Here is a 72,089-nt window from a genome sequence, read left to right on the forward strand (position 1 = left end):
AGCTTCTCTGCACAGGCGGACGGTCTGGTCCCAGGTCTATGTCCTTGAATCCAGGTGCGTGGTCGCTTGACTCAAAGGCTCTCATGACAGCCGGGCTGTTTGAAGCAATTTTGTGCAGTCTAAGCTTAGCTCGGTACAGCATATGTTGGGTCCTTTTGAGTAGGTCGATTGCAGCTTCTTCTGTAGGTAGAGATTTTAGTCCATCATCTACGTAGAAGTCTTTCTCTACAAAGTCTCTGGCGTCTGTTCCATACTCGGACTCTCCTTCTTGTGCGGTTCTCCGCAGGCCATATGTTGCCACAGCGGGTGAAGGGCTGTTCCCGAATACGTGCACCCGCATGCGATACTCCACCATCTCTTTGCTGGGGTCATTGTCCTTGTACCACAGGAACCTGAGGAAATTCCTGTGGTCCTCTCGGACTATGAAACAGTGGAACATCTGTTCAATGTCGGCAGTGATGGCAATGGGCTCTTTCCTGAACCTCATCAACACTCCTACTAAAGTTGTTTGTCAGATTAGGACCTGTGAGGAGGACATCATTGAGAGATACGCCTTGATGTTTGGCGCTTGAATCAAAGACAACTCTAATTTGTTTAGGTTTCTTCGGGTGATATACTCCAAATGAGGGTAGGTACCAGCACTCCTCATTTTCCTTTAAGGGAGACGCTGGCTCCGCATGGTTGTTATGGAATATTTTGCCCATAAAGGTGACAATGTGTTCTTTCATCTCCGGTTTATTGCTTAGCGTGCGCTGGAGAGAGTTAAATCTGGACAAGGCTTGTTCACGATTGTTCGGGAGCTTTACCCTGGTAGCTCGGAAGGGTAAGGGGAAAACCCAGTGATTGGTTTCGTCCTTAAGGAACTCATTGTCCATTATCCTGACAAATTCCTTGTCTTCCATAGATGGGGCTACTTTGTTGTCATCCTTAGTGGTATGAAACACCAATTTTCCCAAGTCGTCTGCATAGGGAGAAGGGATAACATCAGGCAGCTCTACGGAATCTGGAAGCTTTTCCTTCACCTCATAGTGATGAGGACATGGTTTGCAGAAGGTAGTGCGCCCGTCTCGGCGTACGTACGTCTTAAAGGAGTGGACTCCTGTTTGGTCCAAGCATACATTTCCTATGACTACCCACCCCAAGTCAAGTCTCTGGGCGTAGGGGGCGTAGTCAGGACCATTACACGGTTGGCGGACCTTATGTATCCTCAAATTGTCTCTGCCGAGCAGAAGTAGGATTTCAGCATCTGTGTCCAAAGGTGGGATAACGCTGGCTAGGTGCCTTAAGTGTGGTTGGTGGAAAGCAGCTTCCGGGGTAGGGATCTCATCGCTTTGGTCTGGTATTTGATCGCATTCAATTAGCGTAGGTAGGGGTATTTCTACGTCTTCATTGACAGGAGAAGCGATGAAACCTTGTGCTCTTCTGCCGCTAGTCTCTATGCGCCCCGAGCAAGTATTCAGAGTGTAGGGCGTTGCTGGTCCCTTGATTCTAAAGGCTTCAAAGAACTTAGGTCCAGCTAGGGATCGATTGCTCTGATCGTCAATGATGGCATACATTTTTACAGCCTTCTCTGGTTGCCCTTCTGGATAGACTCTGATTAGGCATATCCTGGCACAGCATTTAGCACTTTGATTCTCCCCACATACCTCTGAGCATGAGCAGGACACAGCTGTGGTGGACTTGGCGTGATTCTGTGGCTCCCCGCCATGGTTTGTAGCGGGACCAGAGGTAACTGCGACTGCTGGATCGCTGGTGGCTGAGCCTGGGTGCAAGGCTGATGGGTGTCTGTCGCTATGACACTCTTCACACTTAATGGCAGATTTACAGTCCTTGGCCATGTGTTCTGATGAAGCGCAGCACTTGAAACATACCCCAAGTTCGTTGAGGATTTTCTTGCGCTCCTGCATGGTTTTGGACCTGAAGCCTCTACATTTGTTCAGTGAGTGTGGTTTTTTGTGAATGGGACACTCACGATTGAAAGACTTATCCCTCGACGGAATAGTGTACTGCTTGTCGGCAGGTACTGCAGGTGATGGCAGGTTAGTCTTTCTGACGCTTACACTGTTCCTTGAGTCCTTGCATCTATGTGCGACGCTTTCATACCTTGATGAAGGTGTTGCTGGAGCTGCAGTGTTAGACTCCAGGAAGTCGAGGCTAGGGTCGTTCCTCATTTGGGCTTGTTCGTCAATGAACTTGCAGAACTGAATGAACGGAGGAAAGGTGACGTCATGTGACCTTTTATACCTGGAGACGCACACTGCCCACTTCTCTTGCAGACTGTGTGGCAGCTTTGAGATGATCGGGTTCACCCCGTGGGCAGTGTCCAGGTAGCACAGTCCAGACAGACGAGGGTCTCTTTTAGCAAGTTCCTGCTCCATAAGCAGGTCACTTAAATCCAGAAGCTTGTGGGCTTCCTTAAGGTTGATCCTTGGAACGTTCTGCAGTCTCTTGAATAGGGACTTTTCTATGGCTTCAGCGCTGCCGTAGGTTCTTTCAAGTCTCTGCCAGGCCGCAGCGAGACCTGCTTCAGCTTGCCCCACATAGACGGTCCTAAGACTCTTGATACGGTTTGTGGATTCAGGACCCAACCATTTTACCATGAGGTCGAGCTCCTGCTCCGCGGATAGGTTGAGATCAGCAATGGCGGCCTTGAAGGTTGCTTTCCAGGCTCTGTAGTTCTCTGCACGGTCGTCGAATTTTGAGAGGCTAGTGCTGATTAGCTCCCTGCTCACCATGAACCTGGCAAACTCGGACATGTCTGATCCTTCACTCCTTGTTACCATATTAGCTTGTGGTGCCCCTCGGGCGTATAAGCTGTGTGGCGTGGAAGGGTGAATTGTTCCCGGGTAGAATGATGTCGCTGCAGGGTTGAGCTGTGGTTTAACCTCTAGAGATCCCGATGACTGCTGCTTGAACTGTGGAGGCGGGCTGGAGTGTGCCTTGTGGTCGTCTTGCGATGATGATTGCTCCTGAGGGGGTACATCACGGCATTGGTCTTGGGTCTCTGTAGGGGCTGTGGGCGATACTGGCACCATAGGTTGGGCTGACTTGGACGTTTCCGCAATGTTGGGTTGAATGTCACTGGAGAAGGTGTGCGCTGCAGGTATCTGTTTCTGCACGTAGTCTCTGGTACGAACAGCTGGGTCGTCTTCTTCCTGTGGTGGCAGGCAAATTGGGTCGAGGTTTTGCTTCAATGCTTGCTCGAGTATTTTTACTTCGGCTAATGCAATTTCTTCCTCCATTTCTGTTTGAAGAATCCTTGCTTGAGCCTCTGCTTCTGCTCTCTTCGCTTCTGCTTCTGTTTGAAGAATCTTTGCTCGAGCCTCTGCTTCTGCTCTCTTCGCTTCTGCTTCTGTTTGAAGAATCTTTGCTCGAGCCTCTGCTTCTGCTTTCTTTTCGGTGTATGAACGTCTTAGTTTGGACCGCTCTGCATTTAAACGGGCCTCTAGGATTCTGTCGCTGAGGGCTGAAGTTCTTGAGCAGGATGATTTGTACGACCGAGCAGAGTGTTTAGACGAGGCTGACCTGTGCGATCTAGTTTCTTGCAGATGGGTGATACGAAGCTCCGCTTTATCTTTGGCGTCTTGCACGGCGGCGTCCCTTTCTCTGTCTGTGGAATCTGCCTTGCTTAACTCTGATAGGGCTTCGTCGATTTTAGATTCTTTAAGGAAGGCAGCATACTTTGTGGACAGTCTCTTGTATCTGCCGTGGGCCACGTCTAGCTGTCTTATAGTGTCCTGTAAACCCGCTGCATCATTTTTATGGCGTTGGGCGCTTGACATAAGGGAGGCGACTCGTTCCCATAGGTCGTCCAAGTTGTCATTGAACTCATCCCTTGTGGAACAGTAATTCTCGAGGACCTTTAATGTTGGCTTGATGGAACGTACTGGTCGTGCATCTGGGTCTGCTGTGGAAGCGGGCTCTGCTTCCTGGTCTTCATAATGGAGAGTATCAGGTTGTATTTGCTCTGTTTCAGCATTGGGGAACTGTGGAAGGTCCTTTTCGGCCATTTTGATTTAAGGTGCGCTGTCCCTTTAAGAAACTGAACCTTTAAATTGGGGGCTGGAAATTGCGGTGCAGCTTAGTTGCGACCCCCTGATAAGATTCCCAAGGTGTTGTTGGAGAATTGTGGGGTTCTGCGGTCCGACGATCTGCAGCAGTGCGGTATAATACACAGAGAGTCTTTATGTACAATGCAGTCTGAGGTGATGCTGCAGGAGATTTCTTAGCAGAGCAGGGCTGCAGTATGTGAGCGGGCAGAGAGCGGGCACGTGAATAGTGATATAAGGGTGATTCTGGCGGGGCTTCAAGGCAGTCTTTCGACTGTTCTGTCCCCACATGAGGCGAATGAAGGTGTCGCAGACTAATAAGAGTTGTGAGAGAGATAATCGTACCTTCGTATTTCCTCGATATGAGGCAGACAGGACCAATGCTGCTCAGCGTCCAGAGAGACGATGCACTCCAGGGATTGTGTAATCCAGACTTGTTTATTTTGTAGATCTGGATATACAGCGTATAACTGGTAATACAGAACTTCTCCAGAAATGCAGGGTAGACAGGGTACAGTAAGATGTAGCACCAAGTGTGTCTGCAAGTGTGAGCAGCATGAGAGAGTGGTCGAAAGACTGATGCCTTCCTAAGCCCAGTTCAAAAGCATGTCCTCTCACAACAGAAAGTAAACTGGAAATGGCTGCCAGAGGAAGAGAAGATTTGACCCCTGAACCGGATGTAAGACATGCCCACAAGAAATACATGGAAAAACAAGCTGCCATACAGAAAAAGGCCATTGGGTGGCAGCAGAGTAAAATATAACAACATACATGGAAACTGAGGAATATACATGGAACAGCACACGGAAGACCTCCAAGCCTTCCCGTCATACGGGTGGCGTCCTAGCCATAATATACCTGGGGGACGTTAGAAACTAGTAACATCTGGAACCAAAGAACGAAAGAGCTGTAGAGAACGAACGAATGAGAACAGCAGTTGTGAGGACTATTCCGAATGCTCAGCAGGGTAGGACTACAACACACAGGCGCTATTGGTAGGCAACGATTTCCATCTGCGAGGGAAACTCTGGATGTGCCCATCGGACCGGCCGGTCTCTGAGAGCCCTGTTAAACATACTCTGGATTGAGGATCATGAAGCCTTCAGTAAAAAGGTAAAGAGACTGCAACCTTGTGTCGTCGTTATTGACTATACCTCACACTATCACCATCCACCTTACTGGGAAGCCCTGGGGACATACTTCACCTGTGGGAAGGTATACCATCCAGCTGCCATTCCATCACCCCAGAGGACCCCACAGCAGCGTTGGTCACCCTGACTGAACACCACAGGTGGCGTCACGAACTACTGACAGACTGTTTCACCACCTCCATTGGACGCCCCTTAGCAGGGTCGCGGACCGGGTCTAGCCACCGTGACAGCCTCAGAACCGAACCAGAGAGGCCCGGTACCGAAACGCGTGGCCCTGTGGCTGGGGGCGCTCCATATATACAGGAGAAGACACAGGTATATACTATACACAGAAGGACATACAGGTACATACTATATACAGGGGAGATGACAGGTATATACTATATATAGGAAGAGATGACATACAGGTACATACTATATACAGGAGGAGATGACATACAGGTATATACTATATACAGAAGAGAGGACATACAGGTATATACTATATATAGGAGATGACACATAGGTATATACAATATAGAGGAGGAGATGACATACAGCAGGTATATACAATTTACAGGGGAGATGACATTTAGGTATATAGTATATACAGGGGATGACATACAGGTGTATACTATATATAAGGGAAATGACAAACATGTATATACCGAGGTGAAAATGAGAGATGTGAGGTGAAAATGAGAGGTGTGAGGTGAAAATGTAAAGGTGTGAGTGCAAAATGAGAGGAGTGAGGGAAAATAGTGGAGTGATCGGAAAATGACAGATGTGAGGTCGAAATGACAAGTGTTAGGGGGGAATGAGAGGAGTGAGGGGGAAAATGAGAGGTGTGAGGGGGAAAATGAAAGATGTGAGGAAAATGAGAGGCGTGATGGGAAAATAAGAGAAGTGAGGTGCTATAACTAACCACAGATATTTATTATGCCCAGGCAACGTCGGGCTCTTCAGCCAGTATATTATAAAGTTGCTTATTTTTGTGTGCACTATTGATTTTTTAAACAAAACTTAAAACGATGGTCACCAAGTTCCACCCAAATTAGGTTTTTATTTCTTTTGGTGGAAATTATCATTGTAACGCTTTGGGTTAAAATTTAGATCTACTACAACAAGATTAAATATTCTCTAGAAGCCTGTCACAACAATTTTGGACAAACCAAGCAGTTTTCTCTGCCCAAAAATTTATCATGAATGCCATTTAAAAAAAAAGAAAAAGAACAACTTGTAACATCTCCACCGGCAGGGATTTGGTTGGTTTTCAGTCCATAACCAAGTGGCAATAGTAAGGAATGTAAATTATGGTGGAGCTGTATGCATTCCTGACGACCGAAGATACACGCTGCGTCTCCGTCTGACATTCTTGGTCGCATACCGTCATGGCCAACCAGTCTGATGTCTACACAGGGTAATGAGTGCAGGCGACGTACCGTGTTGTTCAGGTAAACACTGTGTACAACAGTGAATATATTGGTAGTGAATTATTTACATAAGTCCACTGAACACACACCGGACGGTTATTGTGTACATGGCGCTAACACTGAGCAACCAATAGATTCCTCGGCCCTTGTGTATCCCTTACTGATACATGAAGTCACAGGTTACAGAGAGGCCACCAGGGACTCTGCCGGCTCCAGGTAACTGGTTTTTGTTTCCCGATGAGATCATTATATATAAAGGTCTACAGTAATCTACTGTAGAAGAAATACACAACTATTGTGCTCGGCTGGTGCCAAAGTTCTCACCTGAGCAGTTGCGCCATGAAGTCTTCATTACCATTTTGTCCTTTTATGAATTAATGGGGAAGTCCATCTTCTCCAAGTTGGTTTATCTGAGAAACATTAACTGTGCTTGATGCATCTCACATGTAGAATCTGATGACAATTATATGATACCAATGGAACTAACTCTACCATCGAGATTGTACTCAGACTTCATACACGTGGCGCAAAAGTTTATGGCTTGCCAATCAGCCCAACTTCTTACTAACCTAACCGGTGCCGATCACACTGTCAAAGGCCAAGACAAGAATTTGAGATTGAGTTATTCCACTTAGTTAACACTGCCCCATAGTTAAAGACCTTAAGAGGTTTGTCTGGTGAAAACGGCAAGAAGATAGGCGACAATTTGTTGACTGGTGGTGAGGTATGGCTATGGGGGCCAACACTGATCCGAAGCACTGGGAAATTTTTATTATCTGTTGGAATGGGGTGACAATATGCATGCTTGCCTGCCACTCATTTCATTCCCTATGGGGCTGTGAAGCGCTGCGCTCAACTTTTTTGGCAGTCTCAAAGAATGAATGGAGTGGGGGTTGGGTGTCTGACCTGCTGCTCCATTTTCTGTGGGGTTAGAAAAAGTCCCAGTAGCAGGTCCATAAACAACTCCATTTATGCATAGCCCATTGACTACCCTTTGATGTATTTAGAGTAAAGTCAACCTATACCTATCTAGATACCATACATTGCTGCACTCGTCAATCTGCTACGTCACTTTCCAGGCCCCCTTTTCACATAATGAAAGTCTATAAGGCGGGCCCTATCCCAGGCAGCACCCCAGCATCATGGGAAACTGATGCAAAACGGCCATAAACTGAGTTTCCTGCATTAATGGTGCCATAAGTGGATGCCTACTCTGCCCAGAAATCTTGCAATTAGCAGAACAGTGTAAAGGTTCCCTTGCACAAGTTTATTTAACAAGTAACATTCCATTTTCATCCCATTAATAGGTTATTTGCGGGATCACAATGATTGACATTATCTGTGATCTAAACAATGAGGCAAAGACGTACTACACAATGCCGCTGGGATGCATCCTTCATTGCACTACATAAAAGAATGCTCAAAAGCAGTCATAGGTCTCCATGGTAACAGACAACAAAAACCAAGTGTAGTCAGATTCTGCAGTCATATTTCCTTCCATTTGTTCTCTAAATTTAGATAAGTATATGAAGGACAGATGGAAACCAATACTACCTTACTGCTGGATTAGATGGCTCATCTTACAATACATAAAGCTGGGCGGTAACCACTGTAAGGCTATGTTCACGCGTATGCTTTTTTTATGTAAATTTTAGCAGCTATGTCTTTGATATTTCATTTTTGTCCTCTGTATTTCCTGCAAAACCTGAGATTGTACAGAATGGAGCAAGTCACTTCTTTCAGTGTTTTTTCACTGTAATTCACCCACTGAAAGGTTTTGGTGCCAAATCCTGATGAAGTAGAATCAGATTTATTTTTTTTTGCCACTAAACTTTATCAGCATGCACAAGAGACAAATGTAGCATGACAAAACCGCTGCAAAAACCCGCAACAAAAACTAAGCAAAACCTACTTTTTTTCAGAAAGTTTCTTACTGCCAAGCGAGCAGGTTTTGCCTTTGGAAAAAAAAAAACCCGCAACGTGTGAACACATAGCTCGTTCACACGACCATAATTTTGGTCCGTTTGCTGTGCAGGGGGAAAAAAAAAAAAAAAAAAACGGACAGCGCACAAACCAATATCATTCACTGACAAATGCAGAGGAGTGATTTTTTTTCACTGATCAACTATGCGAGTGTGTGGGGGGAACAATCGCAACATGCACAAGTTTGTACCGTAAATTGGAGCCATGGAGAATTGGGGGGGTTGGGGAGTTGAACCATTGTAACATACCGTCGAGAGCTTTTTTTCATACTTTCCATACTGGAATTTTAAAGGAATTCCAGTATTGCATTTAGCATTGCTATAGACAATCTTGAATACATATTTTCTATGGGGAAAATGGCGTTTATGGAATTGCAGTCATGTTCCACTTTGGTCCAGATATTGGTGGCACATTATTTAGGATCCCAGAAAAGGCAGAAAATACCCAGCCAAGTAAACATGTAACTGGCATGCAATCCCACTCAATAATGAGTGCCTGGAAGCCTGGAACAACAAACATGACTCATAATAATCATTTCTGGCCTTGGTCCAAAGAGAAGAAGCAAACCGAAGACCTGACCACAGGAGAGATGTTTGGGCCTTCTACAAAAAATCCTTCCTACGCCAAGAAAACGAACCTCTCTCCAGTCACTTAACCCCAGAGTGCAGTCAGCAGACTGTCTGTAAATGGATGGAGTGCAGGAGACACAACCTGCGCTCCCTCTGGAATAAGAAGCGACCTTTCCTGTTGTTGCTGCACACAAAGACATCTCTCAGTAGTAGAAGAAAGATGATCGCCAGTGTCCTCAAGGACATGCAATGTCTTCTCATGTTACCAGCAAACAGTGCTATAACCCAACACCTGCAGAGAAAGCCTGAAGCCGGAGCAGATAGGATGCAGCTGGGGTGATCTCCAGCAGCGAAGGGGCATCTGCTCTGCTTAAGAAACACTTAATTGGCGGAATCAGAATTCTTCGGTTCCGTTCATACTTGCTTTTGCTTTCTAACAGAGTGGAAAATGGACTTGACTTTCGATTAGTTTTGAGCGAACATGCTGGGATACGGTGTTATCTGAGCATGCTCGGGTGCTAACCGAGTGTCTTCGGCGTGCTCGAATAATACGTCCGAGTCCCCACGGCTGCATGTCTCACGGCTGTTCAACAGCCGCAACACACGCCGGGATTACCGTACCGGTTAGACAATCCCTGCATGTGTTGGGCTGTCTAACAGCTGCGAGACGCGGGGACTCTAACATATTATTCAAGCACGACGAAGACACTCGGTTAGCACCTGAGCATGCTCAGAAAACACCTTATCCCAGCACGTTCACTCATCACTAATCTCAATTAATCATTTGCATTTTTTTTTGTCACTTTCCTTTCCATTTCTTTTTTTTGTCTTCAGGTACGTGTTAATAATAATAATTTTATTTAAATAGCGCCAACATATTCCGCAGCGCTTTATAAATTATAGAGGGGATATGTACAGACAATAAACATCACAATAGACATTTGTTTACTTATTTGTGCAAAATTTTGGAAAAAAAAAAATTTGTATTTTTGTCTTTGACCGATTTTGCAAATGGTGTAAACATGGCACCAAAATATCAGGGAGGGGAGTATATTAGCAGCAAATTTTGCAACTTTTTTGTTGTTAAACTTAAAGGCTATGTGCACATGTTGCACATTCTCTGCAGATCCGCAGCGTTTTTTGCAGCGCAGAAACGCTACAGATCCGCAATTGATTTACAATACAATGTAAATCAATGAGAAAAACAAATGCTGCGCACACTTTGCGGTAAATCTGCTGCGGAAATACTGCGGCTTAAAAGAGGTAGCATGTCACTTTTTTCTGCAGCGTTTTTGTACCCATTCCATTATAGAAAACCGCAGGGGTAAAAAAAACGCAGCAAATCCGCAAGAAAACCGCAGCCAAAGCGCACAAAAAACGCAACAAATCCGCAGGTGCGTTTTCTGCCAGGAGAGGCAGAATCAGCACCAGAAATTCCTAAGCCTAATCCGCAACGTGTGCACATAGCCATTGCCTTGGAACCCTAAGCCATGTCCACAAGAGCAACCATATTAAAAAACAAACCAAACAAAAAAAAAAAGCCAGGTGACAAAAGTTATTTTTCTTTTGCGCAGACGCTGTAGAGTCCCTGATACATCTGGTCCTGGTGTTCTCCGGCGCACAGAAAAGGTGGAATGGTCATGCTCACTACGTAGGACGAGAGGATGATCGTTGGGAGTGCACCTTTTCTGCGCTGGAGAACACTGGGAACAGACGTTACACTGACTCTCCAGCACCTGCCCAGAACAAAAAGACTTCCCGCCATGTATCCGACGTCACAGGGACAGTGAAGAGAGGGGAGGAAAAATATAGAAAAATGAAGTGAGGAGGCAGCCTTATCTTCTGGGCAGCATACGTCCCATAGCCTTTACAGCAGGGGTGTCAAACTGCATTCCTCGAGGGCTGCAAACAGGTCATGTTTTCAGGATTTCCTTGTACTGCACAGGTGATAATTTAATCACCTACACAAATAATGAGTTGGTGATTAAATTATCACCTGTGCAGTACAAGGAAATCCTGAAAACATGACCTGTTTGCAGCCCTCGAGGAATGCAGTTTGACACCCCTGCTTTACAGAACAAGGCACCATCCATGAGACACACAGGTAGCACTAGTTCCAGCTGTCTACAGTATGTATATGTATGCCCAGATGAATAGGTCAGATTGCTCAAATGGGGTTACAGGTTCCCTCTAATGTTCTATGGAGCTATAAGAAAATGTGCAAACAAAACCTAATTTTTTTTTTATTATTGGAAAATTTCTATTAATGAGACTCTTAGATTTTTTTTTTCTGTGCGGTCCTCTTACTTTATAAGCAAATATTACGCTATTAGGCATGTCATAGTGACTGCACATTCATTAGCCTGTACTTTTCTGCTGTAACACAATTTATAACCGGTACGTTGAGATTTTATTACACAGCTTCACAATAAACAGCTTGTCTAAGCCTCGTCCACATGCAAATTCTCCAACAGCCGCGTATCAAGTTCACGGCCCTTTTTGTGGCTACGTAACCGGAGCTTCACTGAATCCAAGTTCCAGTAATACAGGCAGCGTATAATGGGGGGGTAGAGTGACAGCTACTGGTCCTCCAAGAGGAGCGTGAGTGTTTTAAGGAAACCTACAGTGCACCTTATATGTAGGGAGGGTCCGGCTACCGGATACACAGGTTGTCTCATAGCACTGCACAGACACACCACTCCCATCCTCCACACCACACCAAATCTGGGGAGCAGAACTTCTATCAGATTTGGGGACTTTTTGATCTGGTGGGAAAATGCTCTTGCTTCTAGGGCTCCAAAACGATCATTGAACAAATATTCAACTTTGTAAAAAAAAATATATATATTATATGTGTGTGTGTGTGTGTGTGTGTGTGTGTGTGAGTGTGAGTGTATATACACACACACACACACACACACACACAGGTATATATTCTGCCTTGGTCAGGCGTATTTCACGATCCGTATACGGACCAGAATACCTGATCGGGAGTCTTATGATCAGTTCTTACAGCCCCGTAGACGCATAGGAGGATACAAGTTTGAGTTGGGAGAACTGCATCGCTGTCCATATCCAGACCGTGAAATAAGCCAGTATAACTAATTAGATCGCAGTCGGACGGAAAACAGCTTGGCCAGCATCGATCTCCACCCCGACTCCTGCATACACAAGACCATCCAACTCTGCCGAGTGCTCCTGTGTCCTCTGTGCCAGAGTCTCGACGCCAGACTCCTCGGGGGCGGTTCTTCTCCTAAAGAACCAAAGGATTTGCAGTCTGACAGACGTTTGACATCAGACATGCTGGATCCTTATCTCCCTCGACATCATCTGTCTGGGGACAATAGGGGGTTCCATGCAATGTTGACTGATGCCACCAATATTGATGAGCTTGGGTAACTTTAATCTCAGCTGAGTGCCTGTTTGACTGGCATGTCTACTTTTACTCTCCGACCCCAGTAAATGAAAGTAAACTGCTACCCGACCCCTTTGGAGGTGGCTTATCTACCCCAAAAACATAATTATACCTTTATACCTAACCCTTCTTTTCTATGCTGACAGTGGTGGGAAAGAGTTGAACACCCCTATACCAATTAGATGGCCTCCTTTCACACCAAAACTAAACAAACATGGCTGTACATACATGATGGGTGGCCACGTACTGCCTGGCATGGACATGATGTCACCCGATTGGAAGGTACTGGGTCAATTTTATTTTTGGGGGAAATATTTCCTTCATAAGTTACTCTTAAAAAAATTAGGATTATTGCAATTAATGGAGAAAAACAAAACAAAGATCATGTTAATACACTAGTAGAGTAAAAGTGATCCAGAACACTCACCAGATCTCTCCTAGGTGCAAACATCTCAAACACTTGTAGAAATTGCCCATTTTCTTGTGAAGGTATTACTCACAGCCAAACCCACATACTCGACCTTCTTTCAAGCCTGCAGCCTCATTAACTCCGGATGGGCAGGTCTCCACATGATCTATGGCTTGGAGGCTAAAGAATTATTATTCGTTCCTTTCCTTCCCTCTATACCGCGCTATGACTTGTCCACTTACGCAAGTTGTAACATTAAAGCAAGTCACCGACGGAGATTCTCTCACCGGCTAAGTAGCATTTTATGGGGATAAAACACACACAAAAAGAAAAATACTAACTTTCATGATGCCTTAAAGGGTTTCTCTACAAGATTTTTTTTTCTCTTAAAAATAGGCCAGTGTGTGTCGCCTGCTCAGGAATATGTATTTTTATTATATGATTGTACATAAAGATAATGACTACACGCCAATACTCACATTTTCCGGCCTCAGTGCTGCCTCTTCAAAGCTCTTTGCTTTTGCTGACAGGTTGCAGCTCTGACAACATGGCTACAGCGCACCTGATCCCCTGCAGCCAATCGCTGGACTCAGCAGTGAGGACCAGACCGCTGAGCCTAGTGATTGGCTGCAGCGGTAAAGTGCACCTAGGATGGCTGCGACTGTTATTCTTTTTCTACATATGCAACCCTAGAATATTAATAATTAATATAAAAAAAAAAAGAAGGAGAAGTTGTTTCTTCTGGATGTAATGTGAAGGATAGCCCCTATTTAAAAGAGTATGTTCCAATAGGACAGATACACTGGGGACTTTTTTTTTGTTTATCACAGATCTGCTTGATGAAAATCCACAGTGTATTTCAGTACCAGAAAAGTGAGTAGGTTTCCAAAATCGTATTCAATAAAAAAAAAAAAGCAAAAAAAAAAAAGTGCATAAATCGATCAGTGCTGCAGAAGTGCAAATGTATTAGTTCTGCATGGACGTAGTCTCAAGGGCTTGTTCTGTCGCTGCGTTTTTTTTTTTAACAAAGTTAAACATTTCTGAAATCTCATGTACATTGCGGCTTTTTTTTCCTGGCTGATTTGAACCAAAGTGTTGGTTTCTTATCTGCAGCGTGTCAATTCTTTCAACCATTGAAATGAATGGGGAAAAAAACCTCAATAAAAAGATGCATCAAAAACACGCGTATATTGGGCAGCGATTTTCTTGCCAACACTTTTTTTCCCCCAGGAAAATCAGCTCCAAATCTTCAACGTGTGTACATAACTTTAGAAGAATGGCCACTAGAACAGAACCCCATACATACAAAATTTAAAAAAAATTTTTTTGGCGGTGAGTGTTTAAAGGGTCTAATCTGGTAACTGGACACGAAGCGCCATAATAGAAAACGATCTGAATGTGATAAATAAAATCGGAATCAGGTTCCAATGTTTTTCCTTCTTATTTAATAGATATAAAGTCAAATATATAAATAATGAAATACAACAAATATTATTATTACTGGCGCAGACTCCGCATCATTTTGTAGAGCTTCTTTGCACTATAGGAAACGGTTTTCTTTACTCCTGAAAACAGTAAAAAAAAAAAAAAAAAAAAAGACAAAAAAAAAAAAAAACAGAATTAACGGCAACTGTTCACAATGGCTGTAATCTATTCAGAATAAAAACATATGACGACAATATTAGCAGGCTTATGGTGAAGCAGAGCAAAAACAGTCATTGGACCCTTGCCCGGAGGTCATGTTGGAACAGAACCTCGTCTTCTAGGTCCGAGGTGACGTCACAAGATGATGTGACGGGTCTACTAATCAGAAGAGGCGCTGGGGACGCCAGCGGGCAGGAAAAGGTTCACAGGGCTCTGGTCTAGGTGCGTGCCTACTGCTCCAGGGTCCTGCAAATGTTTTTTTGCGTGGGGTACAACTGTCATGTATTACACCTTATTCCAGAGGGTTCTCAGTGTTGACAATTCCTTATGTGTCAGACGGTTACCCCAATAATAAAAGGTTTATGGGTTGTGTCGCTTCTTAATAGTGTTCAATTTTCCGAAAGAAGCATTACACAATTTCTATAAAAAATAGTTGACGGCTCGGGTCATAGACAGAGGTCTTGGGTTGTCCAAGACGAGACTTTTTACAACTGCTCTCTACTCTGCTAATAGAAGGTCTTCAATGTTGGACTCTGCTCATTCTAGTCTATGGGTCAGTGACACAAACTGGACCGCACTAGAATGACATCTGAGGGGTTCGATTTTCACATAATGGACAAACCATTTTATTTTTTTTTATTCTACACATCCGAGAAAAATGGACCCCACTCTGACCAGTGTCGAATTAGCATAAATTGGACAGATTTTCCCAGATGGGGAGACAATAGCCTAAAAAATAATAGATTCCGCCATTAAGTATATGTGCAAAAGACAATTTTTTTTTTCAAGTGGGTCCGCTTCCAATCCTGGAAGAAAAAAGTGCTAAACACTCAAAAGAATGAACATATGCATTTCTGCGTATATGGGACTTGTTCACACGTTAAGGCTTTTGAGAGACTTAACCGCTTCAGGTTTGACCTGAACATTCTTCAGGCATTTCCCGCTCTATAAACACTCTGTATTTTATAATGCAAGTCAATGGGACAATGTTTATGCTTGAAAAACAGCCAGTGGTTTATTCAATGTGGGAAGTAACAAAAAAAGTCAAGAACATGCTAGTAAAAAATAAAAAAAAACAAGAGCAGCCAAAAAAACATCAAAAAAGCACTTAAGACATGTCTGAAAGAAAAGTAAAAAAAGAATACAAAAACCACCAAAGTTTCCTGAAGCGGTTTCCACTTGAAAATCTTGTCGGATTCACTCGTCAGGGAAATACATTCTTCGGCCCATGTTGAGTATTTGGTCAGCATTTTCCATTAGTATTTGTGAGCCAAAACCAGGAGTGGGCGAAAAATACAGAAGCAGTGACGTGTTTCTATTATACTTTTCCTGTTTTTGTTCCACTCCTTATTTTTGCTTACAAATACTGGTGTAAAATATTGACCAAATACTGATCGTGTGCACGTGGCCTTATGGTCCCCATACACATTTGATATAGTTAGAGAAACCCACTTTTTTGGTGGGATGGGCAAATTTTGTAATGATTGTAGAGACCTCCTGACTCCCTCCCCCCCCCCCCCACCCTGGCAGATAATATTGGGGAACAGAAGGATCAGACAGTTGGAATTTCAACAGCCGTGGATTCTTTTGTATGGAGTGGATGTAAGTCGCTGCCGTAGGAGTGTTAGCGGTTCTCTCCTAGACAACACTGAAGCCTCTGCCAGAGTCGAGAGTTCCTGTGTATGGGCGATGATAACTGGGGAGGAGTCGGACGAATTATGGTTTAGCCACCTAATCTGTATGGCCAGCCGTAGGGTGTGATCACACATTGCAATCTGAGTCCAGACAACATTTATTATCTTTATGAAACTACTAAATAAAGATATTCTGATTAACACCACCGTAACAAAACACAGATTTGTCCCAATAGTCGTAAAAGCATCTCTTTGTCCACTGCCAGTCGGCACAGATCAGTCACAGTCTGGAGATGTCCTGGGGCATGTTTAATGACTATTCTCAGCAGACAGAAGACTCGCACCATTGTCTTCACTCCTGAACTAAACTGTGTCTGAGAACTCGACTGGCATTTACCCAAAGTCCCCACAGAGCAAAACATCGCACTCCTCTGTAAACACTAATGATGCAACTTTTTTTTTTTTTTTGTATTTGTCCTCCATCCATTATACCTCAACAATAAAAATGTGTGTAACTGGCAAGAATAAAAAAAATTATTTGCATAATTTATGAATTTTTTCAGCCGAATGATTTATGAGGCAGACCAAAGAGGTGACCAAATGGAAATGGGGCCTACACATTACAGATTAGCTACAATGGAAATCTGCAAGAAAAATACTATGGGGAGGTCATTCTGACCGATTCCTGTTCAGCAAACTGTTTACAGTGCCATGCAAAAGTATGTGCACCCCTGGTCAAAAGTACGGTGATTGTGAACAGATAAGCAAGTTGAAGATAAAATGATCTCTAAAACGTCTAAAGTTAAGGATGACATTTCCTTTCTATTTTAGGCAAAAAAAATAAATTAAAAGTGTGTGTGTGTGTGTGTGTGTGTACCGTATATACTCTAGTATAAGCCAAGATTTTGGGGCTGAATGTGCCCCTCTTGGCTTCTACTCGAGTCACGGTCGGCGGTGGGGTCAGCGGGTGAGGGGGAGAGAGGGCTGAGGCATACTTACCTGTTCCCAATGCTCCTGGCGCTCCCCGCCTGTCCCACGGTCTTCGGGTGCTGCAGCTCTTCCTCTGTTCAGCGGTCACGTGGGACCGCTCATTAAACTTATGAATATGGACTCCACTCCCATAGGGGTGGAGCCGCATATTTATTCCTCTAATGAGCGGTAACAGTGACCGCTGATAGAGGAAGAGGCTGCGGCACCGAAGACCAGCTGTCCGAGAGAAGGAGCGGGACGCCGGGAGCAGGTAAGTATTACATATTCACCTGTCCACGTTCGACACGCCGGGCGCCGCTCCATCTTCCGCGTCCTCTGGCTCTGACTGTGCAGGTCAGAGGGCGCGATGACGCATATAGTGTGCGTGCCGCCCTCTGCCTGAACAGTCAGTGCGGAGAGACGCCGGGACCGGAAGCTGAGGAGCTGCAAGCAAGAGAGGTGAGTATGGCATTTTTTTTTTTAATTATTGCAGCAGCCGCAGCATTATATATACCGGTAGCACAGCTTTATATGGAGCATCTATGGGGCAATAATGAACGGTGCAGAGCACTATATGGCAGAGCTTTCTATGGCACATCTATGGGGCAATAATGAACAGTATGGAGCATTATATATTGCACAGCATTATATGGAGCATCTATGGGGCCATAATGAACGGTGCAGAGCATTCTATATGGCACAGCTTTATATGGCACATCTATGGGGCAATAATGAACAGTATGGAGCATTATATATTGCACAGCTTTATATGGAGCATCTATGGGGCCATAATGAACGGTGCAGAGCATTATATATGGCACAGTTTTATATGGAGCATCTATGGGGCAATAATGAACAATATGGAGCATTATATGTGGCACAGCTTTATACAGAGCATCTATGGGGCAATAATGAACGGTATGGAGCATCTATTTTTATTTATGAAATTCACCGGTAGCTGCTGCATTTCCTACCCTAGGCTTATATTGGAGTCAATAAGTTTCCCCAGTTTTTTGTGGCAAAATTAGGGAGGTCGGCTTATACACGGGTATATATTCTATATATATATTCTATCTATCTATATCTATCTATCTCTATCTCTATCTATCTATCTATCTATCTATCTATCTATCTATCTATCTATCTATCTATATCTATCTATATATCTATCTTCAACTTGCTTAACGGTTCACAATAATAATTTTAACCAGGGTGCACAAACTTTTACACACCACCATACATGGTCATGTTGATTTCTGAAAGATGTTGCCATCCATACATACTGATCTAATCTGTTGCTCCCTTACTGAAACTATTGCGGTTATAATTTATATGCAAATGAGGCTTAAGTGCTCCAGGCGTGGTCGATGCACTTCCCAAGTGTCTGCCTCCCAGGCTTTATTACTTTATTACGCAGCCCCACCTTCTGCTGCTGACCTGACAGCTGTGTACTGAGGTCATTGAGCTGTCAGTCAGGCATACAGGAATGTGGGGCGTATGAGGCGGCCGTGAACTGCAGGTGCTGTGCAGTTTCTAAATAAAAACCACGCGCCTCACCGTGGCACATGATCGACCTGCAAACTGCACATGAAAAATGAGCCAGCCAGTTTCCCTACAGGGAGGAAGGGTGACTTTAGTCCATAAAATAAGCAGCACGTTGTCCTTCATTTACTATTCCCCGCAGTGGATGATTTCATGACTCATTACTTTCAGTAGACAGAGACCTTTGTCTGCAGTAAAACGCACACAAAAAAATCCATGTAATTAGTAAAGCCCATCACTGCTGACATTTCCAAATTTTAGGGGCAGGGTAAGACTTTCCCAAATGTAATAATACTTTTCATGTTCTTAAAGGGGTTGGCCGCATTCAGGAAAGTCATCCAGACACTCTGCAAAACAGCAGGTACTCGCCTTCCCTGCGTCCAGTGAAGTCATCCGATGTTGTGGTCTCAGGGTTTTGGCTGCAACGATTACATCACGTCAGCAGCTCGCATCACCGCTGCAGCCAATCAATGATTCCAATGGAGATAGATGGCACGAGCCACTGAGCTCAGTGATTGGCTGCAGCGGTGTCACACGTTGATAAGGCGACGTCACCGCTGCACCCAAAACAAAGACCGCAGAAGCCTGCGTTGGACCCTGGGAGGGAGAATACCCGCTGTATTATTTTACAGTCTTGAAAGTGGACAACCCCTTTAATTTACATCTGATCTACTGAACACTACATAGCAATATACTAAACAGGATGGACAGAAATGACCCGAGAGGGAAGCCGGCACGTAGATCTGGTCTAAGGAGATAAAGTGCACCGATCATATTCGCAGAAACCGAACCGCAGCAAAATAAGTCCAATTATCACCAATAACGTAATCCACAGGTAAAGTGTAATGCCGCGCGGAGATATAAAATATTCATAGTCACCGTGGCATCAGTAATCGGAAGGGGCCAACGTCAGTAATGTGGGCCCGGCAAGAGAGCGGAGCTTTAGCAGACGACCTGCGCGCTCCGTTTTATGACACGCTCGTATTCGCTATGAAATGACAGCGATCAGCATCATACGTTACTCTGCGATTCCTCCTGGAAGTTAATGGGTTGCCAAAGGATCGTTAGCGTTTACCTTTTCCCTGGAGGATATTCCTAGACACCAAGTCCTATACGAGGTATGCAGCTCAGGGCCAACTAGAGTGGAGTTGATTTACTTGATCCTGGTCATCAGCCACCGGACCAGAACCCTACAAACCTTCACCTGGTAGCCAGCATTCCCAGTGCCTCTTCTGACTGGTAGGTCTGGTGCAAGAGCAATACCAGCGAGGAAGCCACAGGCAGTAGGAGATTCACAGGACTCTGCTCAACTGGCCATGGGCAGCCAACTTGACAGCTGGACCAGGGTCCTGGGAACATTTTTGCTCAACTTAGAGATCCTTTTACTACAAAAAAAATGTTTGGGGAAAATTGTAGTGTAAAGCCGAAGTAGTTTCCCCAAAGCTTCCTCAAGGGTTAAGTAAAGAGACAGTCTAAACCCTTGAGGAAGCTTTGGGGAAACGGTCTCTTTACTGTCCCCTAAGACTTCAGGCACTTTGCTATATAATAAGAGCCAGTCCCCTCCAAGGCTATGACATAGACATGTTAAAATAGGTTTTTGAAACTTTTCTATACATTTCCAGCAGGAATAACAGGAGCGGCACAATGCAATGTTCTGAGCAAAGATGCTTTAAGATTAAGTTATAGGAAGTATGAGTGTTTTCTAAAAGAAATGTGGCAGGTCTCCTTTATGAAAAGGGTTTTCGTATTCAGGAAACCCTTCTTGACTGCCAGCAGTTTGTTTTAAAAAGGAACAAAACTGTGCTTTAATCCTTCTCCCCAGGTCCACTGCTGAATCTTTGCCGCTGCTCCCGGTGTCCGTTTTTGTCTGCAGCTCTTACATCACATCGAGAGCGCTGAAGCCAAAAACTGAGCTTAGCGGCTCGTGTCATCAACTCGGGCAGAGGCATAGAGCTCAGTTGTCTGTAGCTGTCGATGTGACGTCAGCGCTGCAGACAACAGACACAGGGAGCAGAAGTGATGACTGAGCTGGACCTGGAGAGGGTTAGTAAAGCCACTTTTTTTTTTTAAACAAACTGCAGCTGGTGAAGAGGGATTTTCCCAATCTGAAAAAACCCTCAGGCTGCTTTCACACATCAGTTTTTTGCCATCAGTCACAATCCGTCAAATTGTGAAAAAAAAAAAAAACAGATCCGTCGCAGATTATGAAAAACTGATGCGACGGATCAGTTTTTTTTTTTGAAGAATCCGACTAGCTGATCCAGCTAATTGGATCCTAAAAAAACTGGAGCATGCTCAGTTAAAAAAAAAAAGCGCCGTGATTTAACGGATCCGGCGCCATAGGCTTCCATTCTAGCAAGCGACGGATCCGTCGCTGTCCGTTTTTTCGACGGACACAAAAAAAATGTTACTATGTCACTTTTCTCCGACCGCCGGATAAACAATTTGACAGATCTGGAGAAAAACGGATGAAACGTGAGGCCGTCTGTCGCTAATACAAGTCTATAAGGAAAAAACGGATCCGGCGGCAACTTTTGTAGGATCCGTTATTTTTTTTTCACAATTCAACAGATTATGACTGATGGCAAAAAACTGATGCGTGAGAGCAGCCTTAGTGTATGAGTTGATTTAGTTAATTAATAAAGTTCATAGTGCTATGAACCTGCGTATTAACCAGGGAGAGGCCTCTTACCAGCCCGCTCCCTTCAGAAGCCACAGCTACAGGGAAACAGAAGCGGGGCAACTTTTGTTTCATGCCCCCAAGTTAGGGGTTTGGGGGATTCCTTGAAATTTAGGTAATCAATATAAGATCATTGGGGGTCCGGCTACTCCAGGGCAAACTGAAGGAGCCACAGAGCTGTGGAAGAGGCTCCGCTCCGTTGTTTGTGATATAGTGGCCATGGATGGTACTGAAAGCTCTCCATCATGTAAATCAGTGTTCCCCAACTCCAGTCCTCAAGAGCCACCGACAGGTCATGCATTCAGGATTTCCTTAGTATTGCCCAGGAGATAATTGCATTACCTGGAAAGGCAAGAATTCCATCACATGGGCAATACTAAGGAAATCCTGAATACATGACCTGTTGGTGGCTCTTGAGAACCGGAGTTGGGGAGCACTGATGTAAATGGATGGGAGAGAGCTTGCAGTACCATTTGTGACCTCTAAACAATGTGTGGCGCTGTTTCACTTCCGTTGAGCCAAGGCTCCTTCGATCAGCTGATCGGTGTCGGTGCAGAGAGTCGGACCCTCACTGATTTGATACCGTTAACCAATCCTGAGCATAGATTATCAATATCAACTCATTAAAACATTGCCGTTCTTGTACATCCTGATAATGCATCGGGACGTACATGTATAGCACGGCCACATGAGCTGTGCCTGCCCCATCTGCAGAAAGAGCCGACTGTAAAATACTGGAGCTAGCTCCGATCCCGGCCGCTTAACCCCCCGATGCCTTGGTCAACAGCAAACACGGCACTGAAGGAGTACGGCAGAGTGAAAGCGCTCTTCAGTCAGCTTATCGCCCTCAAAACCACCTGGCTGGGTTATTTTGACAACAATAGATATTTGGTACCCTGTAATAGCGCTAACCCACAGAATAAAGTTAAAGGTGTATTCCAATCTCCTATCCCAATAAATAGTGGGTGTGATAATTAAAAATGTAGTATAGTTCTCCTGATAACCTATATTGCTTAACCCATGTGCAGGGCGTTGCACTAGTTTAGGTATCCATGGTTACAACAACTGGCAACTAACTGTCACACTGAGTGGTCGTAACCATAGATACTTAAGACACTGCCATGCCCTGCACATGATGTAAGTGACATAGTGAATCTGAAGAACTATACTACATTTTTATTTGCAGGTATTTGCTAACACTATTGTTATTACACCTACTACATATTGGGATAGGATTTTGGAGACGGAAATAGCCCTTTAATGTAATTTGTGCAGCATCTGGATAGTAAATAATGTAGACAGGTAAAATCAGAATTGCATTTTTTTCCTTCTCCATAATGAGTTACTAAACTTCCTATATGATCCTGCTTCAGGTATAGAATATTCTGTGACGTGTGGAGGACTCGTTACGGAGCTCTTACCAGCCGTGACTATTCCTTTAGCGCTTTGACTCAAACTGGAAGATTTCACTATGCCAGATATAGCTGTGGAGAGATGGAAAGCAGACGTTACTGCGTCATCCCCGGAGCAATGGGTGACAGTAAAGGGAAGGCACGGTCACAAAACTAGTTACTACTATTCCCTAGAAATAAGATTCTGAAAGGGGCACTCCCATCTTTAGCATTAATGGCCCAGAATAAGTCTTGATAAGTTGGACCTGGACAGACGAGGAGCAGACGGAGAGGACTAAGTGCCGGAATGGGCAATTACGGTTCACTGGACCTCCATTCTCTACACCTGGCTTATGCAAATGCCATAAATGCATGAATACCCCTTTAAAAAGGAGTCTGGTGAAGATAAGTTATCACCTATTCAAAGGATAAGCGATAACTTATTGATTGGTGGGGCTCCGTCTGCTGGGACCACCACCAATCGGCAGAACAGGGAACTTTAATCCCTGTCAAAATGGAGCGCCAGTGCCCAGGCCCGACCGCCACTTCCTCCATTCATCCCTATAGTGCCGCGCTTGGCTTGTTCTGGCAGCCCCATAGGAATGAATGGAGAGGCGGTCAGGTGTATGATCGATCGTGGTGATGAAAAATACACAGTTTTGCCAATGGGTGCAGGTCCCAGTGATCGAACCCCCAATTGATCATAAGCTATCACCGATCCAGAAGAAAGGGGGATGCCTTCTTGACATCGGAGAAGCCCTTTAAAGTCTCAGCGCTCATTCCGAAGACTTACCATTCGGGTTCTACTTATGGACTGCACTGTCAGCTTCATTAACATGGAAGAACATATAGTCGAGGGCTAGTTTAGCTTTAGCTTCACACTGTGACCTGTGGGATCATTCAGCACGCTGGGCCCCTCTTCTGTCAATATTTCAGGTTGGGAAAGTATGGGCCCCCGGGACGAACAAAAGACAGCTCTGAAAGTCTTGTCAAGAGGAAGGGGCTTTATAGAATGGACTGATGAAATGAATGCCCCTAGGACGGAGAAGGAGGCTGTCCTATCCTTCTGTCGTAGACATGATGGAAGAGCAGACTTACAACCAGCAGCAGCAGCTATAAAATGTAACTGATCTCATACAATGGGGGAGTGACCATTTTAGAGGAGGCTAGCTAACAATCAGATGAGGGTTATATCAGTTGACATAAGGGGAAGTGTTCTTTAAAAAGCTTTTCTGAGAAAGGCCAACTTGCAAAAAAAAAAAAAAAAGCGCATTGCTCAACAATGTATATGCAAACCGAGTATTCACTTAGAGCAAAAAGATGGCGCTACACTGGTCCATCGTCCACTTTGATAATCCGTGAGAGCCGGATCTCGACAGTGCGAACCTCCTCTGCAAGTACCCGAATGCCGGCGTCCTCGACATCACCACCCAGGGTGCAAGCACCTGAGACCAGGTCAGGGTGGTGTGAATATTTTTCAGCATCTCCAATTTTAACTTTTAGCATTGGGTGAAAACCTCAGCAAGTCTGTGGCATTATCAGCATTTAACATATGCGCTTCCCCAAATAAAGCATAATATTATATGGGTATCATTAATAATGAGATATCGGGTAACCTGAGAGATCAAGTAAAATCGCTCATGTATTGTAGAAAGCATTACATAATAGTGATGAGCGAATGTGCTGGGATAAGGTGTTATCTGAGCATGCTCGAGTGCTAATCGAGCGTCTTCGGCATGCTTGAATGAGAATATGTTCACGTCCTCACAGGTGTTCGACAGCTGCAACACACCATAGTATTATGATACAGGAGACAAGCCCTTAATAAATATTCTTTTCTCACATGTAAAAGGAAACAAAAAATATACATAAAATTCCAGATCTTTCCTGCACGGACCCTGTTCTAGCGGCATCAAGTCTCATGGTGCTCGCTTCATACTGTTGTGCCACTTGAGCGCTGCTGCCAGTCAGTGACCATCAATGGCCTGCAGTTCACACTTCGACGTCAGAGTTTGGTCTACAGGAAGTATAAGCGGAGCAGCCCATTAGTGGACGCTGATTGGCTGCAGCGCTCACTTAGCGCTACAATGTCACGCGAACACCTGCGCCAACATAGCGGAAATGGCGCTGATGCGATAGGTGTGTACCGGTTTGTTTTAATTTAAAACTAGGGAATAAAGCATTTAAAAAGGAGCGGTCCGAGTAGTGGACGACCCCTTTAAGAAGTCAATCAGTACAGAAGCAGGGTACCGTTGGGCAAAGTGTGTATACAGTCCATTAGTGGCAGAGCAGCAGGATTGCCAGTCACCAGGAGGCCCTCACCTTGCTGGACCACATGCCCACAGTCCGGATCCTGAGCTACTTGCAGTAACACCTCTTCCACATCTCTATTCCTTCCCGGCTGGTCCATAAGAACCGTTATATTCTGCTGTAAATGCTTTGGCAAACTCATCAGCTGCACAAACTGACCCTCTGGGCTCTTATCCACCTACAGAGAGAAGGACAAGAGGATTTTACCATGCACTGAACATTGGATTGTCAACGGCGATTCTAAAAAAGTGAGAAGTGTGTAATAAGATGTAATCTACTATATAATTGTCTAAGGGTCACTTCCGTCTTTCTGTCTGTCACAGATATTCATTGGTCGCGGCCTCTGTCTGTCATGGAAATCCAAGTCACTGATTGGTCGCGGCAAAACAGCCACGACCAATCAGCGACGGGCACAGTCCGGAAGAAAATGGCCGCTCCTTCCTCCCCGCAGTCAGTGCCCGGCGCCTGCATACTCCCCTCCAGTCAGCGCTCACATAGGGTTAATGGCAGCGTTGACCACGGTGTATCGCACTCGGTTAACGCTGCTATTAACCCTGTGTGACCACCTTTTTACTATTGTTGCTGCCTATGCAGCATGAATAGTAACAAGATCTAATGTTAAAAATAATTAAAAAAAAAATAAAAAATAGTTACATACTGACCCTCGGTTGGCCCCCGGATCAAAGCGGCCAGTTACCGCTCCTCCTCGCGACGCCCCGATGACCGCTCCATGCATTGCGGTCTCACGAGATGATGACGTGCGGTCTCGCAAGACCACAATGCACTCTTCAGACCGGAGCGCGCGAAAAGCATTATTTTATTTTAATTCTTTTTTTTTTTAACAGGGATATGGTGCATACTACGTGGCTGGGCAGTATACTACGTGGCTGGGCAGTATACTACGTGACTGGGCAATATACTACGTGGCTGGGCAATATACTACGTGGCTGGGCAATATACTACGTGGCTGGGCAATATACTACGTGGCTGGGCAATATACTACGTGGCTGGGCAATATACTACGTGGCTGGGCAATATACTACGTGGCTGGGCAATATACTACGTGGCTCTGTGCTGTATACTACGTGGCTGGGCAATATACTACGTGGCTGGGCAATATACTACGTGGCTGGGCAATATACTACGTGGCTGGGCAATATACTACGTGGCTGGGCAATATACTACGTGGCTGGGCAATATACTACGTGGCTGGGCAATATACTACGTGGCTGGGCAATATACTACGTGGCTGGGCAATATACTACGTGGCTCTGTGCTGTATACTACGTGGCTGGGCAATATACTACGTGGCTGGGAATGGACAGAAGAGCTTGGCAGAGGGCTGTACCCCTTTGGCTGTTATCTGACAGGTAATGTTAGCATTCGGACCTACTCCAAGGCAGGAATAGAAATGAGGGAATGTGCGCACAACGTCTTTTAAACTGACAAACCTGCCAAACTGTCAAGCAGAAGACGCCTCAGGAAAATGCCAGCTGTGTTTTTTCCCTGAATTGTCTATTTTTCATTTTTTTTAGATCTCACTTGACATTTTTTATGTTTGCTTTTTTTCTTCCTTTATAAGCATAAAAATAGGGAACAGCTTCCAAGCGGAACATGCCTGAAGAATGGTCAGGTCATTTCTTTTAGCCGCTTGGTGGCTTTGGAAACCTGAAGTGCTTTAAAAGAAGCTAAAAAAAAGACTGCGAGAGTCTGTTTTCCATTGCTGTGCATTATGTTCCAACAATTTTATAGCGTTTCTTCAGAACTTTTTACAGGTGATGTACCTACCTGAAAAATAATATTTGTTCAAGCAGGAGCTATTTGATGTGCATTTTTCTGGATATTTAAATGCCGCTGTCAGTAATTGACAGTGTCATTTAGGCCTCTTTCACACTTCAGTCTTTCAGCTCCCGTCACAATCCGTCGATTTTTGAGAATGCATTTTCTCATAGACTTGTATTAGCGACGCATTGTGACAGATGGCCCTTCGTTTCATCCGTCGTGCACTGGATCCTGTGTAAAAAAAAAAAAAAACGGTCCGTCGGGCAGAGAAAACGTTCAGAGGAACGTTTTTTCTACACGTCGGAAAAATCGGTCTTAGACGCATCCTACGCTGCCCGTCACTGGCTACAATGGAAGCCTATGGGCGCAGGATGCGTCGCTGACTGTGAAAGGCAGGAATCCACCAACGGGTGCGGTCTTTTCAAACTGAGCATGCGAGGAAGAATTTCCCGTCAGGGAAATGCTCTCTCTCTTTTTACTATTGATGCTGCCTATGCAGCATCAATAGTAACAAGATATAGTGTGAAGGGAAAAAAAAAAAAAAAAAAAAAAAAAAAATCGCAGTATTCTCACCTACCGACGTCCTGCGCAGCGTCACCGATGCTCCCAGCAGCTAGCGTTCCTAGTAATACATTGCGAAATCTCCCGAGAAGTCGCGGTCTCACGAGACTGCGACTTCTCGCGAGATTTATCAATGTATTACTAGGAACGCTAGCTGCCAGGAGCATCGGTGCGCGGGACACCTGTAGGTGAGAATACTGCGATTTTTTATTTATTTTTTTAACCTGGTTTGTGTTGTGTATGCGGTGCACATAGGCTCAACGGGTCCGTCAGAAAGACGGGCCCAGTGCACACGTTTTCCAGAATCTGCACAGGATCTGTCATTTCAACGTCTTGACGGATCCTGTGCAGATTTGGAAGACGGAAGTGTGAAGGAAGCCATAAACTGTCAGCTGGTCGCTGTTGTTACAAGCAGGAGGCATCTGCCCGGTATAAGGCGGGCTCAGCTCCTGAGCCCACTCCATACACGTACAGCCCGGTTGTGACACACAGTTACATCAAGGTGTACAAAAGGGTTAAAATAAGAATATATTAGAGAACAGTAGATATTGAACGTTCACTAATATCAATAATAATGAAGCACATGTTACTTTTACAGTGTGGCAAATACCCTGACTACCCTGGTCCCTTTTACCTCTATTTTGCCCTGTGATTGCTTATATACGGCCTGCGGACACTCCTGTAAGATGTTACTGTACAGCTTCTGGAAATGGCCGAGGTTTGGCCTGACAATATTTGTCACTTTTGCTTTATCTTCACCAATTACCATCCTGAAGTCGCCTAAACATAAGGAAGAAGAGGAATAAGAAAAAGAGGGTTAAAGTCAATCTACGGGGTTTTTTTTTACCCTTGTAATAAATGTATGTGCAAAACGTTGGACCATCGCTAGGAACAATGAGTGCTGCTCTCATTCCAACTGGAAATAAGAAAATATAATTAAGAGCGGCAAACGTAAATCAATTAAAAAACAAAAATCATGACTTTTTTTTTTAATTTGAGCTTATTAAAGTTTATTTTTTTTTACTTCCTTAATTGAATCTTTTCTTTTTTTTTTATGTTCTAGTGAAAGAAAGGCAAATCCCACAGTCTGCCCATCGCTGAATTAGGAGGTGTTCACACTGTCTTTTTTTTTTTCGTAAAAAAGTAAAAAAACAAAACTCATGGTTTTTGAGGGGAAAAAAAAAAAAAAAAAAAACAGCAAAACAAAAAGCTCAGTATGGATAAACAATTATCTTTTTGCACCTATTTTGGGGGTAAAAAATTAAATCAGAACTTAAAAAAATAAGTTCGTGCTGCCATTTTCTGAGACCTGTAACTTTTGTTTAATTTTTGGAGCGGTGTGAGGTTTTTGTTTTTTTTTGTGTGTTGATGTTTTTTTTAGTTTTTAATAGTGCCATTGTTGGGTATGGGTGGAAATTTTTGATCGCTTTTTTTTTCACTATACTTTTTTTTTTTGGGGGGGGGTGAGGTGCAACAACTGAAACACAGCAATTCTGGCCTTTCAATATAGGAGATCACCTATAAAGGATATGGATACCTTTGGGAAAGGTATAAAGGGAGTGGGTTAATGATAAATAAAGATTTAGCAATTTTTCTCCCTCTTTGTTGCTGGATGAGTCAACAAAGAATCCATCAGTGAGCTCGTTATGACAGAGTTTGTAACACGTGATGAGCGAACGTGCTTGAATAAGGTGTTATCTGAGGATGCTCGCATGCAAATAAAGTATCTTCAGCATGCTCAAAAAATATGTTCGAGTTCTCACGGCTGTTAGGCAAATCCTGCATGTGGTGCGGCTGTCGTACAAACAGGCAATCCCTGCACCCGTACCCCACCATATAACAAGGGCTCACCGGAGTATGAGAGTCCAGCGATCTGCAGGTAGAGATCTTCTTCAGAAAAGCTTTCGGGTAACACGAGGAATGAAGCAATGACCGCGCTCTTCAGATTGGCGGTCAGCGCCGTCTGGAGCCTCCCGTTCTCTTTTTGCACCAGAATTTTCACCTGTAAGAAACATTTATTTTATTATTTCCTTTTGCACTGGATATAACACACAAAATAAATGCAGAGACAACTTGCCATCATAAATGACATGTATAAAGGCTTATATAACCTCTGATTTAATATTGAGATTTTACACCAGGGAGACACATTTATATCCGATTCCGTGCAGGAGCCGTCAGTTGACACGTTCATCCCTGAGGCGACCGCTGCTATGTAGATAGAATTATTGAGCTAATAAGAATGAAGACGTAAAGCCGATCACTAACCGTAATAAATGTGCTAAAGCACACGACCAACAATGGAAAAGTAACGTGCTGCCATCTAGTGGAGAACCGAAGAACTGTCAGTTCAAGGTAATAATTTTTATTTCTATAGCACCATTATATTGCACAGCACATTACATCTTAGAGGGGACTTGTACTGACAATAAAAGACATTATAGAAAAACACAGTGCAGAATCTTTAGCAGAATGGAGGGCATGGGTAGGGTGGTAGACAGACGAGAAAGGAGATGTAGGGTGGTGCTGAACCGTGGAGAGCTTTATGGGTGAGAATGATGAGTTTATATTGAACTATATATCGGATGGGTAACCAGTGCAATGACTGGATCAGGGTAGAGGCATCGGTGTAGGGGTTGGAAAAGAATATGATCCTGGCTGCAGCATTCAGGACAGAGTGTACAGTGGAAAGTTTTGTAAGAGGAGACGATTAGCAGAGAGTTACAATAGTCCAGACTAGAATGAATAAGGGAAACTAAGATTTTTTTCCAAGTCAAAGGTAATGAAAGGTTGAATTTTAGAGATGTTTTTGAGGTGTAGGTAACATGAGTGAGCGAGAGATCGGATGTAGGGAGTGAAAAGAATCAAATAAGACACCAAGACTGCGAGCATGTTGCTGGTGAGTAATGGTGGAACCACCCATGCAAATGGCAAAATGGGGCATAGGTAGGTTAGTGGATGGAGGAAAACAGGGAGTTCAATTCTGGACAGATTCAGTTTTATATCGAGGGATGACAATGTTAGAGACAGCGAAAAGACAATGACTGATATTTTGTAGTAATGCAGGCATGATGTCAGGAGTAGAGGTGTATAGAGATCAGCATAGAGATGGTAACGAAAACAAAATCTACTGATGGTTTGTCCATTAAGGGTAGTATATAAGGAGAAGAGGAGACTGATCCTTGAGGAACCCCGACAGTAAGGGGAAGAGGAGAGGAAGAGGAGCCAGGAAAAGATACAGTGAAGGAGCGGTCAGAGAGATAGGAGGAGAACCAGGAGAGGGCTGTGTCCTTGAGGCCGATGGAGCGGAGCATAGTGAGGAGGAGCTGGTGATCCACAGTGTCAAATGCGGCAGAGAGATCCAGGAGAATCAGCAGGGAACAGGGACCATTAGATTTAGCTGTTATTAGGTCATTAGAGACTTTAGAGAGGGCGGTTCCAGTAGAGTGTAATGGGCAGAAAACAGATTGTAAAGGACCAAGAAAAGAGTGATCTGAGAGATAGCGGATTAGATGGGAGTGGACCAAGCGTTCCAGGAGTTTAGAGATGAAAGGGAGATTAACCCCTTTCTGCCATTGAACGTAATATTCCGTCCATGTGGGGTGGGCCTTAATTCCCAAGGATGGAATATTACGTCCAGCGCGATCGGCCGCGCTCACGGGGGGAGCGCCGCCGATCGCGGCCGGGTGTCAGCTGCTTATCGCAGCTGACATCCGGCACTATGTGCCAGGAGCGGTCACGGACTGCCCCCGGCACATTAACCCCCGGCACACCGCGATCAAAGATGATCGCGATGTGCCGGCGGTGCAGGGAAGCATCGCGCAGGGAGGGGGCTCCCTGCGTTCTTCCCTGAGACCCCCGCAGCAACGCGATGTGATCGCGTTGCTCCGGGGGTCTCCTACCTCCCTCCCTGCAGTAAGTCCCGGATCCAAGATGGCCGCGGATCCGGGTCCTGCAGGGAGGGAGGTGCCTTACCAAGTGCCTGCTCAGAGCAGGCACTTGGTAACGCTGCACTGCTCTCAGACAGATCGGTGATCTGTCAGAGTGCTGTGCAAACTGGCAGATCACCGATCTGTATTGTCCCCCCCTGGGACAAAGTAAAAAAAAAAATTTCCAAGTGTGTAAAAAAAAAAAAAAAAAATCCTAAATAATGAAAGAAAAAAAAAATTATTATTCCCATAAATACATTTCTTTATCTAAATAAAAAAAAAAAAAACAATAAAAGTACACATATTTAGTATCGCCGCGTCCGTAACGACCCGACCTATAAAACTGGCCCACTAGTTAACCCCTTCAGTAAACACCGTAAGAAAAAAAAAAAAAAAGGCAAAAAACAACGCTTTATTATCATACCGCCAAACAAAAAGTAGAATAACACGCGATCAAAAAGACGGATATAAATAACCATGGTACCGCTGAAAGCGTCATCTTGTCCCGCAAAAAACGAGCCGCCATACAGCATCATCAGCAAAAAAATATAAAACTTATAGTCCTGAGAATAAAGCGATGCAAAAATAATTATTTTTTTCTATAAAATAGTTTTTATCCTATAAAAGTGCCAAAACATAAAAAAATTATATAAATGAGGTATTGCTGTAATCGTACTGACCCGAACAATAAAACTGCTTTATCAATTTTACCAAACGCGGAACGGTATAAACGCCTCCCCCAAAAGAAATTCATGAATAGCTGGTTTTTGGTAATTCTGCCTCACAAAAATCGGAATAAAAAGCGATCAAAAAATTTCACCAATAAAAACATCAACTCGTCCCGAAAAAAACAAGACCTCACATGACTCTGTGGACTCAAATATGGAAAAATTATAGCTCTCAAAATGTGGTAACGCAAAAAATATTTTTTGCAATAAAAAGCGTCTTTCAGTGTGTGACGGCTGCCAATCATAAAAATCCGCTAAAAAACCCGCTATAAAAGTAAATGAAAAAAATGTATTTATTTCCATTTTCCCATTAGGGTTAGGGCTAGGGTTAGGGCTAGGGTTAGGGTTAGGGCTAGGGTTAGGACTAGGGTTAGGGCTAGGGTTAGGGTTAGGGCTAGGGTTAGGGTTAGGGTTAAGGCTACAGTTAGGGTTGGGGCTAAAGTTAGGGTTAGGGTTTGGATTACATTTACGGTTGGGAATAGGGTTGGGATTAGGGTTAGGGGTGTGTCAGGGTTAGAGGTGTGGTTAGGGTTACCGTTGGGATTAGGGTTAGGGGTGTGTTTGGATTAGGGTTTCAGTTATAATTGGGGGGTTTCCACTGTTTAGGCACATCAGGGGGATCTCCAAACGCAACATGGCGACCGATCTTAATTCCATCCAATTCTGCATTGAAAAAGTAAAACAGTGCTCCTTCCCTTCCGAGCTCTCCCGTGCGCCCAAACAGGAGTTTACCCCAACATATGGGGTATCAGCGTACTCAGGACAAATTGGGCAACAACTTTTGGGGTCCAATTTCTCCTGTTACCCTTGGGAAAATACAAAACTGGGGGCTAAAAAATAATTTTGAGGGGAAATTTTTTTTTTATTTTCACGGCTCTGCGTTATAAACTGTAGTGAAATACTTGGGGGCTCAAAGTTCTCACAACACATCTAGATAAGTTCCTTGGGGGGTCTAGTTTCCAATATGGGGTCACTTGTGGGGGGTTTCTACTGTTTAGGTACATTAGGGGCTCTGCAAACACAATGTGACGCCTGCAGACCATTCCATCTAAGTCTGTATTCCAAATGGCGCTCCTTCCCTTCCGAGCCCTCCCATGCGCCCAAACGCTGGTTCTCCCCCACATATGGGGTATCAGCGCACTCAGGACAAATTGCACAACAACTTTTGGGGTCCAATTTCTCCTGTTACCCTCAGGAAAATACAAAACTGGGGGCTAAAAAATTATTTTTGTGGGAAAAAAATGTTTGTTTTATTTTTACGGCTCTGCATTATAAACTTCTGTGAAGCTCTTATTGGGTCAAAGTGCTCACCACACATCTAGATAAGTTCCTTAGGGGGTCTACTTTTCAAAATGGTGTCACTTGTGGGGGGTTTCAATGTTTAGGTACATCAGTGGCTCTCCAAACGCAACATGGCGTCCCATCTCAATTCCTGTCAATTTTGCATTGAAAGGTCAAATGGCGCTCCTTCCCTTCCGAGCTCTCCCATGCGCCCAAACAATGGTTTACCCCCACATATGGGGTATCGGTGTACTCAGGACAAATTGTGCCACAACTTTTGTGGTCCAATTTCTTCTCTTACCATTGGGAAAATAAAAAATTGGGGGCGAAAAGATAATTTTTGTGGAAAAAAAATGATTTTTTATTTTTACGGTTCTGCATTATAAACTTCTGTGAAGCACTTGGTGGGTCAAAGTGCTCACCACACCTCTAGATAAGTTCCTTAGGGGGTCTACTTTCCAAAATGGTGTCACTTGTGGAGGGTTTCAATGTTTAGGCACATCAGTGGCTCTCCAAACGCAACATGGCGTCCCATCTCAATTCCAGTCAATTTTGCATTGAAAAGTCAAATGGCGCTCCTTCCCTTCCGAGCTCTGCCATGCGCCCAAACTGTGGTTAACCCCCACATATGGGGTATCAGCGTACTCAGGACAAATTGTACAACAACGTTTGGGGTCCATTTTCTCCTGTAACCCTTTGGTAAAATAAAACAAATTGGAGCTGAAGTAAATTTTTTGTGAAAAAAAAGTTAAATGTTAATTTTTATTTAAACATTCCAAAAATTCCTGTGAAGCACCTGAAGGGTTAATAAACTTCTTGAATGTGATTTTGAGAACCTTGAGGGGTGCAGTTTTTAGAATGGTGTCACACTTGGGTATTTTCTATCATATAGACCCCTCAAAATGACTTCAAATGAGATGTGGTCCCTAAAATAAAATGGTGTTGTAAAAATAGTATTTTGTGTGACATATCTCTGTGATTTAATTGCATAAAAATTCAAAGTTGGAAAATTGCGAAATTTTCAAAATTTTCGCCAAATTTCCGTTTTTTTCACAAATAAACGCAGGTAATATCAAAGAAATTTTACCACTATCATGAAGTACAATATGTCACGAGAAAACAATGTCAGAATCACCGGGATCCGTTGAAGCGTTCCAGAGTTATAACCTCATAAAGGGACAGTGGTCAGAATTGTAAAAATTGGCCCGGTCCATAACGTGCAAACCACCCTTGGGGGTAAAGGGGTTAAAGAAAAAAAAATTTGCTAAATCTTTGCCCACCCACTATAATGTCAAAAACATGGTCAAGAACATCCCGAAGAAAAAGAAAAAAAAAAAAAAATGGGGTGGTTCCTGAAATGTGACAAGTCCTGTTGCACGATCGCTCCCCAGTTATGAACGCTCCCTTCTGATTCCTCGATCATGCAAAAAAAAAATATACCACATTGTTACGCCTTTAACTTTTTTTTTTTGCATGTCCTCCATTACATTTTGTATTCCCTATAGACCTAGTGTGCGATTTTTTATTTTTGCCAGTTTGAGGTTTTGCAAACCCCATCGCCCGTGTATTGTGCTTGTCCTATAATCCGACGTGGATTTCTAATGCTGAATTGGCATCACATCTGATATGTGCTCATCAGGTTGCAGAAAACGGTGCAAATTCTTGCTCTTTTATAGTACAGGGGTGAAATCTGCCGAAAAACAACATACAAGACACACGGATTTCTTTCTGCTACGTTTGCACAAACAGAAGCTTAAAGGAGTTTTCCTTCAGACAGTAGTCATCCTCCCCAAATCCACCAAATCCAGTGTTGACTCCCCACCGCTGCTCCGTTCTCTGCAGCACTGGCGCCACAACTACAGCTGCAGCCAATTACTGAGCTCAGCCGATGTAGATGACATGAGCCGCTAAGCTCAGCGACTGCCGGCAGCGGTGATATCCGCTGTAGTTGTGATGTCACCGCTGAACCCAAAACACAGAGACCGGAGCAGCAGTGAGGAGCAGGCGCTGGACTCGAGAAGGGCGACTACTATCTCTTTTCTTATTTTTCATTACAGGGAACGTTTTAGGGGCGACTTTTCCAAACAGAGAAATCCCCTTAAAGACTGGAGGTGTTAAACAGCCATATAATACTCCAATGAACTCTATATAAATTCATGGTGTAGCGGTCAGCGGTTACTTACGGGCTTGTGTAAGCGGCCGGCAATGTACAGCGTTCTCCAATGCAGCAAATCTTCAACAAGAGTATCGGTGCTGACAATCCCGTACTTTATTACCTGGCGGAGAGAGGTGTCAGAACAATTATATTATATAATGGCAGAGTGGATGGATCACGTCTTCACAAATGGAAATAAAATTCGGAGAAATCCGTACTGTGCTGGACAATTAGTCCCATCCTACTGATAACAAGTACGGGCTATAATCCACAGTAATCCATTAGTGCCGCAAATTTCTTTAATAATTCTGCTCCACATTCTAGAGAAAAAAAAAAATGACTCGGTTAATGTTATGGGGTGCACTTATCTATACAGACAGCGCCAACTAGCCTAGATTTTGTCCTTTTCGGATACCTAACATCATCCAGTTACCCAGAAATGTTTTACCTTGGATATGAAGGAGGGGAGCTACTCATACCTGAATAACAACCATTTTTTTAAATTTTTCCATTGGTTTAATCCAATAAATAGGTCGGCTCTGTGTGCCGCTGTCTTAATGTTGCACATATACACATCCTGACAATGATTGATGCCGTTACCCAAAGTTGGGTGTAAATACTTTACTGGGTCAGGACTGTTTTTTTTTTATATAAATAATACAATTTGGTCTCGGTCTGCAATTAATTTAGGGGTCTGGTATTTAATATAGGAGGTCTAAACTAAATGTATTTAGAGGATCTGGTGTCTGATATTAAACACCTTTCCTCTAGCTGACAAAAAAAAAAAATACCAAAGACATAGTGCTTTACTCACCCTCCCCAGGTTCAGTGCAGAGTGTCTTCCACTGTTCCTGGAGTCTTATTTTCTGCAGCACTGATGTTAAGCCAACAGCCAATCACTGAGCTCAATGGCCCACGCAATCAACCAATGAGCTCGCTGATTGTCTGTAGCGTTGACAGCGCTGCAGCCAATAAGACATTGGGAGCAATGATGGAGACTTGGCACTGGATCAGGGGAGGGTGAGTAGAGCTCAATTTATTAAAAAAAAAAAAAAAAAAAAAAAAAAGGACCTTCAGCCAGGGAAGCAATATTTATCTTGCCAATTCCTCACCGCTTTCTGCACCCTGGCTTCCAGTAATAATGTTTTAGCCGTCACCACGATGATGTCACGTCTGGGTGCAAACATCATTTCTGGGGACGAGGATGCTGAAAGCAGTGAAAAAACAATATGGATTGAATTAGCCTTAGTAACGTTACAATGACCTCTTCCCTAGACACTTTGCATGGATTTGGTCCTTCTCAGCCACCATAGCGTCATCGCAGACACCCTTAGTGTCTTTTACAAATCGCACATCAATATCCAATTCTTTAGCTCACCTCTAATATTAGAGGCCATGTTCACACTATCAGTATTTGGTCAGTATATTACATCAGTATTTGTAAGGCAAAACCAGGAGTGGAACAATCAGAGGAAAAGTATAATAGAAACATATGCACCACCTCTGCATTTATCACCCACTCCTGGCTTAGGCTTACAAATACTGATGGAAAATACTGACCAAATACTGCTAGTGTGAACGTGGCCTAAGAGCAATATCACAGTACACGCACCTTCCCGTCACACGGCACCAGCGTGTTATAATAGACCCCGGCGCCGTACTTGTCCTGTATGTTACTAATTTTCTTTGGTCCCAGATATTTCAGCGCGGAGTAGTGACTTCGGTTCTGCATCAGGTTCATCGTATGCCACGTGACGGGGTCATCAACCGCAAACACGAAGTCCACCATATTCTAGGGGGAAACAAATCACCAGGGTCATTATTATTAATATGGAGATGTATAAAATGCCATATTCTTCATACCATGGGATATTCCGTTTATGTTTCCTTTACGGCAGGGGCGGACATATCGTTGGTGTAACCTGCGTGGCCACACAGGGGCCCAAGAGGTAAGGGGGCCCATTTCTAAGCAGGTGCAATTTTGAATTTTTAGGAGCTCTCAGGCTGCAAAGGGCCCATATAGCGTTCTTGAACAGGGGCCCTTTTCTATCTGTGTCCAACAGTGTTTTATGGAATATTACAGGAAAAAAGTGGACTGTTAGGGTACGTTCACATGTGGAACAAAAAAGATATACAAGTGATTCTCACTAGATTAGAATATCATCAAAAAGTTTATTTCAGTTCTTCAATACAAAAAGTGAAACTCATATTATATAGAGTCATTACAGAGTGATCTATTTCAAGTGTTTATTTCTGTTAATGTTGATGATTATGGCTTACAGACAATGAAAACCCAAAAGTTATTACCTCAGTAAATTAGAATAATAAACAAAAAACACCTGCAAAGTCTTCTTAAGCGTTTAAAATGGTCCCTTAGTCTGTTTCAGTAGCTCTACAATCATGGGGAAGACTGCTGACTTGACAGATGTCCAGAATGCAGTCATTGACACACTCCACAAGGAGGGTAAGCCACAAAAGGTCATTGCTAAAGAAGCCGGCTGGTCAGAGTGCTGTATCCAAGCATATTAATGGAAAGTTGAGTAGAAGGAAAAAGTTTGGTAGAAAAAGGTGCACAAGCAACCGGGATAACCGCAGCCTTGAAAGGATTGTTAAGAAAAGGCCATTCAAAAATTTGGAGGAGATTCACAAGGAGTGGACTGCTGCTGGAGTCATTGCTTCAAGAGCCACCACACACACAGATGTATCCAGGACATGGGCACAAGTGTCGCATTCCTTGTGTCAAGCCACTTATGACCAATAAACAATGCCAGAAGCGTCTTACCTGGGCCAAGGAGAGAAATAACTGGACTGTTTCTCAGTGGTCCAAGGTGTTGTTTTCAGATGAAAGCAAATGTTGCTAATGAGTCTGGAGGAAGAGTGGAGAGGCCACAACCCAAGCTACTGGAGGTCTAGTGTGAAGTTTCCACAATGTAGCCATGTCATCTGCTGGTGTAGGTCCACTGTGTTTTATCAAGACCAAAGTCAGCGCAGCCGTCTACCAGGAAATTTTAGAGCACTTCATGCTTCTATCTGCCGACAAGCTTTTTGGAGATGGAAATGTCATTCTCCAGCAGGACTTGGCTCCTGTCCAAACTGGCAAAAGTGCCAATACCTGGTTTACAAACAACAGTATCACTGTGCTTGATTGGCAGCAAACTCACCTGACCTTAACCCCATAGAGAATCTATGTGAAGAGGAAGATGAGAGACACCAGACCCAACAATGCAGACGAGCTGAAGGCTGCTATCAAAGCAACCTGGGCTTCCATAACCCCTCAGCAGTGCCACAGGCTGATCGCCTCCATGCCACACCGCATTGATGCAGTAATTGATGTAAAAGGAGCCCCGACCAGGTATTGAGTGCATTTACTGAACATACATTTCAGTAGGCCAACATTGCAGATTTTAAAATCATTTTTCAAGCTTGTGTTATGAAGTATTCTAATTTACTGAGATAATGACTTTTGGGATTTCATTGGCTGTAAGCCATAATCATCAACATTAACAGAAATTACAAACAGAATGATCTATCCCAAGTGTTTATGACTCTATATAATACGAGTTTCACTTTTTGTATTGAAGAACTGAAATAAATTCACTTTTTGATGATATTCTAATTTTTTGAGAAGCACCTGTATATTTGCACTGGAATCAAAGGCAGAAATCCAAGGATTCGCTTCATGGATTTGCAGACTGAACTGTGGCAGCTCCAGTCTCGTGGGCTAATCCGAATGTGGCCATCACTGCAATACCCAAGAAGCTGGTTTGATCTTCGTGAACAACAGCGCATCACTCCCGCCCTCCCGAATTCCTGAATGATTGACAGTACGGAGCAGCGATATGGCTGCACCACTGACCCGAATAGTGCGCTCTGCAATGGCGCTATAGGAGGCAGGTTTTCCTCTGCAGCATCGGAGAAGCAGGCAGGGATCAAGAGCTAACCTGCCCTCTCTAGCGATCCGGCCTACTTTGGATGAGAGCTTACAAGCTCTACAGGAAAGAGCTTCAAAGCACTGAACATGTTCAGCCGGTAATGTAGGTAATGGGCAGTAAAGAGTGATGAGTGAACGTGCTCAGATAAGGTGTTATCCAAGCATGCTCGGGTGCAAATAAAGATTAAACCACAACCATAAGAGGGATTTCATCAACCAAGGTATTTTAACCCCTTTACCCCCAAGGGTGGTTTGCACGTTAATGACCGGGCCAATTTTTACAATTCTGACCACTGTCCCTTTATGAGGTTATAACTCTGGAACGCTTCAACGGATCCCAGTGAATCTGACATTGTTTTCTCGTGACATATTGTACTTCATGACAATGGTAAAAATTCTTTGATAGTACCTGCGTTTATTTGTGAAAAAAACGGAAATTTGGCGAAAATTATGAAAATTTCGCAATTTTCCAACTTTGAATTTTTATGCAATTAAATCACAGAGATATGTCACACAAAATACTTAATAAGTAACATTTCCCACATGTCTACTTTACATCAGCACAATTTTGGAACCAAAATTTTTTTTTGTTAGGGAGTTATAAGGGTGAAAAGTTGACCAGCAATTTCTCATTTCTACAACACCATTTTTTTTTAGGGACCACATCTCATTTGAAGTCATTTTGAGGGGTCTATATGATAGAAAATACCCAAGTGTGACACCATTCTAAAAACTACACCCCTCAAGGTGCTTAAAACCACATTCAAGAAGTTTATTAACCCTTCTGGTGCTTCACAGGAATTTTTTGAATGTTTAAATAAAAATGAACATTTAACTTTTTTTCACAAAAAATTTAATTCAGCTCCAATTTGTTTTATTTTACCAAGGGTAACAGGAGAAAATGGACCGCAATCATTGTTGTACAATTTGTCCTGAGTACGCCAATACCCCACATGTGGGGGTAAACCACTGTTTGGGCGCATGGCACAGCTCGGAAGCGAAGGAGCGCCATTTGACTTTTCAATGCAAAATTGACTGGAATTGAGATGGGACGCCATGTTTCGTTTGGAGAGCCCCTGATGTGCCTAAACATTGAAACCCCCCCACAAGTGACACCATTTTGGAAAGTAGACCCCCTAAGGAACTTATCTAGAGGTGTGGTGAGCTCATTCACCCACCAAGTGCTTCACAGAAGTTTATAATGTAGAACCGTAAAAATAAAAAATCATATTTTTTCACAAAAATTATCTTTTCGCCCCCAATTTTTTATTTTTCCAAGGGTAAGAGAAGAAATTGGACCCCAATAGTTGTTGTACAATTTGTCCTGAGTAAGCTGATATCCCATATGTGGGGGTAAACCACTGTTTGGGCGGATGGGAGAGCTCGGAAGGGAAGGAGCGCCGTTTGACTTTTCAATGCAAAATTGACAGGAATTGAGATGGGATGCCATGTTGCGTTTGGAAAGCCACTGATGTGCCTAAACATTGAAACCCCCCACAAGTGACACCATTTTGGAAAGTAGACCCCCTAAGGAACTTATCTAGAGGTGTGGTGAGCACTTTGACCCACCCAGTGCTTCACAGAAGTTTATAATGCAGAACCGTAAAAATAAAAAAATCATATTTTTTCACAAAAATTATCTTTTCGCCCCCAATTTTTTATTTTTCCAAGGGTAAGAGAAGAAATTGGACCCCAAAAGTTGTTGTACAATTTGTCCTGAGTGCGCTGATACCCCATATGTGGGGGTAAACCACTGTTTGGGCGGATGGGAGAGCTCGGAAAGGAAGGAGCGCCGTTTGACTTTTCAATGCAAAATTGACAGGAATTGAGATGAGACGCCATGTTGCGTTTGCAGAGCCCCTAATGTACCTAAATAGTAGAAACCACTCACAAGTGACACCATTTTGGAAAGTAGACCCCCTAAGGAACTTATCTAGATGTGTGGTGAGCGCTTTGACCCACCAAGGGCTTCACAGAGGTTTATAATGGAGAGCCGTAAAAATAAAACAAAAATTTTTTCCCACAAAAATTATTTTTTAGCCCCCAGTTTTGTATTTTCCCGAGGGTAACAGGAGAAATTGGACCCAAAAATGTGTTGTCCAATTTGTCCTGAGTGCGCTGATACCCCATATGTGGGGGGAAACCACTGTTTGGGCGCATGGGAGGGCTCGGAAGGGAAGGAGTGCCATTTGAATGCAGACTTAGATGGAATGGTCTGCAGGCGTCACATTGCGTTTGCAGAGCCCCTAATGTACCTAAACAGTAGAAACCCCCCACAAGTGACCCCATATTGGAAACTAGACCCCCCCGGGAACTTATCTAGATGTGTTGTGAGAACTTTGAACCCCAAGTGTTTCACTACAGTTTATAACGCAGAGCCGTAAAAATAAAAAATCTTTTTTTTCCCACAAAAATTATTTTTTAGCCCCCAGTTTTGTATTTTCCCAAGGGTAACAGGAGAAATTGGACCCCAACAGTTGTTGTCCTATTTGTCCTGAGTACGCTGATACCCCATATGTTGGGTTAAACCCCTGTTTGGGCACACGGGTGAGCTCGGAAGGAAAGAAGCACTGTTTTACTTTTTCAACGCAGAATTGGCTGGAATTGAGATCGGACGCCATGTCGCTTTTGGAGAGCCCCTGATGTGCCTAAACAGTGGAAACCCCCCAATTATAACTGAAACCCTAATCCAAACACTCCCCTAACCCTAATTCCAACGGTAACCCTAACCACACCTCTAACCCTGACACACCCCTAACCCTAATCCCAACCCTATTCCCAACTGTAGATGTAATCTAAACCCTAACTGTAACTTTAGCCCCAACCCTAACTGTAGCCCTAACCCTAGCCCTAACCCTAGCCCTAACCCTAGCCCCAACCCTAACCCTAGCCCTAACCCTAACCCTAACCCTAGCCCTAGCCCTAACCCTAATGGGAAAATGGAAATAAATACATTTTTTTATTTTTCCCTAACTAAGGGGGTGATGAAGGGGGGTTTGATTTACTTTTATAGCGGGTTTTTTAGCGGATTTTTATGATTGGCAGTCGTCACACACTGAAAGACGCTTTTTATTGCAAAAAATATTTTTTGCGTTACCACATTTTGAGAGCTATAATTTTTCCATATTTTGGTCCACACAGTCATGTGAGGTCTTGTTTTTTGTGCGACGAGTTGACTTTTTATTGGTAACATTTTCGGGCACGTGACATTTTTTGATCGCTTTTTATTCCGATTTTTGTGAGACAGAATGACCAAAAACCAGCTATTCATGAATTTCTTTTGGGGGAGGCGTTTATACCGTTCCGCGTTTGGTAAAATTGATAAAGCAGTTTTATTCTTCGGGTCAGTACGATTACAGCGACACCTCATTTATATCATTTTTTTATGTTTTGGCGCTTTTATACGATAAAAACTACTTTATAGAAAAAATAATTATTTTGGCATCGCTTTATTCTCAGGACTATAACTTTTTCATTTTTTTGCTGATGATGCTGTATGGTGGCTCGTTTTTTGCGGGACAAGATGACGCTTTCAGCGGTACCATGGTTATTTATATCTGTCTTTTTGATCACGTGTTATTCCACTTTTTGTTCGGCGGTATGATAATAAAGCGTCGTTTTTTTTTTTTTTTTTCTTACGGTGTTTACTGAAGGGGTTAACTAGTGTGCCAGTTTTATAGGGCGAGTCGATACGGACGCGGCAATACTAAATATGTGTACTTTTATTGTTTTTTTTTTTTTTTTATTTAGATGAAGAAATGTATTTATGGGAATATTTTTTTTTTTTTTCATTATTTAGGAATATTTTTTTTTAATTTTTTTTACACATTTGGAATTTTTTTTTTTTACTCTTTTACTTTGTCCCAGGGGGGGACATCACAGATCAGTGATCTGACAGTGTGCACAGCACTCTGTCAGATCACTGATCTGACATGCAGCAGTGCAGGCTTCACAGTGCCTGCTCTGAGCAGGCTCTGTGAAGCCACCTCCCTCCCTGCAGGACCCGGATCCGCGGCCATCTTGGATCCGGGACCTGGAGCAGGGAGGGAGGGCGGCAAGACCCTCGCAGCAACGCGATTACATCGCGTTGCTGCGGGGGTCTCAGGGAAGCCCGCAGGGAGCCCCCTCCCTGCGCGGTGCTTCCCTGCACCGCCGGCACATCGCGATCATCTTTGATCGCGGTGTGCCGGGGATTAATGTGCCGGGGGCGGTCCGTGACCGCTCCTGGCACATAGTGCCGGATGTCAGCTGCGATAGTCAGCTGACACCCGGCTGCGATCGGCGCCGCTCCCCCCGTGAGCGCTGCCGATCGCATATGACGTACTATTGCGTCCTTGGGAAGTAGGGCCCACCCCCCATGGACGCAATAGTACGTCTGATGGCAGAAAGGGGTTAATCAGTAAAACGGCGCCGACCTGACACTATGTGTAGGTTACTGAGTAAAATCCTGATGACAGGTTCCCTTTAACCCCTTTCTGACCTTGGACGGGATAGTACGTCCGAGGACAGAACCCCTGCTATGATGTGGGCTCCAGCGGTGAGCCCGCATCAAAGCCTGGACATGCTAGCTGTTTTATACAGCTGACATGGGCCTGCAATAGCGGAGGGAGGAATCGCGATCCACCCACTGCTATTAGCTAGTTAAATGCCACTGTCAAACGCTGACAGCGGCATTAACTACCGCTTCCGGCCATCGGGCCGGAAATGCGCGCATCGCTGACCCCTGTCACGTGGTCGGCAGTCAGCGATGCGTCGGCATGACAACCAGAGGTCTATTGAAGACCACTATGGTTGTTGATTCCAGATAGCTGTGAGCGCCTCCCAGTGGGCGGCGCTCATAGGAATGCAGCAATTCTACTACATAGGAGCGACCTGAGCATCACTCCTATGTAGCAGAGCCATTGGAGGCTATTGAAGCATGGCAAAAGTAAAAAAAGAAAAGTTTAATATATATATATATATATATATATATATATATATATATATATATATATATATATATATATATATATATATATATATATATATATATATATATATATATATTTAAAATCACACCCCTTTCAAAATAAAACAATAGAAAATAGAATCACCCTATCAATTAAAAAAAAAGAAAAAAAAAAAAGATTAACCTGATCGCTAAACGGAGTAGCGAGAAAAAAAGAATTGAAAAGCCAGAATTACGTTCGCCGCGACACTGCATTAAAATGCAATAACGGGCTGTCAAAAGAACGTATATGCACCAAAATGGTATCATTAAAAATGTCAGCTCGGCACGCAAAAAATAAGGCCTCACCCGACCCCAGATCACAAAAATGGAAACACTACGAGTATCGTAAAATTGCGCAATTGGTTTATTTTATTTAGCAAAGTTTGGATTTTTTTTTTACCACTTAGATAAAAAATAACCTAGACATATTTGATGTCTATGAACTCGTAATCACCTGGAGAATCATAATATTAGGTCAGTTTTAGCATTTAGTAAACCTGGCAAAAAAGCCAAATAAAAAAAAAAAAAGTGTGGGATTGCACTTTTTTTTGCAATTTCACCGCACTTGGAATTTTATTCCTGTTTTCTAGTACATGACTACATGACATGCTAAAACCAATGATGTCGTTCAAAAGTACAACTCGTCCCGCAAAAAATAAGCCCTCACATGGCCATATTGACGGAAAAATAAAAAAGTTATGGCTCTGGGAAGGAGGAGAGCCAAAAAAGAAAACACAAAACCGAAAAAAGCTGGGGTCATGAAGGGGTTAAGCAATATCTGGCCCAGTGTTCCTATACATCAATCCGTAATATTATCCCCATAATGTGAGAATATCCCAGACCGTACAATAATCTGCATTATTAGCTATTTCACCCTCTTACCTTCGCATTGGTCTGTGATGCCCCAATCTGCTTGAAGACTGCAGATCCATAGGCGAAGGCGAGGCTGATATCCTGGGGGAAATTACTCAGGATCCTACGGAACTGGTACCCGGTGCCCTGGAGAGCTGGCAGAGCCATGACCTGTGAGCGGCAGCCTCATACAGTGCACTACTGACGCCAACACATCGTAAGGCTGCAAACACTGCACCGAGTGTACAGCCAGACAGCGCACAGTCCTGTGAACTGTGAATAGAGCAATGTCAGTGCGGCCCAGCACGCCACACGCAGACCTATATATACACACACCGCCCCGCACACCACACGCAGTCCTATATATACACACCGCCCCGCACGCCACACGCAGACCTATATATACACACCGCCCCGCACGCCACACGCAGTCCTATATATACACACCGCCCCGCACACCACACGCAGTCCTATATATACACACCGCCCCGCACGCCACACGCAGTCCTATATATACACACCGCCCCGCACGCCACACGCAGTCCTATATATACACACCGCCCCGCACGCCACACGCAGTCCTATATATACACACCGCCCCGCACGCCACACGCAGTCCTATATATACACACCGCCCCGTACGCCACACGCAGTCCTATATATACACACCGCCCCGCACGCAGTCCTATATATACACCGCCCCGTACGCCACACGCAGTCCTATATATACACACCGCCCCGCACGCAGTCCTATATATACACACCGCCCCGCACGCCACACGCAGACCTATATATACACACACCGCCCCGCACACCACACGCAGTCCTATATATACACACCGCCCCGCACGCCACACGCAGTCCTATATATACACACCGCCCCGCACGCCACACGCAGACCTATATATACACACCGCCCCGTACGCCACACGCAGTCCTATATATACACACCGCCCCGTACGCCACACGCAGTCCTATATATACACACCGCCCCGCACGCCACACGCAGTCCTATATATACACACCGCCCCACAAAGTCCTATATATACACCGCCCCGTACGCCACACGCAGACCTATATATACACACCGCCCCGCACGCAGTCCTATATATACACACCGCCCCGCACGCCACACGCAGTCCTATATATACACACCGCCCCGTACGCCACACGCAGTCCTATATATACACACCGCCCCGTACGCCACACGCAGTCCTATATATACACACCGCCCCGCACGCCACACGCAGTCCTATATATACACACACACACCGCCCCGCACACCACACGCAGTCCTATATATACACACCGCCACGCACGCCACACGCAGTCCTATATATACACACCGCCCCGCACGCCACACGCAGTCCTATATATACACACCGCCCCGTACGCCACACGCAGTCCTATATATACACACCGCCCCGCACGCCACATGCAGTCCTATATATATACACACCGCCCCACAAAGTCCTATATATACACCGCCCCGTACGCCACACGCAGACCTATATATACACACCGCCCCGCACGCAGTCCTATATATACACACCGCCCCGCACGCAGTCCTATATATACACACCGCCCCGTACGCCACACGCAGTCCTATATATACACACCGCCCCGTACGCCACACGCAGTCCTATATATACACACACCGCCCCGCACGCCACACGCAGTCCTATATATACACACACCGCCCCGCACACCACACGCAGTCCTATATATACACACCGCCACGCACGCCACACGCAGTCCTATATATACACACCGCCCCGCACGCCACACGCAGTCCTATATATACACACCGCCCCGTACGCCACACGCAGTCCTATATATACACACCGCCCCGCACGCCACACGCAGTCCTATATATACACACCGCCCCGCACGCCACACGCAGTCCTATATATACACACCGCCCCGTACGCCACACGCAGTCCTATATATACACACCGCCCCGTACGCCACACGCAGTCCTATATATACACACCGCCCCGTACGCCACACGCAGTCCTATATATACACACCGCCCCGCACGCCACATGCAGTCCTATATATATATATACACACCGCCCCACAAAGTCCTATATATACACCGCCCCGTACGCCACACGCAGACCTATATATACACACCGCCCCGCACGCAGTCCTATATATACACACCGCCCCGCACGCAGTCCTATATATACACACCGCCCCGTACGCCACACGCAGTCCTATATATACACACCGCCCCGTACGCCACACGCAGTCCTATATATACACACCGCCCCGCACGCCACATGCAGTCCTATATATATATACACACCGCCCCACAAAGTCCTATATATACACCGCCCCGTACGCCACACGCAGACCTATATATACACACCGCCCCGCACGCAGTCCTATATATACACACCGCCCCGCACGCAGTCCTATATATACACACCGCCCCGTACGCCACACGCAGTCCTATATATACACACCGCCCCGTACGCCACACGCAGTCCTATATATACACACACCGCCCCGCACACCACACGCAGTCCTATATATACACACCGCCCCGCACGCCACACGCAGTCCTATATATACACACCGCCCCGCACGCCACACGCAGTCCTATATATACACACCGCCCCGCACGCCACACGCAGTCCTATATATACACACCGCCCCGTACGCCACACGCAGTCCTATATATACACACCGCCCCGCACGCCACACGCAGTCCTATATATACACACCGCCCCGCACGCCACACGCAGTCCTATATATACACACCGCCCCACAAAGTCCTATATATACACCGCCCCGTACGCCACACGCAGACCTATATATACACACCGCCCCGCACGCCACACGCAGTCCTATATATACACACCGCCCCACAAAGTCCTATATACACACCGCCCCGCACGCCACACGCAGTCCTATATATACACACCGCCCCGTACGCCACACGCAGTCCTATATATACACACCGCCCCGTACGCCACACGCAGTCCTATATATACACACCGCCCCGCACGCCACACGCAGTCCTATATATACACACCGCCCCACAAAGTCCTATATATACACCGCCCCGTACGCCACACGCAGACCTATATATACACACCGCCCCGCACGCAGTCCTATATATACACACCGCCCAGCACGCAGTCCTATATATACACACCGCCCCGTACGCCACACGCAGTCCTATATATACACACCGCCCCGTACGCCACACGCAGTCCTATATATACACACACCGCCCCGCACGCCACACGCAGTCCTATATATACACACACCGCCCCGCACACCACACGCAGTCCTATATATACACACCGCCACGCACGCCACACGCAGTCCTATATATACACACCGCCCCGCACGCCACACGCAGTCCTATATATACACACCGCCCCGTACGCCACACGCAGTCCTATATATACACACCGCCCCGCACGCCACACGCAGTCCTATATATACACACCGCCCCACAAAGTCCTATATATACACCGCCCCGTACGCCACACGCAGACCTATATATACACACCGCCCCGCACGCCACACGCAGTCCTATATATACACACCGCCCCACAAAGTCCTATATACACACCGCCCCGCACGCCACACGCAGTCCTATATATACACACCGCCCCGTACGCCACACGCAGTCCTATATATACACACCGCCCCGTACGCCACACGCAGTCCTATATATACACACCGCCCCGCACGCCACACGCAGTCCTATATATACACACCGCCCCACAAAGTCCTATATATACACCGCCCCGTACGCCACACGCAGACCTATATATACACACCGCCCCGCACGCAGTCCTATATATACACACCGCCCAGCACGCAGTCCTATATATACACACCGCCCCGTACGCCACACGCAGTCCTATATATACACACCGCCCCGTACGCCACACGCAGTCCTATATATACACACACCGCCCCGCACGCCACACGCAGTCCTATATATACACACACCGCCCCGCACACCACACGCAGTCCTATATATACACACCGCCACGCACGCCACACGCAGTCCTATATATACACACCGCCCCGCACGCCACACGCAGTCCTATATATACACACCGCCCCGTACGCCACACGCAGTCCTATATATACACACCGCCCCGCACGCCACACGCAGTCCTATATATACACACCGCCCCACAAAGTCCTATATATACACCGCCCCGTACGCCACACGCAGACCTATATATACACACCGCCCCGCACGCCACACGCAGTCCTATATATACACACCGCCCCACAAAGTCCTATATACACACCGCCCCGCACGCCACACGCAGTCCTATATATACACACCGCCCCGTACGCCACACGCAGTCCTATATATACACACCGCCCCGCACGCCACACGCAGTCCTATATATACACACCGCCCCACAAAGTCCTATATATACACCGCCCCGTACGCCACACGCAGACCTATATATACACACCGCCCCGCACGCAGTCCTATATATACACACCGCCCAGCACGCAGTCCTATATATACACACCGCCCCGTACGCCACACGCAGTCCTATATATACACACCGCCCCGTACGCCACACGCAGTCCTATATATACACACACCGCCCCGCACGCCACACGCAGTCCTATATATACACACACCGCCCCGCACACCACACGCAGTCCTATATATACACACCGCCACGCACGCCACACGCAGTCCTATATATACACACCGCCCCGCACGCCACACGCAGTCCTATATATACACACCGCCCCGTACGCCACACGCAGTCCTATATATACACACCGCCCCGCACGCCACACGCAGTCCTATATATACACACCGCCCCGCACGCCACACGCAGTCCTATATATACACACCGCCCCGTACGCCACACGCAGTCCTATATATACACACCGCCCCGTACGCCACACGCAGTCCTATATATACACACCGCCCCGTACGCCACACGCAGTCCTATATATACACACCGCCCCGCACGCCACATGCAGTCCTATATATATACACACCGCCCCACAAAGTCCTATATATACACCGCCCCGTACGCCACACGCAGACCTATATATACACACCGCCCCGCACGCAGTCCTATATATACACACCGCCCCGCACGCAGTCCTATATATACACACCGCCCCGTACGCCACACGCAGTCCTATATATACACACCGCCCCGTACGCCACACGCAGTCCTATATATACACACCGCCCCGCACGCCACATGCAGTCCTATATATATATACACACCGCCCCACAAAGTCCTATATATACACCGCCCCGTACGCCACACGCAGACCTATATATACACACCGCCCCGCACGCAGTCCTATATATACACACCGCCCCGCACGCAGTCCTATATATACACACCGCCCCGTACGCCACACGCAGTCCTATATATACACACCGCCCCGTACGCCACACGCAGTCCTATATATACACACACCGCCCCGCACACCACACGCAGTCCTATATATACACACCGCCCCGCACGCCACACGCAGTCCTATATATACACACCGCCCCGCACGCCACACGCAGTCCTATATATACACACCGCCCCGTACGCCACACGCAGTCCTATATATACACACCGCCCCGCACGCCACACGCAGTCCTATATATACACACCGCCCCGCACGCCACACGCAGTCCTATATATACACACCGCCCCACAAAGTCCTATATATACACCGCCCCGTACGCCACACGCAGACCTATATATACACACCGCCCCGCACGCCACACGCAGTCCTATATATACACACCGCCCCACAAAGTCCTATATACACACCGCCCCGCACGCCACACGCAGTCCTATATATACACACCGCCCCGTACGCCACACGCAGTCCTATATATACACACCGCCCCGTACGCCACACGCAGTCCTATATATACACACCGCCCCGCACGCCACACGCAGTCCTATATATACACACCGCCCCGTACGCCACACGCAGTCCTATATATACACACCGCCCCGTACGCCACACGCAGTCCTATATATACACACCGCCCCGCACGCCACACGCAGTCCTATATATACACACACACACCGCCCCGCACACCACACGCAGTCCTATATATACACACCGCCACGCACGCCACACGCAGTCCTATATATACACACCGCCCCGCACGCCACACGCAGTCCTATATATACACACCGCCCCGTACGCCACACGCAGTCCTATATATACACACCGCCCCGTACGCCACACGCAGTCCTATATATACACACCGCCCCGCACGCCACATGCAGTCCTATATATATACACACCGCCCCACAAAGTCCTATATATACACCGCCCCGTACGCCACACGCAGACCTATATATACACACCGCCCCGCACGCAGTCCTATATATACACACAGCCCCGCACGCAGTCCTATATATACACACCGCCCCGTACGCCACACGCAGTCCTATATATACACACCGCCCCGTACGCCACACGCAGTCCTATATATACACACACCGCCCCGCACGCCACACGCAGTCCTATATATACACACACCGCCCCGCACACCACACGCAGTCCTATATATACACACCGCCACGCACGCCACACGCAGTCCTATATATACACACCGCCCCGCACGCCACACGCAGTCCTATATATACACACCGCCCCGTACGCCACACGCAGTCCTATATATACACACCGCCCCGTACGCCACACGCAGTCCTATATATACACACCGCCCCGCACGCCACATGCAGTCCTATATATATACACACCGCCCCACAAAGTCCTATATATACACCGCCCCGTACGCCACACGCAGACCTATATATACACACCGCCCCGCACGCAGTCCTATATATACACACCGCCTCGTACGCCACACGCAGTCCTATATATACACACCGCCCCGTACGCCACACGCAGTCCTATATATACACACCGCCCCGCACGCCACATGCAGTCCTATATATATACACACCGCCCCACAAAGTCCTATATATACACCGCCCCGTACGCCACACGCAGACCTATATATACACACCGCCCCGCACGCAGTCCTATATATACACACCGCCCCGCACGCAGTCCTATATATACACACCGCCCCGTACGCCACACGCAGTCCTATATATACACACCGCCCCGTACGCCACACGCAGTCCTATATATACACACACCGCCCCGCACGCCACACGCAGTCCTATATATACACACCGCCCCGCACGCCACACGCAGTCCTATATATACACACCGCCCCGCACGCCACACGCAGTCCTATATATACACACCGCCCCGCACGCCACACGCAGTCCTATATATACACACCGCCCCGTACGCCACACGCAGTCCTATATATACACACCGCCCCGCACGCCACACGCAGTCCTATATATACACACCGCCCCGCACGCCACACGCAGTCCTATATATACACACCGCCCCACAAAGTCCTATATATACACCGCCCCGTACGCCACACGCAGACCTATATATACACACCGCCCCGCACGCAGTCCTATATATACACACCGCCCCGCACGCCACACGCAGTCCTATATATACACACCGCCCCGTACGCCACACGCAGTCCTATATATACACACCGCCCCGTACGCCACACGCAGTCCTATATAAACACACCGCCCCGTACGCCACACGCAGTCCTATATATACACACCGCCCCGCACGCCACACGCAGTCCTATATATACACACCGCCCCACAAAGTCCTATATATACACCGCCCCGTACGCCACACGCAGACCTATATATACACACCGCCCCGCACGCAGTCCTATATATACACACAGCCCCGCACGCAGTCCTATATATACACACAGCCCCGCACGCAGTCCTATATATACACACAGCCCCGCACGCAGTCCTATATATACACAGCCCCGCACGCAGTCCTATATATACACACAGCCCCGCACGCAGTCCTATATATACACACAGCCCCGCACGCAGTCCTATATATACACACAGCCCCGCACGCAGTCCTATATATACACACAGCCCCGCACGCAGTCCTATATATACACACAGCCCCGCACGCAGTCCTATATATACACACAGCCCCGCACGCAGTCCTATATATACACACAGCCCCGCACGCAGTCCTATATATACACACAGCCCCGCACGCAGTCCTATATATACACACAGCCCCGCACGCAGTCCTATATATACACACAGCCCCGCACGCAGTCCTATATATACACACAGCCCCGCACGCAGTCCTATATATACACACAGCCCCGCACGCAGTCCTATATATACACACAGCCCCGCACGCAGTCCTATATATACACACAGCCCCGCACGCAGTCCTATATATACACACACAGCCCCGCACGCAGTCCTATATATACACACACAGCCCCGCACGCAGTCCTATATATACACACAGCCCCGCACGCAGTCCTATATATACACACAGCCCCGCACGCAGTCCTATATATACACACACAGCCCCGCACGCAGTCCTATATATACACACACAGCCCCGCACGCAGTCCTATATATACACACAGCCCCGCACGCAGTCCTATATATAGATACAGCCCCGCACGCAGTCCTATATATACACACAGCCCCACACGCAGTCCTATATATAGACACAGCCCCGCACGCAGTCCTATATATACACACAGCCCCGCACGCAGTCCTATATATACACACAGCCCCGCACGCAGTCCTATATATACACACAGCCCCACACGCAGTCCTATATACTGACCTCCCGCACACCACACGCAGTCCTATATATACACACAGCCCCACACGCAGTCCTATATATAGACACAGCCCCGCACGCAGTCCTATATATAGACACAGCCCCGCACGCAGTCCTATATATACACACAGCCCCACACGCAGTCCTATATATACACACTGCCCCGCACGCAGTCCTATATATACACACAGCCCCGCACGCAGTCCTATATATACACACAGCGCCACACGCAGTCCTATATATAGACACAGCCCCACACGCAGTCCTATATATAGACACAGCCCCGCACGCAGTCCTATATATACACACAGCCCCGCACGCAGTCCTATATATACACACACAGCCCCGCACGCAGTCCTATATATACACACAGCCCCGCACGCAGTCCTACATATACACACAGCCCCGCACGCAGTCCTATATATACACACAGCCCCACACGCAGTCCTATATATAGACACAGCCCCGCACGCAGTCCTATATATACACACAGCCCCGCACGCAGTCCTATATATACACACAGCCCCGCACGCAGTCCTATATATACACACAGCCCCGCACGCAGTCCTATATATACACACAGCCCCGCACGCAGTCCTATATATACACACAGCCCCGCACGCAGTCCTATATATACACACAGCCCCACACGCAGTCCTATATATACACACAGCCCCACACGCAGTCCTATATATACACACAGCCCCGCACGCAGTCCTATATATACACACAGCCCCACACGCAGTCCTATATATACACACAGCCCCGCACGCAGTCCTATATATACACACAGCCCCGCACGCAGTCCTATATATACACACAGCCCCGCACGCAGTCCTATATATACACACAGCCCCGCACGCAGTCCTATATATACACACAGCCCTATATATACACACAGCCCCACACGCAGTCCTATATACTGACCTCCCGCACACCACACGCAGTCCTAGTATACACTGCCGTGCACAGAGTTCTGCAGCCATTCTGCACACAGGTACACTTACTTCCGGGTTCTGTGAAACGCACTCGTTGATTGGTTAGGTCTTACGTTTCTTGCTATTGGCTCATGCGCGCTCTGGTGTGATTAGTCAGGCCTGTGCCTGTATTTTACCCTGGAGACTGTATACTACATAATATACTGTAGCTACCAGATATGATATGTATGGCACACACATTACCAGGCACCAGGTTATGGATCTGTTCACACATGTGTGGAATAGTGAAAATAATGAATAAAACCAGTGTAATAATATACTATCTCTGCTGTCAGTGAACAATGTGTATACCATAAGGCTATAACAAACCTACCTCAGCTGTATGTGACTGACAGGATATAATGCGGCAGCGACGTGTCGTGTTACTCTGCTTGGCTCATATCTCTCTCAAATTCATTGTTCATAAGTTCACGGTGTATTAACTGGATTTTATTTCCGCTCTGAAAGTCAAATCCTATTTATTTGGAGCTATAAAAATATATTACAGAGTATTGAAAAAGTATTCACCCCCACTGAACTTTTCCGCTTTTTTTCAAGTTACATCCAGAAACTTAAATGTATTTTATGTTATATACAGGGCTGCCACTAGGAATGTCGGGGCCCCATACCGGCAACATTTCCGGAGCCCCCCTTGAAACTCCACCTTCACCCCTCAAACCGTCCACAGCCCCACCGCTCTCTGTTGGAAAAACTCCACTTTTCACCAGTCACACAATAAGGGTATGTGCACACGTTGCGGATTTGGCAGCGCGGATCCGGCAGCTGTTTACCATGCGGTTTGCAGTAGCATGTAAACATGGAAAACCAAATCCGCAGTGCAAATGCTGCGGAAAATTCCACGCGGAAACGCATCGGTTTATTTTCCGCAGCATGTCAACTCTATGTGCGGATTCCGCAGCGTTTTACACCTATTCCATAATAGGAATCCGCAGGTGTAAAATCCGCAGAAAATCCAAAATGAAATCCGCAACGTATGCACATACCCTTCCAATTCCCATCACCCAATCACACATATAGCCAGCAGCTTTTATTTTGGCCAAAAGATTTTGTAATCCACCACCACGACAAGGTAGACTCTTTTCGCCGGGCTCTACTGTACTGTAACTTAATAAACATTTGTTAAGATATACAATACAATTTAGGTATATTTTTATTTATTTTTCAGTTTTTAAAATGACCAATAATATCACATACAAGGAACAAATACCACCGCACCATGACCAGATCACATATTAACACCACAGTGACCGATTAATACCACATATAAGGAACAAATATTGCCACACTATGGCCAGACCACATATTACCAGTATAATGCACCCCCATAGTGTGTAATGCAGCCCCATAGTGTGTAATGCAGCCCTACAGTAGTGTTATGCACCCCATAGTATAATGCACCCCCATAGTGTATAATGCAGCCCCATAGTATAATGCACCCCCATAGTATAATGCACCCCCATAGTATAATGCACCCCCATAGTGTATAATGCAGCCCCATAGTATAATGCACCCCATAGTATAATGCACCCCACAGGGGTATAATGCACCCCCATAGTGTATAATGCAGCCCCATATTAGCTTTACAAAAAAATTAAAACGTTTCTCCTTACCTGGCCAAGATCATGCTCTATACCGGGAGCTATGTGGGGGCCCATACTGTATATAGAGAGGCTATGTTTGGGATCCCATTGTATATTAGGAGCCTATGTGGGGGCTCATACTGTATATAGAGGGCTATTTGGGACTCATACTGTATACAATGTTGGCTCATACTGTATATAGGGGGCTATGTGGGGCTCATACTGTATATATAAGGCTATGTGGGTCCTCATACGTATATATTTTGGTATATATTTTGGCTCATATTGTATATAAGGGCTATGTGGGGGCTCATACTGTATATAGGGGGCTATGTGGGGGCTCACACTGTATATAGGTGGCTGTGTGAGGGCTTATATTGTGTACGGGGAGGCTGATTGCCCTTAACTGGGGATATATTCACATGCATGAGTCTGCTATAGACTCAGTCTGCTGCAAATCATCTTTTAACTTCCATCTTTTAAATTACATCTTTTTAATTATGATTCTGAATTAGACTGAATTCTAGAATGCATTTGGCTACTCATCACTACTACAATATTATCATCATCTGCACCATCTAATCGAGCTGTTCTCCTCTTCCCACAGGTATGCACTGACTTTACCCAGCTCTCCCTGGCTTCTGAATGTCTCTGTATACTGCATTGATTTTCCATGGTATGCACTGACTTTACCCAGCTCTCCCTGGCTTCTGAATGTCTCTGTATACTGCACTGGCTTTTCTATGCTTCCCCTGGATCTGAGTGTCTTGGTGCAGCACATATAATCCTTTTAGTATGCTTTCTCACCTATGAGCTTGTTTCCATGACCTGTTTTCATGTATCCCATTGTGTGATCCTGGCATCTCTTTGAGTGGTCAGTCTTACCCCTCCCTCACTTTATGACCTTTGCTTAACTCTCTACATCTGGTCTCCCATACCCAGCCACCCCCTCATTCACACCTGATTGCCCTTAACTGGGGATATATTCACATGCAGGAGTCTGCTATAGACTCAGTCTGCTGCAAATCATCTTTTAAATTACATCTTTTAAATTACATCTTTTAAATTACATCTTTTAAATTACATCTTTTAAATTACATCTTTTAAATTATGATTTTGAATTAGACTGAATTGGACTGGAATTGACTGGAAGGTAACAGACTACTAACCACTACAATGTTTCGGTTTCTTTTCTCTTTCACCCCCATACTACTTTCCTTCTTACAATCTCCTGCAATCCCTCCTCCTAGTAAGGAACTAGTCATTTCTTCCTCCATACTCCCCAGCCATCTCACCTTCTCCTCAGAACTGTTCCTCCACATACAATCCTTTTTCTCCAGACACACACGGCCACATCATGTCCTATCCTGCTCCCACCTTCTAATGATCTGTCTGTTACTCCTCATTGCTGGTGACATATCCCCAAATCCCGGCCCTCCTCAATTCATCCCCACACTCGTTTCTAACCCCCTGCCACGATCCTCCGCATGTTTTCCCAACCACGACAACCTCATACCCATTCATCCAGCCCCCACTCCCCAGCTCCCCCTACTTGGAGCACTATGGAACGCACGCTCCATCTGCAACAAACTGACATTTATCCATGACCTCTTCATCACCAACAAACTCTCCTTCCTCGGCCTCACTGAAACCTGGCTCACCCCCTCTGACTCGGCCTCTCCAGCTGCGCTCTCTTATGGCGGATTCCACCTCTCTCACACCCCTCGCCCCAGCAACAAACGCGGTGGAGGAGTTGGCTTGCTCCTGTCCGACACCTGCTCCTTCACTCCAATCCCACTACCACCCTCCGCTACTCTTCCCTCGTTTGAGGTGCACTCTGTCCGCATCTATTCCCTCTCCAACCTCCAGCTGGCTGTCATCTACCGCCCCCCAGAACTAGCCATCTCCACCTTTCTCGACCACTTCACCACCTGGCTACTTCATTTCCTCTCTGTTGACATCCCCACTATCATCATGGGTGATTTCAATGTCCCCATTGACACTTTCACCTCAGCTACCTCTAAACTTTTATCACTGACTGCCTCCTTTGGCCTCACTCAATGGTCCTCTGAGGCCACTCACAAAGATGGCCACACGCTGGACCTCATCTTCACCCGCCTCTGCTCCCTTACTAACCTCACTAACACACCCCTCCCCCTGTCTGACCACAACCTACTGACATTCTCGTCCCTCTCCTCTCCTAGTGTGCAACCCCCACTCCACAAACTCACTCACCCTCGCAGAAATCTCAAACATCTCAACTTACAATCACTCTCTGAGTCCCTTCTCCCTCTCACAGACATAGCTTCCCTTCATGACACAGATGCTGCTGCCACTTTTTATAACACCACAATAACAACAACACTCGATTCGGCCGCCCCACTCATGCATAGTAAAACTCGTACAATTAACAGGCAGCCCTGGCTGACCAGCCTGACCAAAGAATTGAGACGGGCTTCCAGGATTGCCGAGCGGAGATGGAAGCGATCCCACTCTGCCGACCACTTCACTGCATACAAGCAGTCCCTCGCCAGCTTCAAGTCTGCGCTCACTGCCGCAAAACAAACTTACTTCTCATCCCTCATATCCTCCCTGTCCCACAACCCTAAACAGCTTTTCAACACTTTCAATTCTCTACTCCGTCCCCCCGCACCTCCTCCCTCCCCCCTCATTTCTGCTGATGACTTCGCCTCTTTCTTTAAACAGAAGATCGATACGATCAGAGAAAGCTTTGGCCCACAGCGCCCACTGCCCCTCTTAGCTGCTCAACCCTGCTCCTCCAAAACCAGCTTCTCCACCATGACAGAAGATCAGCTCTCCACCCTCCTGTCAAGATCACACCTCACCACCTGCACGCTTGACCCGCTCCCATCCCACCTAATCCCTAACCTTTCCACGGTCTTCATCCCAACCCTAACACACCTCTTCAACCTCTCACTCACAACAGGTGTCCTTCCCTCATCCTTCAAGCATGCCAAGATCACACCCATCCTCAAAAAGCCCTCCCTCGACCCATCCTCTGTGTCTAGCTATCGCCCAATATCTCTTCTCCCTTATGCCTCCAAATTGCTGGAGCAACACGTCCATCTTGAACTGTCCTCCCACTTCTCCTCCTGCTCCCTCTTTGATCGGTTACAATCAGGCTTCCGTTCCCATCACTCAACTGAAACTGCCCTAACTAAAGTCACCAATGACCTACTAACTGCCAGGAGCAAGCGACACTACTGTCCTCCTTCTCCTGGACTTGTCTTCTGCCTTTGACACTGTTGACCACTCCCTTTTGCTACAAATCCTCTCATCCCTTGGCATCACAGACTTGGCCCTTTCCTGGATCTCGTCATATCTGACAGACCGAACATTCAGTGTCTCCCTCCCCCACACCACCTCCTCACTTCGCCCCTTGTCAGTCGGTGTTCCTCAAGGCTCTGTTCTAGGACCCCTACTCTTCTCCATCTACACTTTCGGCCTGGGACAGCTCATAGAATCCCACGGTATGCAGTACCATCTCTACGCCGACGACACGCAGATCTACCTCTCCGGACCTGACCTCTCCTCCTTGCTTACCAAAATCCCGCACTGTCTGTCTGCCATTTCAGCCTTCTTTTCTGCTCGCTTTCTACAACTGAACATGGACAAAACAGAATTCATCATCTTTCCCCCATCTCACTCTACCCCTCCACCACATCTATCCATCAATGTCAATGGCTGCTCACTATCCCCAGTCCCACACGCCCGGTGCCTCGGGGTGATCCTCGACTCTGCCCTCTCTTTCAAGCCACATATCCAAGCCCTTGCCTCCTCCTGTCGTCTCAAACTCAAAAATATTTCCCGGATCCGTGCTTTCCTTGACCGCAACATTGCAAAAACGCTAGTGCATGCCCTTATCATCTCCCGCCTCGACTACTGCAACCTCCTACTCTCTGGACTCCCCTCTAGCACTCTGGCACCACTCCAATCCATCCTACACTCTGCTGCCCGACTAATCCACCTGTCCCCCCGCTATTCCCCAGCCTCTCCCCTGTGTCAAGCCCTTCACTGGCTTCCTATCGCCCAGAGACTCCAGTTCAAAACCCTCACACTGACATACAAAGCCATCCACAACCTGTCTCCTCCATACATCTGTGACATGGTCTCCCGGTACCTACCTACACGCAACCTCCGATCCTCCCAAGACCTCCTTCTCTACTCCCCTCTCATCTCTTCTTCCCATAACCGCATCCAAGACTTCTCCCGTGCTTCCCCCATACTCTGGAACTCTCTACCCCAACAACATCAGACTTGCGCCTACCATAGAAACCTTCAAAAAGAACCTGAAGACTCATCTCTTCCGACAAGCCTACAGCCTGCAGTGATCCTCAACCTACTGAACAGCCGCACAGCCAGCTCTTCCCTCTCCTAGTGTATCCTCACCCACCCCCTGCAGACTGTGAGCCCTCGCGGGCAGGGTCCTCCCTCCTTATGTACTCGTGTGCCTTGTTATCTGCTCATGTTTAATGTAATTGTCTATATTTGCCCCGTATTCACATGTAAAGCGCCATGGAATAAATGGCGCTATAAAAATGTATAATAATAATAATATGTGGGAGCTCATACTGTATTGGTCGATTATGTGGGGTTCACTGTATATAGAGGCTATGTAGGGGGCTTATACTGTGTGTTGGTGTACTGTGTAGGGCTCATACTGTATATAGGGGGCTATGTGGGGGCTCATACTGTATATAGGGGGCGATGTGGAGGCTCACACTGTATAGGTGGCTGTGTGAGGGCTCATATTGTGTACGGGGAGGCGGTGTGGGAGCTCATACTGTATATAGGGGGATTATGTGGGGTTCCCTGTATATAGGGGCTATGTAAGGGGCTTATACTGTGAATTGGGGTACTGTGTAGGGCTCATACTGTATATATGGGGCTATGTGGGGACTCATACTGTATACATAGGTATAAATAACAAAAGGCTAACTGTCATTACCAAATAGAAAACTGATGTGTACAGATGAGTAGCCATCTCTATACATGGCAGTTTTAATTACATCAGGAACCTGCCTACCCAGATAAAGGCAGTCTTCTGCCTAGGAGAGGATTCACGTTAGGTTAGGTTCCCAGCAACAGGAGATCACCTTGTCGTCGGCTGCTGGGCCTGCATGAATTGGCCTAATTATATGCTAAGTATCTCCACTTTTCCTATTTTCTAGAGCAGTAATGCTATTCACATGTAATATATTTCTTGTTTTCATGCTAATGCACTAGAGAGTGCTACTTTATTTATTGGTACTGTATATATGTGGACTGTGTAGGAGGTCATACTGTACATAGGGGCTATATGGGGGCTGATACTATACATAGGGGGCTATTTGGAGGAGTCATACTGTATATAGGGGGACTTTGTGGAGGCTCATACTATATATAGGGGGCTATATGAGGGATAATACTGTACATTGGGGCTCATACTCGATATAGGGGGCTATGTGAGGGCTCATACTGTAGATAGGGGGCTGTGCGTCGGCTCATATGGTATATTGGGGGTGTCAGCATACTTAGTTCTGCTCAATTTGAAGTGATACAATTAATATAAAATAATTATAAGTAATATGTTAATATTAATATTGAGCATAATTAATTTCAGCCTATTGGTTCGGCCTCCACAACAGTCACGGTATCTCATATATGTTGCCATTTTCAAATTTATGTTTTTAAAATAATTGAAAAACCCTGTATGATTTCCTTTTACACTTCACAAATACTTGCTACTTTGTGTTGATAAATCACATAAAATCCAAATAAAATGCGTTTAAATTTGTGGGGGGTTACGTGAAAAAATGTGGAAAAGTTCACATGGTACTAATATTTTAAGGCGCCGTATATTTAATTTTTTTTTTGTCTGTTTTTCAAGGAATTGCGCTGACATGTCACGCTCTCACATTGCCATTAGATGGTGCTGTGAACTATGAATTTAGCCAATCAGTGCAGTGCAGCGATATATTATTATGCAGCTCATTTCTTACAAACATATACTTTATGCGTAGGCGGATATTTAGTTTGACAAATCGTTAGAGAATATGTTTCCCAGAGGTGTATCTGTCTGTATACTGTAGTGTGTTTGGAAAGATTTACCTTTCATGAGTTCAGTTTACCCAATCAATAAATTGGAGGGGGGGTTGCTTCCCTCAATATCAGTCAGATGACCACTGGTTTCCGTGTATTAATAAGGTAGCTTTGAGTGCATAATGATTCACTTTTTTCTCCTGATACTCTGCATTAAGGCCATGTTTTCAACATCCCATTGCAGGGCTAACCACTGTATTCCCAAGTTCCTGGCATCCATACTGCCCTATACAAATAACAACCACCTAGCCCAATAACAATGCCTTCCACCCCACACAACTGCATTATCAAACAGTAATACACAAGTGCCAGCCATTACTCCGAAAAATACTTGACCACATGAATGCAAATCATTGCTCCTTAAGTAAATGCCATATTGTCCTCAAAGGTGCCACCTCCATAATGCCAGTCACATTACCATCCAAAGTGCCAGCAACACTGGTCTTCCTCTTTATCTGGGTCTGCTGAAGTTCCGGTATTTTTTATGGCAAGATTTGTGCTAGAGCCATTATTGTCTAAATACTGGAGAACCTGTTATCTATCTAGGGTTTAACAGCCTATCCTTAGTATAGGTCATCAATGTCTGATCGGTGGGGGTGCGACACCCGCCACTCCCGCAGATCAGCTGTTCCCGTTGTCGTCATGCTCAGTTGCAGAGCTGCACAGCTCCGCCAACCTAATAGTGGCCATGGCTAGGTATGGCACACCTGTAAAGTGTCTGGCAGAGGTAGTCGCAACTGAGCAGCTCTGCCGGGTTTCGCTCTGGCGCCTTACAGACAAGGAGTGCCCCAGTCCCAGTGTGCAGTAGGATGTGGGGTGCATTACACTCACTTGTAGACTCTAGTCCTTCGCTTCCTCCAGGCCTCTCTCCTCAGCAGCCACCACACACAATGCATGGGACACCAACAGTCCAACTTTTACTAAAAACAGTCCAAGTTCATTAGGTGGGCACAGGTGGGAGAGGGCACAGCAATTCGCACTTCCTTCCTCCTTAGTACAGCTCCTCTTCTGTTCCGCCACCCGTTCATTCTAGACTGCCTCCAAGCCCACTGACTCCATCAACCCCAGGGATTTGTTGGTAACTCCAGCATTGCACCAGGGACCGACTACTTGCCCCCGCGTAATTCCACGTCCACCGACCACATGATGTCAGAAGAGCAGGCCCACTCCTTGGTACCTGGCCCGAGCCCTAGGCTCCAGACATTGCAGGAATGTCCATCAGGGATCTCCCATGCTGCCCCTAGCAGCCCACCACACCTGAACTTGGCCTTCACGATACACTTCACTAACTGACACTAAGCTCCCTCTAACCAGGATGTGTCCCCCTTTTATCAGCACTAGTGCCCACCCACTGGGCTAATCCTAGCCTTAGCCATTTCCTATTTTTCATGCTAAACCTACTTCTTCTATAACCTATGCTGTCCTAAGCTTATCCTTATGCTATACTCACATTGTGCTTTAACACGTTATATATATATATATATATATATATATATATATAGTATATTCTCTAACTGGGACGAAGTGACCAGTGGGGTACCGCAGGGGTCGGTATTGGGACCTGTTCTCTTCAACATATTCATTAATGATCTGGTAGAAGGTTTACACAGTAAAATATCGATATTTGCAGATGATACAAAACTATGTAAAGCAGTTAATACAAGAGAAGATAGTATTCTGCTACAGATGGATCTGGATAAGTTGGAAACTTGGGCCGAGAGGTGGCAGATGAGGTTTAACAATGATAAATGTAAGGTTATACACATGGGAAGAAGGAATCAATATCACCATTACACACTGAACGGGAAACCACTGGGTAAATCTGACAGGGAGAAGGACTTGGGGATCCTAGTTAATGATAAACTTACCTGGAGCAGCCAGTGCCAGGCAACGGCTGCCAAGGCAAACAGGATCATGGGGTGCATTAAAAGAGGTCTGGATACACATGATGAGAGCATTATACTGCCTCTGTACAAATCCCTGGTAAGACCACACATGGAGTACTGTGTACAGTTTTGGGCACCGGTGCTCAGGAAGGATATAATAGAACTAGAGAGAGTACAAAGGAGGGCAACAAAATTAATAAAGGGGATGGGGGAACTACAATACCCAGAGAGATTAGCAAAATTAGGATTATTTAGTCTAGAAAAAAAACGACAGAGGGGCGATCTAATAACCATGTATAAGTATATAAGGGGACAATATAAATATCTCTCAGAGGATCAGTTTATACCAAGGAAGGTGACGGTCACAAGGGGGCAGTCTTTGCATCTGGAGGAGAGAAGGTTTTTCTACCAACATAGAAGAGGATTCTTTACTGTTAGAGCAGTGAGAATCTGGAATTGCTTGCCTGAGGAGGTGGTGATGGCGAACTCAGTCGAGGGGTTCAAGAGGCCTGGATGTCTTCCTGGAGCAGAACAATATTGTATCATACAATTATTAGGTTCTGTAGAAGGACGTAGATCTGGGGATTTATTCTGACGGAATATAGGCTGAACTGGATGGACAAATGTTTTCTTTCGGCCTTACTAACTATGTTACTATGTTACTATGTTACTATATCCTGTACATCACCACAATATATTACATTAGACACATGTTACTTTTACATATAAAACCGCATAACGGTATTCACAAAGTGCCTGTGTTGTCTACAGGGGCCGGAACAGGGTAAGAGAGTCCGTGACCCCACACATCCATCCTCTATTGATTTGAATAGGTGGGGGATGTGCAGTACACAGTCACGGCCTCTGTTCCAATGGACCACGGCCAATGAAGCCGTGCAGCTCCACAACTGAGCAGCTCCGGCCGCCACCGATACCGAGAACAGCTGAACGGCGGGGTTGTTGAGTGCCGAACTCCCACCAATCAGACACTGATAGGCCATCAATGTTAAAGTCCCGGACAACCCCTTTAATGGATTGCTATTGTGGTGTGTAATCATCGCTGGATGTTTGAAGCATTCCTGTTTCCTGGGTCTCTGTGACAGCTACTCTTGTTTGCTTGTGACTTATAGGACGTCGTCTAGATTCAAAATCATCATCCACATCCCCTCTGACTTTAAAGAGGACCTCTTAACAGGTCAAAAGTAACCACTTTTTAGTCTTATGCCATTCCAGCTGCACTCCGAATTATTCAGGTTTTTCTTAATCCACAATATGGTTCCAAAGATTTCAGACTTTTTATTTAGTGCTAAATTCTATGATCTTTTCCAACTGGGCGTGGCTCACTGGGAAATAATGCAGAACAGCGTAAAGACACGCCCCAGAGGATCTTTGAGAGGCATGCCCCCTTAGTAAACACCATAAAATTAGGATTAAATAAAGAGTCCCATATCTCTGAAACTGTATGGTGAAAAATGGAATACTCATATGAGCAAAAACTGGTTGCGTTTGCCCTGGTGACAGCTCATCTTTAACAGTTTTAGCTACATGTGCGGCGATGGAAATTAATTGGGAACTTTTTATGGGAAAGTAAACTGGCCAAACATTATATACAGATCAGCCGAACTCTCTGATTTAGGATTCTGTCGAATAGCTAATGTGTATGGGGACATCCAGATTTTCCTCTAATGAAAGATTTTGGGGAGATAAGATTTGAGAACTTTTTGTGATAAGGGAGATAATCTGCCGCCAGAGACCACATACTGACTATAATCCACCACTGCTCAGAGTGTGGGATTTTGGCTGTGTCTTGTCCCGTCAGTATATTGCTGCCCTGCAAATCTATATAGAAAGTATAGTTGGCAAATTATTGAGCAGATTTGGGCTAAGGGACCCTGTAGCAAATAACATAAATCAGGACATTTGGTAAATGGAACAAGCGAAAGCTCTAAAGTTTTTCCTAAAGTATAAAACTTGTGTCTTTGAAGCGGCAAACCCCGTACTGGGGATCGAGCTATTAATGTTAACACATTTTATGAAGTCACTTAAAAGCCCTAAGGTGTCAATGAAAAAACCTCTTCCAGCCAATATGAGTGAGATAATGTGCGATTTTATTGGAATGGTCTTCCCAGAGGTGCAGTAATTACGCTCTTGATGACAGAGACCAAAGAAAATAATGTAATGTAAGAAATATATATCTCTCCAGCTTAATCACGGGCTGTTTAGCGGCTTTTACCCGTCCATTTTAGTTAACAAGATTTGCTGCGGTACAAATAATTTCTATGAAATATCACAACTCATTCTGATCACCGCAAATTATTATTCTATGTTAAAAGTACATAAATAAATGTGGCACCCCTAGGGGTATTTGCCACAAAAATAGTTACTGACAGTAAATACAAATACTAAAATAGCAAGACTGCACTACCACCTCCGGCCAGAAGGGGGAGCTCCAGAGACTCCCCTTGATCCATTCTGGTCTGAGAGAAGAAATGGCAGTTGGGCTAAGGAGCTGAAAGTGAGAGGTCATACAGCTGAATTTCTAACAGCCCTATGACTGTTACCAGGCCTAAATCACCGGCCTGAGGAGAAAAGTGACAGAGAAAAAGGACATTGTGAGAACCGGGTAGCATTAATCACTACCCAGAACAGGCGCAAAGACGGATACCGGATCCGTGGCTGTATTCATTATATATAATACAGCAACCGGAAAAACGTGAGGTGATATCAGCTTCACTAGGGTCGGACGCAGCAACAGACACAGAGTTCAGCGGTACTCCCGGAGGGGGTAAGCCGATAAAAGGACTCGGGTTGCCCGTCGAACCAGGACCCGGAGGGGACAGATTGGGCCGGCAGCCAGTTCACATACAGCAGCAGGGCCACACAGAAATTGCGTACAATAAGAGGCGAAGACCCCGGCAGGGTCAAAGTAACTCAGAGTTCCCATACAGACTCCGGTGACAGGACTGGTTGTAAATCCCTTTATGTTGAAGTAAACTGGTTAAACGTTTCAGTGCCTCAGACTTTCATTTGGACAATAGCCGATATCCAGGATCGGGATCATCACCGCTGGGAGAAACTGCTGCTGATCAAGTAAGTGCCTGCTCCCTCACAATACCCCTTACACTGTGCATTGCCTGAGGCCACAGCACCGGGTCAAGCCACCCGTGACATCCCGCTTAAGAGACAGACCCCATTGGTCCGGTGCTGGGTACCCCGGTCTCCTGGGCGTCACAATTGGCGTCACGAACAGGATTCAGCCAGCCCGTATACCGGGTATTGTGTGCCGTGATTGGAGCCCAAAACTGTGAAAACTTGGATGAAAAATCTTGAAAATTGACTTTATTAAAGAAAATTCCATTTCCCATTAAAAACTATTGAAAGTGACTTTTCCCCATTGGTTATAATGGAGTAAAGATGGCCGCCATCCCCTGAGGTAATCACCTCATAACCGTTAGGCACGAGACTGTTAATTGAGCTACGCCATCACATGAACCCCAGTCTGACTGAAAAGCTTCAGAATCCGCCATTACCAAGCGCGCGGCGGGCGGGAGCAGCAGGGGGCGTGTCATTGTGGGCGGCACCAAGCTGAGCGCTCTGACGTCAGAGCAAGGGGAAAACCAATCCTGCTGCACAGCGGAACGAATCTACACTATCCCGACGGAAGCGGAGGACCGGAAGGGTCCGGATTAACTAAGGGGGCACAGTATGTCGCAGCACGGAGACGCCGCAGCACCCGGCGACGCTAATGCAGCTGAAAGACAGAGTGTCGATAGAGAGTCCGGTAGCGCAGCGGTTCAAGGAGTGGCGCCCATCATGCCGGTGCTGATGCCATATACCCCGGGTGGCCCATGGCTTCCAATGTATGAAGGTGAGCCTAATACCCTTGACGATTTCAGAGAAAAGATGCTGGCCCATTTTGACATGTTCCCTGTGGGTGAAGTTCAGCGTGTTAGTCTCCTGATGATGCAGTTAAGTGGCCATGCTAAGCGAGAAGTCACAGCATGGGCAGCTGATCTAAAAGGCACTGTTGAACGCATATTTGCTGGATTAAAAGCTACATTTGAAACCACTGCCAGCAGCAAAGCTAAAGTACGATTCTTTAATTGCAAACAAAAAGCTAATGAGGGCGTGAGAGACTTTGCCTTAAACCTGCAGGAAGCCCTTAAATCACTTGCACTGGCTGAACCCATTTTTAACACCGGAGCGGATAAACTGCTAAGAGATCAATTTATTGAGGGACTCTACACCCCTTCTCACCGGGGGCATGTGAGCATGCTTGTTTTTAAGAACCCTGAATTGACATTTGCCCAATTAAAGGAGAGCGCTATACGTCTCCAGCTGGCAGAGGCACCTCGGGATCAGGAGCCTGTGCAACCCATGGCAGAGGTTCCTCAACAACAGGGAGTGCCAGTGACATTAGCTATGTCCGGGGCCATTGCTAAGCCCCTGGGGCGCAGTACTAATGAGGCTCTTCAACAAAAGCTTGACTCTTTAACTGATGTTGTTGCTTCAATGGCTAAAATCATGCAGGAGATGAGAGGACCCAAGATGGAGTTGGCAAACCGTAGAGAAGATGTTCCATGGATGAGACCCCGGAGATACCCGACATGGAGAGGACGACCCCGCGACCGCTACCAACCGGATGGACAGCCCATTTGCCGCCGTTGCCAGCAGCCAGGCCACTTTGCACGAGATTGTGATTGAAACGGGAATCCCCTGGGAATGCGGGCCGCTTCGCAGGAATGAACTTTCAAGGCCCAACACCCTGGCACGACAGGTACATCGGAGGAAGACCCATTATCCCTATCGTGCTGGACGGAATGCCCCTCAACGCTTTGCTGGACACAGGTTCCCAGATTTAATCTATACCGTATATCCTTTATAAGAGGTAATGGGCTGATGCAGATATTGATAAAGGGCCCTCTGATGTTGAACTAGATATATGGGCCAGTAATGGTAAGTTGGTACCGAAACTAGGATTCAGGGAGATGACCATAAAGATTGGTAAAGTAGAATTGAAGAAACAGGGTATAATTGTTGTTGATGTTGACCGGCGGAACTGTGAACCAACTGTATTGATAGGAATGAATGTGTTAGAGAACTGCTTTGCCGAAGTTATTTCTGTCTTACAGAAGCTGCCAAGGCAAACAGGATCATGGGGTGCATTAAAAGAGGTCTGGATACACATGATGAGAGCATTATACTGCCTCTGTACAAATCCCTAGTTAGACCGCACATGGAGTACTGTGTCCAGTTTTGGGCACCGGTGCTCAGGAAGGATATAATGGAACTAGAGAGAGTACAAAGGAGGGCAACAAAATTAATAAAGGGGATGGGAGAACTACAATACCCAGATAGATTAGCGAAATTAGGATTATTTAGTCTAGAAAAAAGACGACTGAGGGGCGATCTAATAACCATGTATAAGTATATAAGGGGACAATACAAATATCTCGCTGAGGATCTGTTTATACCAAGGAAGGTGACGGGCACAAGGGGGCATTCTTTGCGTCTGGAGGAGAGAAGGTTTTTCCACCAACATAGAAGAGGATTCTTTACTGTTCGGGCAGTGAGAATCTGGAATTGCTTGCCTGAGGAGGTGGTGATGGCGAACTCAGTCGAGGGGTTCAAGAGAGGCCTGGATGTCTTCCTGGAGCAGAACAATATTGTATCATACAATTATTAGGTTCTGTAGAAGGACGTAGATCTGGGGATTTATTATGATGGAATATAGGCTGAACTGGATGGACAAATGTCTTTTTTTGGCCTTACTAACTATGTTACTATGTTACTATGTAAATTGCTGAAACTGCCCAATCCTACCAGCAGAGAGTTCTCCGGAGGGAAATAAAAGTATTGATGTTAAGGCAACAGGTAGAAGTTGCAGGTGGAGAAATCGGCAGTGTGAGGGTAAGTGATCCGACATCTATTGTAATCCCACCAAAAACAGAAATGCTGGTATGGTGTAGAGCAGCCATTGGTACTAAGGGACGAGATTATCAAGCCTTAATAGAACCAGTGTACACAGACAGCAGGCCCACTATACTCACAGCACGAGGGGTAGTCGAGGTACACCGGGGACGAGTGCCGGTACGACTTTTGAACTGTGGAGAGGAAGAGGTCACTTTGCCAAGGTATGCTACAGTGGCAAAGCTATATACTGTTGACAACAATGCCATCACAACCATTGAGCCCTTAGAACCAACCTGTCAGGTGGAAGTCAACGGCTCAGAAGGAGAATTGGAGGATTGGTGCCAACAGCTACATGTGGGCATAAATTCAACGCCTACCCATCAAAAACAAGGGGTGTATAGGCTAGTGACGGAATATGAACAAGTCTTCAGTAAACACCCATTGGACTTCGGACGGATAGAAGGGGTAGAACACACAATTCCCACCGGTGACCATCCCCCAATAAAAGAAAGGTATAGACCCATACCGCCCGCTCACTATCAGTGTGCAAAAGATATGCTGCGGGAGATGAAACAGGCCGGGGTAATAAGAGACAGCTGTAGCCCCTGGGCGGCCCCTCTAGTGATTGTCAAAAAAAAGGACGGAACCATGAGAATGTGCGTAGACTACCGGAAGATTAATAACATCACCCATAAAGACGCCTACCCCTTGCCTAGGATAGAAGAGTCCTTAACTGCTTTGAAATCTGCTAATTATTTTTCCACCTTAGACTTAACAAGCGGGTATTGGCAAGTCCCTGTGGCTGAGAGAGATAAGGAAAAGACGGCATTCACCACACCAATGGGTCTATGTGAATTTAATCGCATGCCGTTCGGACTCTGCAACGCATCCGGTACCTTCCAGCGGCTGATGGAATGCTGCCTCGGACACAAGAACTTCGAGACCGTCCTCCTGTACCTAGATGATGTGATCGTCTACTCAAAGACTTACGAACAACACTTAATAGACCTGGCAGAAGTGTTCGAAGCCTTATCCAGGTATGGCATGAAAGTCAAGCCATCCAAATGTCACCTTCTCAAGCCAAAGGTACAGTACCTGGGACACATCGTGAGTTCGGAGGGAGTAGCACCAGATCCCGAGAAAATAAGCGCCATAAGGGATTGGCCAAGACCTACGAGCGCAAAAGAAGTGAGACAATTCCTGGGATTGGTGGGTTACTATCGCAGATTTATAAAAGGATTTACCAAGTTGGCAGCACCCTTGCAAGACACCTTGGTAGGGCAGACGAAGAAACCTTCAAACCGAAACCCTCCTTTTCAGTGGAACGACGAAAGGGAAGACTCCTTTGAACAACTAAAGAAGGCACTAACCGGAGAAGAGGTTCTGGCATACCCAGATTACCATCAACCTTTCATCCTCTACACCGATGCCAGTAATGTGGGACTAGGAGCGGTGCTGTCACAAAAGCAAGAAGGTCGGGAGAAAGTCATCGCCTTTGCAAGTAGAAAGCTCCGGCCTACTGAAAGAAATT

At 45.9% G+C, this 72,089-nt stretch overlaps 1 protein-coding gene across 4 annotated transcripts; it reads right to left on the reverse strand.

The window, feature by feature from the left end:
- Positions 1-14,396: 14,396 nt before the first annotated feature.
- TAMM41 (TAM41 mitochondrial translocator assembly and maintenance homolog) lies at positions 14,397-55,112 on the reverse strand. Of its 4 annotated transcripts, none has more exons than XM_069736776.1 (9): positions 55,087-55,112; positions 45,398-45,640; positions 37,207-37,386; positions 35,623-35,715; positions 29,353-29,503; positions 28,136-28,281; positions 25,171-25,336; positions 22,879-22,941; positions 14,397-14,553 (listed from the first exon to the last, which is right to left on the reverse strand). In XM_069736776.1, the coding sequence occupies exons 2-9, from the start codon at positions 45,533-45,535 to the stop codon at positions 14,486-14,488; spliced, it is 1,005 nt and encodes a 334-aa protein (XP_069592877.1). In that variant the 5' UTR covers positions 45,536-45,640; positions 55,087-55,112; the 3' UTR covers positions 14,397-14,485. The 4 variants fall into 4 exon arrangements, with proteins under 4 accessions (XP_069592877.1, XP_069592875.1, XP_069592876.1 ...); XM_069736774.1 differs by lacking the exon at positions 55,087-55,112 and adding an exon at positions 55,007-55,086; XM_069736775.1 differs by lacking the exon at positions 55,087-55,112 and adding an exon at positions 54,083-54,114.
- Positions 55,113-72,089: the final 16,977 nt, after the last annotated feature.

Source organism: Ranitomeya imitator, chromosome 8 (genome assembly GCF_032444005.1).
Source record: "Ranitomeya imitator isolate aRanImi1 chromosome 8, aRanImi1.pri, whole genome shotgun sequence".
Lineage (NCBI taxonomy): Eukaryota > Metazoa > Chordata > Amphibia > Anura > Dendrobatidae > Ranitomeya > Ranitomeya imitator.

Bases quoted from the DNA above. Each gene is read 5' to 3' on its own strand.
- TAMM41 (XM_069736776.1), bottom strand. From the start codon at position 45,535: ATGGCTCTGCCAGCTCTCCAGGGCACCGGGTACCAGTTCCGTAGGATC. The intron at 29,504-35,622 runs GTAAGTAACCGC...TGTTTCTTACAG, and splicing joins CCGGCCGCTTACACAAGCCC to GTGAAAATTCTGGTGCAAAA. The intron at 28,282-29,352 runs GTGAGCCCTTGT...CCTTATGTTTAG, and splicing joins CGCTGGACTCTCATACTCCG to GCGACTTCAGGATGGTAATT.